We start from the raw sequence: 72,089 nt of genomic DNA on the forward strand, positions 1-72,089 counted from the left end.
GTATGTGGCCTCACTTCCACCCTTCCTTCCAGGTGAGTCATGAGCTGTAGGGGTGTAGACCCACTGATGTCCAGTCCGGCATCAAAATGCAGTAAAATAAAGGGAGTCCTGCCTATAGCTCTATGTCCAATTGGCTGGTAAGAATAAAGACTCATCTGTCACTCTGTTTAGAAGCTTCCACGTTCTGGAGTCCTTCAGGAAGAGACTGCACCAGGCACAGGACTCTCATTTGTTCAAACAATGAAAGCACACGTAATGCACTGGAATAAGCTGGAAAGAGCCAGTAGTAGCCCGAGAACTTGGAAGGAGGACGGAGATGTTTAAAACATATGAACAAAGTGTCAGGTACTCAGGAGATGGAACAACACCAACAAGCAGCATTAAGTCAGCTGTTCAGATCCATTCCTATCAGGAGGGAAGATTGAAGTGGATGCTGAGAGTACAAGAAGTTCTATTGAGCTGTGGCCAGCATGCGTGTCCATGGCATGGGTAACGGACACCACAGCAGCCTGGAGTACACAGGGAGAATGGGGTTAACCCACTTCCAGATGCAAACTTCTGTTTTCTCCCTAGAACCTAGCATGTCATCACAGTGCAGGAAAATTATTCATGGAACCAATGCAGTCCAAGGGATCTCTTAAATTCTGCTCACGATGCAGCTTCCTTTAAAGACCAACAATAGGAAGACAATTCTTGAACAGAAGGGTCACAGGAAGACCCTCCAATAATGTCATTTCATTCGATGTGTTTCCTTGTAACATTGGTGAGAGAAGAAACTGACTCCCCACCAGGAGCCTTTTCTGTGTGGGTTTGCATGTTCTCCCCCATGCCTGCATGGTTTCTCCAGGTACTTCAGTTTCCTCCTGCATCCCAAATATGTGCATGTTAAGTTAGTGGTTTGTCTAAATTTCTCCAGTCTCAGTGTGTGTGTGTGTGTGTGTGTGTGTGTGTGTGTGTGCTTGGCAGCTGCGTGCGTTTAGATGTGCCCTGTGATTAAATAGCTTCCTGTCCAGTGGGGTTTCCTCCTGACACCTCCTGATCTGTGAGGATAAGGTTCCTGCCTCCTTGACCCTGAAGCAGAAATAAGTGGTTGAAAATGAATAAATGAATGAATGAATACAAATTATTTTAAAACAAAATTCACAGAGCATATGACATACAGATGCACAACAATGTATGAAATTGCTCAGCGAGCCCACCATATTTGTTCCTGTTTGTTTTGGAACAACTTCTTGGTTGTAAAATTATTCCTTACAATTTTTCACTTTCTAACCATTTATTTTTGATATAACTTTCTACTACTATGGCGGAAAATATCATTTATTGTAATGCCAACCCAAGTAATTAACAATACACAGCCAAAGACAATGCATTAAGCAATGTTGCTTTAGTCGTAGTTAAAAACCAGACTTTCATTGGCAAGCAGCCCTTTAAAAGCATTCATTGTGTGTTGCAGTTGTAGCAGTGAGACAGCAAAATGCCTAACATAACGAACTCCATTTTGTTTATGGGGCCTATACCCATTCCTGCATGTAGGTTGGGATTATTTTAGAGCACCGAGATAATGTGCAAAAACAACAGTCACGTAGTTTTAAAAACTAACTCTGGTATTCAAGAAGAAGGATGTAAACAACTAACTATATTTCATTAAAGACTGTAGGAGCATTGTGACCACGGCCAAGAACAAAAAAGAATTTTCCAACCTCCTTGGACCCTCGCTGATGCCCAGATGTCTGCTGTTGAAGGTCTCCTTTAAATCCTGACACCTTCCTCTTCTGCCTGCCCTTAACATAAAAAGAGCCTGAAATTTGTACTCTCTTAAGATGGTATTTTAAGATGCTAGTCCACCATCTTCTCAGTTTGCTGGCTTTCCTAATGAACCTGCTTCCTGATCCCAGCAACTATCATCTCTTGAGTTTGGTTTTCAAAGGGTGAGCAGCTGCACCTGGGTTCAGTTACACTGTCCAGGAATACCTGAAGCTGCGTAATTTATAAAAATGTTTATTTGGCTCACAATTCTTCTACCTGGAAGACTGGGCAACTGGTGAGAGCCTCAGGCTGCTTAGATGCTATATAGTTTAGATGTTTGTTGGGGACAACTTAGATCTCTATAGTTTACATAGTAAGCAAAGTTTGGTAGTTATTAGTGAATGAGCTTCTCTAGTGCTTTTCTTCTTCTAGGATATAGTTGTTCAGGTTCATGTGGTTATGCTTCCCTGGGGACTCAAGATTCAATTAATATGGACAAGGCTCTTTCTTTCATTAATTTATTTCATTTTTGGAGACAGACTCTTGTTCTGTCGCTCGCCCTGGCTAGAGTGCAGTGGCACAATCTTGGCTCACTGTAACCTCTGTCTCTCGAGTTCAAGCTATTCTCATGCTTCAGCCTCCCAAGTAGCTGGGATTACAGACATGCCCCACCACACTTGGCTATTTTTTTTATTTTATTTTTATTTTTAGTAGAGACACGGTTTCACCATGTTGGCCAGGCTGGTCTTGAACTCCTGAGCTCAAGTGGTCCACCTGCCTCTGCCTCCCAAAGTGCTGGGCCACTGGTGAAAGCCTCAGGCTGCTTAGATGCTATACAGTTTAGATGTTTGGTGGGGACATCTTACATCTCTATAGTTCACATGTTTAATGGGGAGGCTGACCTGTTGAGTCCTGAAGGAGGAAAAACTCAGAGCCTGTATCATTGGGTTGTCCTGGAAATTGTTCACTGCTTTTTCTTTATTCTTAAATACATAAGAAAACTCAAGAGTAAAAAATAAATTGGCTTCCAGGAGTTTGTAGTTGATGGGTTAACAGAGTTGTTTTAGTATATTTTTGAAGAAATTAGTAATTAAATTTTATGATTTATTTTTTTCAATAGATGATGGCTCATGCCTGTAATCCCAGCATTTTGGGAGGCTGAGGTGGATCACTAGAGGCCAGAAGACAAGACCAGCCTGGCCAACATGGTGAAATCCTGTCTCTACTAAAAATACAAAAATTAGCTGGGTGTAGTGGAAGGTGCCTGTGATCCCAGCTACTTAGGAGGCTGAGGCATGAGAGTCGCTTGAACCCAGGGTGCGGAGATTGCAGTGAGCCAAGATGTCACCATTGGCTGGGCGACAGAGTGAGACTCCATCTCAAGAAAGAAAAAAAAAAAAGGAATATATTTAGTCTACTTTTCCTTTGAACTTAAATGTAGTTAGTTCAGTTCACTTACACCACACCCCTTGTTGCTCTATGAAGCAAGAGCAAATGTTTGACATTCAAAATGGATCTCAGAATCTTTTGTCATCTCACCCTCTCTGCTCTATCGATTTTATGCTCTTGTCTCTCCTTGGTTGATAAATTCACATCTACCCCCACCCCGCTTCCTTTAATGGGTCCTTCCAGTCAAGCCATTATAATGATTCTCCCTAAGGTTTTGACCTTGCATGATTGGTGTGGTCAGAATAGTTCATCCTGCAGATTTATATTTCTCTCTCAATAGTTTTATAAAAGGGTGTAATCCAAATAGTATTATTGAGAGGACAGAGATAGTATTTTGAAAACATCATAAAATGACCTGGCACAGTGGCTGACACCTGTAATCCCAGCATATTTGGAGGCTAAGGCAGGAGGATTGCTTGAGCCCAGGAGCTCAAGACCAATCTAGACAACATGGTGAAACCTGGTCTCTACAAAAAATTAGCCATGTGTGGTCATGCCTGCTTGTGGTCCCAGTTACTCAGGAGGCTAGGGTAGAAGTATTGCTTGAGCCCAGGAAGTCAGGCTGCAGTGAGCAGGGATCACACCACTGCACTCCAGCCTGGGTGACAGAGTGAGACCCTGTCTCAAAAAAGAAAATTGCAAAACAGTGGATGGTCCATATTCCGCCTGCAATAAATGTTCGTGTTATCATTTTTGATATTATCATCCAGATTAAAGTAGAATCTTTTGGGATTATCCAATTCTCTTCTATTAATTCCTGGTTTCTCAAGACTATTTTTTCATTGCCTAAGTAAATTTATTAACTAGGTGGAGTCTTTAGGCAAGGCTAATATGCATTATCCTGCCAGAGAGCTTTGTTGGTTGTCTAGCAACTGCAGCCTGGTTACCAGTCTTTTGGGAATTGATTGGTGTGACTTCTCCCTTCTCTACAGTGCTGATCACATGTGAATTATATGAAAGAAAGGCAGGTAATTTGTCTTCGAAAGCTGAATTCAGTCCATTGACCCAGGAATTGCTTTTCTTAGAACCTCTGGCAGATGCAGCCATTTTTCTGTCTTTGTGCACCTCAACACTGGCATCATGATTTCACTCTGCCAGAGGCTCTCGTCCCCAATTTTTGCTGCATTGAATTTTGCTAACTTACACTTTGTAGTTAGTAAGGGGAAAGTCACTTCCCTTCTTTCACTTTCATGACAATCAGAATGACTTCTGTTTTTTTGCTGCCTACAAACAACTGTCAAGTATTACTTTCTAGAAAAGTTTAAGTCAGAGACAAGAAAACCACAAAATTTGGAAATTATAAAGAAAACCACTGCAGCTCTTTTGCCTTTCTTTTACTTTCCTTTTTTTGTGTTACTTCATCATGAATTAGAATGTAATGTGGTAGCAGCAAGACAAACTTTGCCCAGTAAACCACTACGTCAAAAAGGCATTCTAAAAATTCATTTGTTTTTATGCTTTAAATTTAAAATGAAGAATCACAAATCAGTAAAGGAAAGACGGCTATGACTGTTTAACATGATAGCATGGGGCTCACTGCCCTGCACCATCAAAGTTTCACGTTGACAGAGGATCAAGGAACTTTAACAGATCACACTGAACTGGTGAACAACTGAGGGTCACCAGTTTCTGCAATATGAGCCTCTAAAGAGAAACATTACCTTTGAGTCTTCTGTGCCTAGCTCAGAAATTTCAAGCATAAAACTGTTCCATAGTTTAAAAGAGTTGAAGATAGCAAAAGAGTTGAAGAATGAGAGCTGTACTTGGCAAAGTTAAAATTATTTAACTACAAAAGATAAAATAATCACAATAGGATAATTCCCTTATCTGCTTAAACAAAACAAATCTTTGCAGTCAGCCTTCTAGGGCTGTTGAGACTTTTGGTATCTAGGATCTGGGTCAGGAGATGAGGGGGTCACCACTGGGAGCAAATACTTCTTCACACAAAACTCTAGGGGCAAGAGCAAGAGTCACGGGGATTTATTATTTTGGCAACAAAGAAGCAAGGTCCTCCTTGGGAAGGAGTTCTAAAATCATCAGGATATGCTGAGCCTACACTTACGGAATGACTTGATGTAATAAATACCTTGCGAGTGAGGTGATACTGAGGAAATAACATTATTTTGATATTAAAATTTCCACATGCACCTGAAAAAAAGTAATGGAATTCCTCTTAGAGGTATTAGCACAACCTGTATTTCTCTAGTAACAAACTAATGGACTGGGCGGGGTGGCTCACACCTGTAATTCCAGCACTTTGGGAGGCAGAGGCAGGCAGACCACTTGAGCTCAGGAGTTCCAGACCAGCCTGGCCAACCCGGTGAAACCCCATCTCTCTTAAAATACAAAAAAAAAAAAAAAAAAAATTAGCCAGGTGTGGTGGGGCATGTCTGTAATCCCAGGACTTGGAAGGCTGAGGCATGAGAATCGCTTGAACCCAAGAGGCAGAGGTTACAGTCAGCTGAGCTTGTGCCACTGCACTCCAGGCAGGCTGACAGAGCAAGACTCTGTCTCCAAAAATGAAATAAATTAATGAAAGAAAGGGCCTTGTCCATATTAATTGAATCTTGAGTCCCCAGGGAAGCATAACCACATGAACCTGAACAAATATATCCTAGAAGAAGAAAAGCACTAGAGAAGCTCATTCACTAATAACTATCAACTTTTCCTTACTATGTAAACTATAGAGATCTAAGTTGTCCCCAACAAACATCTAAATTATATAGCATCTAAGCAGCCTGAGGCTTTCACCAGTTGCCCAATCTTCCAGGTAGAAGAATTGTGAGCCAAATAAACATTTTTTTCTTTATAAATTACGCAGCTTCAGGTATTCCTGGACAGTGTAACTGAACCCAGGTGCAGCTGCTCACCCTTTGAAAACCAAACTCAAGAGATGATAGTTGCTGGGATCAGGGAAGCAGATCATTAGGAAAGCCAGCAAACTGAGAAGATGGTGGATTAGCATCTTAAAATACCATCTTAAGAGAGTACAAATTTCAGGCTTTATGTTAAGGGCAGGCAGAAGAGGAAGGTGTCAGGATTTAAAGGAGACCTTCAACAGCAGACATCTGGGCATCAGCGAGGGTCCAAGGAGGTTGGAAAATTCTTTGTTCTTGGTCAGGTCACAATGCTCCTACAGTCTTTAATGAAACATAGTTAGTTGTTTACATCCTTCTTCTTGAATACCAGAGTTAGTTTTTAAAACTACGTGACTGTTGTTTTTGCACATTATCTCGGTGCTCTAAAATAATCCCAACCTACGTGCAGGAATGGGTATAGGCCCCATAAACAAAATGGAGTTCGTTATGTTAGGTATTTTGCTGTCTCACTGCTACAACTGCAACACACAATGAATGCTTTTTAAAAGACTGCTTGCCAATGAAAGTCGGCTTTAACGCTACAGACTTCGGTCACATTTAGAGTATGGATTTGTCTTTGGCTGTGTATTGTTGTCGATGGTTGGCATTGCAATAAATGATATTTTCCTGTCATAGTAATAGGAAGATATATCAAAAAAAAAATGTTTACAAAGTGAAAATTGTAAGGAACACCTATTACAATGAAGCAGTTCCAAAACAAACAGGAACAAATATGGTGGGCTCGCTGAGCACTTTCATACATCGTTGTGCATCTGTAAAAGTGTCATATGCTTTGTGAATTTTTGTTTTGCAATCATTTGTATTCATTCATTCATTTATTCATTTTCAAATCCACTTATTCCGTTTCAGGGTCAAGGGGGGCAGGAACCTGTCCTCACAGATCAGGTGTAAGGTGGAAACCCGCACTGGACAGGAAGCTATTTAATCACAGGGCACATTCAAACACACACACACACACACACACACACACACACACACACTGAGACTGGAGAAATTCAGACAAACCAATTAACAGCATGCACATATTTGGGATGCAGGAGAAACTGAAGTACCTGGAGAAAGCCATGCAGGCATGGGAGAACATGCAAACTCCACACAGAAAGGCCCTGGTGGGGTCGGTTTCTTCTCTCATCAATGTTACAAAGGAAGTGACATCGAATGAAATGGCGTTATTGGAGGGTCTTCCTGTGACTCTTCTGTTCAAGAAACTTGTCTTCGTATTGTTGGTCTTTTAAAGGAAGCTGCATCGTGAGCAGAACTTAAGAATCCTGCTGGACTGCATTGGTTCCATGAATAATTTTCCCTGCACTGTGTGATGACATGCCGGTTCTACTTGGAGAAAACAGAAGTTTGCATCTGGAGGTGGGTTAACCCCTAACTCTCTCCCTGTACTCTGCAGGCTGCTGTGGTGTCCATGTTACCTATGCCATGGACATGATGCTGGCCACAGCTCAATAGAACTCTGTGTTCTCAGCATCCACTTCAATCTTCCCTCCTGATAGGAATGATCTGAACAGTTGACTTAATGCTGCTCGTTGGTATTGTTCCATCTCTAGTACCTTTACTGATGTCTATGATTTAAACATCTCCGTCCTCCTTCCAAGTTCTCAGTCTACTGCTGGCTCTTTCAGTTTATTCCACTGTATGATGTGTGCTTTCATTGTTTGAACAAATGAGAGTCCTGTGCCTGGTGCAGTCTCTTCCTGAAGGACTCAGAACGTGGAAGCTTCTAAACAGAGTCACAGATGAACTCCTGCACTCTTTATCAGTTCATTGGACATAGAGGTATAGGCAGGAGTCCCTTCATTTACTGCATTTTGATGCCAGACTGGACATCAGTCAGTCTACACCCCTACAGCTCATGACTCACCTGGCAGGAAGGGTGGAAGTGAGGCCACATTCACTCTTGCTTCTGAGGCTTGAAAAACAGGACTATCTCCAGAGGGTGCTGCATGGTGACATGGTGCCATGTCTCCCTGGGCACCAGACACTGATCCCTGCCTCCAGACACCTTTTCGCAGGTGGACTAGATGTTCCTGGGTGGAGGTAGATCTGGAAGCAGTAAAATCTGGCTCCTCAGTGGGACATGGGCAGGGCCAGCAGCCCAGCACGCAGTGTCCCCACCACACCTTCTGCCTATGTGTCTTCAGACCTGCTGCTGGGTTCCCCAATACTGTAGATTATATATAACATGTTAAAAACTCCAAGATATGGGAAATGAGATGTAGTATAGAGATTTTTCAGGGCGGGTGACAATATGAAGCTAAATCAGAACTTTTAATATAAACATAGTATAAACTATAATATAAATATAATGAAAAAAATTGCATTAAAAAAAGCAGTTACCCAAAGAATGGAAGGGGTTCTACAATATTTGAATGGCTAATTTGGCACTCTCACAAAGGCAGAAACCAAGTGATTAAAAATGTTTGTTGCCCCTAAACGGTTCCCTACAAGTGGTGGAGGAGGAAAGGAAAATGGTTTAACATGTAAGTGGGACCCTCTAACTCAGGAACAGAAAGGAAATAATAATGTAATGGTTGGGTCTCCAACCTGAGTGCACACAACTATGACAGATCCCTGCTAAGCCAGACCCCTGCCCTGCTAGCTGAGCAATGGACATATTGCACAATTCACACATATTTCCATTATTCGTCCTTAATTGCGAAGTTGTCAAGGTGCCTCTCTAGTCTACCCTGTGTGTGACACCTGTGGCAATCACTGCATTCTCTGAAGTTTCTTAATTTCGTCCCAGTGCTCTCTCTAACTATTGAATAGAGGTGGAATAGATCTTGAAGTCATTCCTTATTCAAAGGGTGAGTGAAAATTTTCTCAATTATAAAGTTGAAAGAATGATCTGATAGGAGAATAAATTTGTGAAACTGACCAATTACTCTAAAGAGTTGTGTACCTTCAAACAGCAGAGTTTTCTGGATTTCCCTTGAAGTGCACAGTCAGATGGGATGGCTCTCACCTCCCATGTGACCTGCAGTAGAGGTAGAGGGAGGAGTTAAGTCAGGAGGTACTGGGAGGCTGCTGGGCGGAGGCAAGGACACATCTGCCTTTCTCCCCAGAACTTCCATTGTCCAAAGAGGACATTTCCTGCCTGGCGGGGAGGGTACCACTCTCTAAGATATGAAAATTAAAGAAATGAACCAGCCTTCAGAATTTGGGTCAGTTGTTTTGGGAAAGTGCAGCTTTTAGCTCTGAAGAAAAAGGTGCTGGAAGGAGACAGACTTATACAGAGAGGAACAAACTTGGCCACTGTCTCTGGTCTTGCGGGTAGGTGGCTCTCTCACCGTGTAGAGATTACCGCAGTACCCACAAAGCCAAAGAGATCCCAGGGAACTCAAGGCAAGGGAGAGCAGAGCTCAGACATGAAGAACCTACATGACTCGCAGGGCTTCAAAGGAAGACAGGAGACTCTATGTAATGCGTCTGTGGCAGCAGTTTTGTTTTTCATTCTTGAGGAATGGCGGGCTTTCTAGAAGTCTTCTCACCATCCCTATGTGGTTGACAGAACTCTGGCATTTTTGCTTAGTAGTTTTCCATCCACTGACCACCAAATGCAGAGGCAGGGGCTTAATCAATGATAAGAGAGACCTAGATGGAAGATTAAGTGTAGAAGGAAGGAGGGGCAGAAATTAAGCGGAAGAACAAGTCTTAGAGGGGCCAGACTGGGAGGTCTTAAAAGCTTCTACAAAAAAGCAATGAAGTTATACATTTTTTTTAACAAAATCCTGCCTACAAGAAAAGGAAGCAAACAAGTTCAAATATATAATTTAAGAGGCTTTGTAGAGAAAAAGTTTACATGGGATATACAAGATCACAAGAAGAAAACCAGAAAGACCTTTAAAAAATGGTAGCCAGTATCAGCTTTAAATTAAGCTAATAATTGAATACAGAGCTCTTAAAATTGCTAAGAAACTCACTGTCAGTTCCAGCAAGAATAAACAACCAAAATATTTCTAATGTTTGAAACTTTCTTTCTCTTTTCTTTTAAAACAAAGACACTTACCAAGTGACTCAGAACAAAACCCAAGCCTTTATGACTTCACCAAGGATGCATGAGACATCTTCAAAGAAATGCAGATGCAGTCCTCTCAAGAATTGAGAGCCACCTCTAAAGATAGCCACAAGAAAGAAAAATTTAGGCGTCTTGAGAGGTAGCAATAGTCAATATGTAAGCTTCAATGGGAGCCTCCAGCTTTTGGATTGGCCCCTGCACAGACGAAGAGGTGTGCTGACAGGCAACAACCAGAAGTCAGGTTCTCAGGACCACAAAACAACAAAAGCGACAGCTGTCTTTTGAAGGGATAGGATCAATAACAAATGGGTCCCATAAGTCCAAATTTACACAACAAGAACAATTCCAACAAATGATCTCCTGATGACTGCATTTGGAAAAGGAAGAAATAAGAAAATTTTGACCTTTTAGTTCTTGACCAGACACTACAAGCAGAAATTTAAGAACTGACCTTGTTAAAATTCTTACCTTTGTGTGGTTCTTTATCAGTCTTTTAGGACCTCATCAATGCGTGAGTCAGGTGCTTCAGGCATCCCATCTTCATCACCAAAACTATAGGGGCAGAAATAGTGTGATCTCTTTCCTTCCTATCAAAGGGTCACAACTGACATGCCTGTAACAAAAGACAGGTTAACAAGAGAAGCACCTTACATGTATTGAATCATAGTTTTATATAACTATGGAAGCCTTCAAAATGAGACCAAAGCACAGGAAAAAACTATCCCCTTTTGTTCTTATGTTCCATGAAGAATGGACAGCTGTGTAGAAATGTGATTAGATAAAAGGGCATCATGTTAATATTCTGAGTAGGGGAACCCAGCAAGGCCTTTCTGGTCGAATACTTCTTGGTCTCTCCATGCACCATTTTTTTCCTCTCTTGGAGTGCGTGGCGAGCTCTTTTTTGGAAGGGGGTCTTAGTATCTACAATCAAACAAAGGTAAGTTAGAATTTCTTTATGGCCCGTTCAGTTCTTACACACAAAGGTGGGAAAGTTAGAGTCTTATTTTCAAATTTTATGGCTGGCTTTGGGGAAAGGGGCTCCGATCAGGAGATGAGGTGACAAGCAGCAGGGCAGGAGAAGACAGAGCTTTGCTTCTGAGGCTGCTTCTGAGACCTTCACTTTTGGGTATTATTTCACAGGCCTCAGTAGGAGTGAAAATGAGATCCAGAAAAGCTGGGGGAAAAGGAGGGGAACTGTGCTGGAGTATGAGGAATCAACAAGTGAATGATATGTATATTTCACTTAGGTTTAAGAAAATAAACTCTTCCAGATTTTCCTGTAAGATGCCGTATCCTGACTGAATATATAAATCAGACTTACCTTCAGTATGAAGGGTGATTATTTTCCAGTTTTCTCAGAATACTCAGAATTGTCTTTAGATTATTATGTGTTATGGAGATTGAGGAGAGCATTCCTTTTCATTTCTCTTTTTCTTTTCTATTTCTTTTTTTTCTTTTGAGATGGAGTCTTGGTCTGTCACCCAGGGGCCATAGTGCAGATTGCCATCTCTATCTCCGGGGTTCAGTGATTCTCCACCTCAGCCTCGAGATAGATGGGATTACAGGCACCCAGCATGCCTGGCCAAATTTTGTGTTTTAGTAGAGACAGGGTTTCCTGCCATATTGTCCAGGCTGGTCTTGAACTCCTGAACTCAAGTGATCCACCCACCTCGGCTCCCCAAAGTGCTGAGATTACAAACAAGAGCCACTGCACCCAGTCCCTTTTCACGATATATATGTAGTAATTAAGAAAATAATCATATATTTATAAAATAAGAAAACATGTATATGCATATATTTACATATACATATTATATATAAATATATATATATATTGTGTGTGTGTGTGTGTATATATTCTAGAGGCTGGTCTGCCCTGAGATTTAGGCAGGGACACAGATCCAGACCATATTAATCACCATTCTACCTTTTTGTCCAATCCCTCTGCTTCCTTTGTGGCTTTCTTTTCCCTCCCTTTAAAGGTAGAAGGTCCTCAGAATCATGCTTAAGTCTTTTCTCCGTCTACACTCTCTACACACATGAGCACTTCCATTTGCTGGGATTTTACTTGCCACATGAAACCACAGCAATTGCATTTCCTTATAATTTGAAAACTCATGTCCAACTGGCAATAGACGGTTTCTACCACATGTTATACCAGTCAACTTACAGAGGATATCTCTGTTTATTTTTATTTCCTGACATGTTTCAGTTTACGTGCTGCCAAAAGAAATAGTCGTTTGTTCCTTTTTCTCCTTAGAGTATTTAGGATAACTGATATTTAAATATGACTACTATTTTAGTTTGATTCCCGTCTAAAAATCAAATATGCAAAGAGATTAGAAAATAGATTTATTGTATTCACCTTTACATATTGAGTACAACATGCAAGCTGGTATAGAGAAAGGTCATTTTTACTTACATCTCTCATATAATAATGATGAATAAATAAATTATACCCTTTATTCTCTAATCAGATTTCACACTCGGGCTAGGAATTTCATGTTAAAGGACGAACACATACAAGAAGTTCCTATAGTAAAAGTTTAATGAACAACATAAAATAATGAATTGGTAGATACAAAGAGCTGTTTTATTACACTATTACAGTGTAGCGTGCATCTGATGTTATATGAACAAAAATAATTTAAATCTTATAAATAGTTAAATAGATATTTAAATAAATAAATCAATTTATCAGCATAGTCATAGTTAGAGCAGGAGTGAGAGTGGTTGAAATGGCAGAATTCATGGCGTGAGCTGGTGTATGAGTCAATAAGAGTTGTTTTCATGTTGGACCAGGTGTTATTCTTCTCCTTAATCTTTCTTGCAAGTTTGTTGATAAAGAGAAAGATCTCAGGGGCTGCTCTGACAACCTCCCAGGCACAAGGGCTGTACTTCTTCTCTGTTAGATGAGAGTGATTCTTAGGAGTATTTCTTCACAGCAGCCGAGGTGGAGTCTGCATTCACCAGGGGAGTTTCTCCCACCCTCCTGCTGCATCACACAGGCTTCCAAGTCATTCAGCTGCTGGTAGAGTTCAGTGCAGAATTTGATATAGGAGGTCTTCATCCCAAGCAGCAGATATGAGTCTTTTGTGTGGTAAGAAGAGGTTGAAGGTCTGCTGGATCAGCTCATGGAGGACAGAGATGGCTGGAGCCTTCTGACTGGTTGCCATCGCAAACTCCTGCTGGGGAAATCGAAGTCATGTCTGTCCATCAGACAGGAGGAAGGAGAGATTCTGCTCATTTGTTTCAGGAGCATCATGGTCCTTCTGTTATCCAGGCTGTGGGTCTCAGGCAGATTACAGCCCAGAGCAGCGGCGCAGCTGAGCACCGCCCAGGGCCATCGGTAAAGCAAAGGGCAATGCCATGCATTAGATATTGCAGATGCTTCTGGGCTTGCTGAGATGGTGACTCTGAACCTTGGGCTCTAGGTTCTCTGAAGGCCTTGCTTTGAGCCGATGACTTAAGTAGGGAACATGCAGTTTCCTTTCTTAATGCTCCTGGGTACACTTTCCATTTCTGTTTTTGCTTTCCTTCATGCACTCTTTACATGAGTTGAGAGCAGTGTTTTCTCAACCATTTGGTTTTCATTATTGTGTCCCCATCTTGTTCCCAGAGACTTTTAAAATATTTTTTTTCTAATTAAACTCACCGTGAAAATTTAATAACACCAATATAATATGTATCTATTTGTGTACTATGTGTATATCTCTATACTCAAAAAGCGCAAAGTTGAATCTTTTAATTCAATGCAGGTTTAAAAATAACCAAATGAAAATTTTAAGCTAAAAATGAGATTTAAATTCTATTCAAATTTAACTGAACTTTATAACTAAATTTGCTTATGGGCTTCAATGTAATTTATTTACTGATATAAATTGTAATGTATTAAATTACATAAGCAAATTAACAAATTATAAACATTATCTAATATTTATAGATAGACATTATACGTCTAAGTAGTGAATGCTAAATTATTTAAAAACTTGTCCTTAAAATTATAAATATTTTTATCATTTTTTATTATACTTCTAATTTTGTTGCATGTGAGAAAATTTTTAACTTCACTAGCTGCTAGATACTCACCTAGATATTGTCAAGAGTTTTTTCTTCAATGCTTGACCTAAATATTGATGGGTTGTACAACTTCAGTAGAACTTTTAAAATATAAATTATTTATATTTCATTTCAAAGCCCACAACACAGACAGAAATGCTAAGGATCAAACATAAGCAATATCTATAAGATGGCCAGTGACAAACCATATGTATGCAGAGGACACCTCTTATGGTATGACTTTTAGTTCTAATAAACCTTGGAAAGTACTCCAATCACAGCTACTCATTTGCCACAGGTTTGTAATGCTGAACTTTTATACCTTTTGTGTATCTTCCATGAACCCAGTATCAGTGCTTCTCATGTGATACACAAGAAAACCCAATGGAGAGAAAAAAAAACTAAGGAATAAGATTTTGTTAAATAGGGTTGACCTTTGGAGGGCCACAAACCATTTAAATATGTAAGATTTGTTCCCACTCCCAAGAAGTAACTTCTACACCCTTGGGAGTAGTATCATATGCAATGAGAATTCATAATTGAAAAAAAAATCCCCAATTTGATTAAAAAAATTTTGGGCATGAAAGTTCAAATTTCCAAAGTACATTCAGAGTATCTTTGTTGATTTCCTAGCGAACGAAAGGAAACCATGTTTGTCCTAAATGCACATAATAGGATGTAAATGTAGTAACATAAATAAGTTGACAGTTGTTTTCCATAGCATGCCAGACACCAGATACCTTTCTTTCTCATTTCATTTCTGTAGAAAGCAAAAGTTGTCACTTTTTGCATCCTAACGAATGGGGACAAAAAGACAACGCAAGTGGCCGGGTGCGGTGGCTCACACCTGTAATCCCAGCACTTTGACAGGCCAAAGTGGACAGATCACCTGAGGTCGGGAGTTTGAGACCAGCCTGACAAACATGGTGCAGGTTAAGGGGTGGGAAAGAGCAGAAGCAACATGGTAGAGGGGATGTAGGTCAAAGGTAGCAAATAAGTATCGGCTGGAAGAAAAGTAATTTCTCTTGGTCCACAAGTTGTTTTCAGATTTACTGAACCCCTTCTTACAAATATACTAACAGCAAGAGTTTATACACAAGAAAGACACATTGTTGAGAGTACAATATTCTCTCTGGAAAATGGGTCAGTGTTCACTGCACCAAACTCTCCACTATTGGATAAGTAAACTTAGAAGGTCAGCTTTTTTTCTTCTTATATTTCTAGTAAGAAACAAGAGAATTGATACTTTCAAAGGACACTTCCCTAACTTAATAGAGTTATATAATAAAGATAATGTTAATAAGAGAAATGAAATATCAGACTGGGCGCGGTGGTTTACGCCTGTAATCCCAGCACTTTGTGAGGCCGAGGTGGGCAGATCACCTGAGGTCAGGAGTTTGAGACTAGCCTGACCAACATTTTGAAACACTGTCTCTACTAAAAGTACAAAATTAGCCTGGCATGGTGGCACATGCCTGTAATCCCTGCTGAAGCAGGAGAATTGCTTAAACCCAGGAGGCGGAGGTTGCAGTCAGCTGCGCCATTGCACTCCACTTGCACCCCAGCCCAGGCAACAAGAATGAAACTCTGTCTCAGAAAAAAAAAAAAAAAAAGAAGAAGAATGAAATATCTAAATTGTGGAAAGTCTTTATTTATTTTCAGTCAGACACTGTTTCTAGCACTTGCATAATCAATGCTCACTTAGCCAATAAAGAACACCCTCATTTTTCATAGTTACTGTACGTCTACCATGTACCTAGCCCCATTTTAGCCCCATTTATTCACTGGAGATATCACTGACCAAAGCACACAGTGGTAGATTTTACTATTGTCCCCATTTACGAAAGAAAAAAAAAAAAAAAAAAAAGAAATCCCAGGGAGCTATTAAGTTGTGGAGCTACATTTTGGATGGAGAAAATTCAGCTCTGAAGTCTTACCTCTTATATGCTCTCTGGGATTATATCTGCACATAAGAACCAGAGCTGATTTCTAGGACAATCAATGTTTTCCTTGTAGAGTCCTGCCTACGTAACGACAGGGTCTTTCTCTTCAGTTTCCATTTGTCTTCTTCACTGAAATGCCCCATTTGTCCATGCCAACATGTTACATTGCAATTAAATTGGGCCCCACTTTACTTACACATTATATTCTAGTTTTGTCTTCTTGAGGATACACCATCATAAGCACGAACATATTTGTAAAACACGTTGTTCACCCAGTAAATATATTCATCAACCCTGTATATTTCTGTCAATTTAAAATTCTACACAGTACTATTTATTCTTTTAATCAAATATCCACAATACTTTAGATTTCCACCTGTGTAGCAGAAATTTAAGAAAGAACAAGTCATTGTCAGGCTAGAGACTAAATCAGAACTAAATCAGAACTAAACCAATGAACTAGGCCAGGCAGGAGACTTAACTAAAAAGAGGGTTATTAAAGGTGTGAATGGAAACACTTCTGGAGAAATGAGGAGAGTCCATGGCATTAGAGGATGAGGACTGAGATGACAAAAGACCCTGAGTCACCTGACTTGCCAACTGGTTGATGCCTTTTACGTTGTAGGCCACCAGAGTGTGCTGCAGTGTTGATTGTACTGCCTTAATTTAAGGATCTGGTGAAGAAAAATTTATGCTGACACTTGTTATAACAGTAAGGAAGGCTTTATTTAGAAGTATTGCAACAGGTGTTGAAACTATCACGATAGGTGTATTAGTTCTTGCATTACTATATAGAAAAACCTGAGACTGGGTAATTTAGAAAGAAAAGAGGTTTAATTGGCTTACGATTCTGGAGACCATATAGGGAGCATGGCTGGGGAGGCCTCAGGACACTTACAATCATGGCAGAAGGCTAAGTGGAAGCAGGCATGTCCTGCATGACCGGAGCAGGAGGAGAGAAGCAGGGGAGGTGCTGCATAATTTTAAACAACCAGATCTTGCAATAACTCACTCTTACCATGACACCACCAGGGGGATGGTGTTAAACCACGAGAAACCACCCCATGATTCAATCATCTCCCACCAGGCACCGCCTCCAACACTGGGGATTACAATGCCATGTGAGATTTGGATGGGGATGCCGACCCAAACCATATCAATAGGAGAGAGAGAACAACTGGTGCTCAGCTCAAAAATCAGCAAAGACAGCCTGGGGTGTATACCCAACAAACAGAATGAGGGGGTCAGATAGAAAGTCACTAAAAGGAGACATCAAAGGCAGGGGGATCCCTGCTAAACTGAACATAATTCTTTCTAAAGGCAAGCCAGGGTAATTATATATTGATTGTGTGGGATGAGGAATTTGATCAGATATCAATGGTAAATCAGCTATCAAGCATGGAAGGATTCTCATAAAACTGACGTAGTAAGATTCTTGCTACAACTGGACTTGGCAGACCTAAGAATGGACGCCAAGGTACGAGCTAGCCAACAAGAGAGTTTGTAGGAGCCTGACTAAAGTTTGGCGAAGGACAGAGTCGTCATCAGAAACTTAAGGGGTAAGAGACAGAACTATCTGCTAAACAGTTACAAGGGAGATTAAATTTTATGTCTTTTGAAAACAATACTATTTAATGAAAGATTTTAATCAATGAAATATATATTTTTAAAATTTTAATCAGTAATGTTAAGAATTGTGGAAGCCCATTTTTTTTAACTTGTATTTCTAATCAATTCTAGACCTATAGAGAGTTGCAAAGATAGTATTGGGAGTTCTCTTCCCTTCACTCAGCTTCTAATGCTAACAACTTACATAGCCATGAAACAATGATCAAAACTAAGAAACTAAAACTGGTGCTTTAATATTTGCTAAACTTGGCCAGTCGCCAGTGGCTCACGCCTGTAATCCCAGCACTTTGGGAGGCCAAGGCAGGCCGATCAGGAGGTCAAGAGATCGACACCATCCTGGCCAACATTGTGAAACCTTGTCTCTACTAAAAATACAAAAATTAGCTGGGTGTGTTGGCTCACGCCTGTCGTCCCAGCTACTCAGAGGCTGAGGTAGGAGAATTGCTTGAACCTGGGAGGCGGAGGTTGCAGTGAGCCGAGATCGTGCCACTGACCTCCAGTCTGGGTGGCAGTGCGAGAGTCCGTCTCAAAAAAAAATTTTTAAAAAAGATACAAAACAAAAAACAAACAACGAAAAATTTGCTAAACTTTAGGCTTCACTGTGATTTCCTTAACTTTTTGATCGATGTCCTTTTTCTGATTTCAGATTCAATACAGGGTCCCATATTACATTTCATTGTCACATATCTTTATTCTCCTCTCGTCTATAACATGGACTGAGTCTTTCCTGACTTTCATGACCTGGAGACTTTTAAAGAATATTCTTCAGTTCCTTTGTAGGATGTTTGTCAATTTCGATGTGTGGAATTTTCTCATGGTTCCATTATAGATTTAAGGGATGAATACAATGGAGTACATGCTCATTACATCAAATAATACAGGAAATATATAATATCAATAGCTTATTGCTGCTGATATTAATCACTTGGCTAAATTGTTGTCTGCCAGGTTTCTCCTATGTAAAACTACTATTTTTCCCTTTCTATATTGCATGTGTCAGAAACATGTCACTAATATGAGCCCACATTAAAGGGAGGATAATTAAGTTCTACCACATAAAGAACAATATATCCAAGACTTCGTTGATATATTTTAAAACATCACAGTAATTTTAAAATCTGTTGGAGGGAGATACATTGAAGATATGCGGTCATCCTCAATTCCTTCAAAGTTTTGCTCACTTGTTTTGTGATTTACCTGTGGATCTTGCCTATTGCAATTATTTTTCTGTGATATTCCATTTTTCTCATTCTTTCTGTATTTGTTATTTGAAATGTTTCTGAAAGAGTTGGCCCTCCTCTCCAATTTATGACTATCCAGCCACTCATTTACTTATATCAGTATGAACTCATAGATATTTATTCTATTATTTGGGTTATAATCAAATACTATCACTATTTTGTTTCTCTACTTGTCCCAACTTTGGCTATTGGAAGCTCTTTCAGGTTGACTCCTGTGTGTTTTTGATGTGCACCTATAGTTTTTGTTTCTGGGCCCTTCCCTATCTTCTGATACCACAAGATACTCCAGAGTATCCTGGTACTTCCATGCCCTATACCTGGAATCAGTTATTTCTCCCAGAAGTCCTCATGCATTTTATTGGACATTGGTTAAATGCCAATTTGGCTGAGCAAATAATAAATACTAAAAACTGAGAATGTATCGATTTTCAAAATTCTAATCCAGCATAATAAGGTCTATTCTAGCCTTACCATTTTGATTATTTGAAACTTCTTTTCCCAGTTCTGAGATATCTGGCTTATATTATCCACAAGATTTTACTTATTTATTTAACCCTAGTAATTCATGTAAAGTAGTTCCAGAACAACTAACCAGAATCCCTGTGAGAAACCAATCTACCACCTAAACATAGTATCTATGTACAACTCTTTCATCTTCAGCCTTACAGTCTGTAGTCACTAAATGGTTGGACAAAGTATTTGTCATTTTCAAAAGGGTTATGCCACATATTCATCACATTATTTTTTCATAGTCTCCATTCAACCTTGGTTTCTGTTGCCAATGTGGTTGATTTTTTAAAAATATACATACAGTACAACTTACATCTTTTGTTGGATAGTTTCCCAGGTTTTAACCAATGAATAGAGGCAAAGCTTATCTATCTTTACTTGAAGTTTTCTTGTAAGTTTAAAGCTGAACAAAACTTTCTACCAATTTATACCATGACAGTGCCTAAGCATGCAGGATCTGACGTTTCTCCTTTAGGTCGTTGTTAGTCGCATTGATGACCCTCTTGAGATCAGTCTACTGTTTTAATTACCAAAAAATATACATCCAAATCTCACATATTCCCCAATTTGGAATTCTTGTTGTTCTCCCAGATGATGGAGCCCTCTGAAGGTCTTGTAGAGGATTCTGTGAAGAAGGTGGATTAGAAAACACCAGAACTCAGTCTCCCCATCTAGATAACAGTTGCAATAGCAAAATCTACCTGATATAACTATTTTGGAACTCTGGAATATATTTCAGGCTTGGAATTTCCAGGGGAAGGCTTGGATGGTAAATTGTGATTAATTTCAGTCAATTTTAGCTTTAATCACATTAGTGTCAACAGATCCTCTACAGTTTTCCACCCCTAGTCTCCATGGCAGGTAGCTGTGCCCATGTTCCAAGAGCAGCTTGCACTGAGCTGACGGGAGCCAGTGTTGGCAAAAAGCATACTTTCCTCCAAATATCAGGGATCTGTGCCCATTTTCTGGTTGCTATTTTTGATCCCCTTTGTAGCAAGGCCCACCCTCTCTAGCTGAAGTGACTTCCAAGGTATGAAACAGCCAGCACCATCCCCATCTCCATCTTTATTTTTTTCCACTTTTCGGCAACCAGGCATTAAAAACTAGGACATTCAAGGTGAAAGTTAGAGAGTGAGACTGCACATGCCTAGGGAAAGGTGCAGACTCAGAAACACCCTGAGAAGACCTTAAGATTATACCTCAGGACAATCTTTACACAGAGACAGCCTGCAACAATGAAATCAAAAACAAAATAATATCAACAATCACTAAAGACTGAGTAAGGGGTTAATCTTATTTCCAGAATTACTACATTATTAGATTTGAATGTCCAGTTTTCAACATTAAAAATAATCACAATTTTCTGTGTTAATAATATATTAACACATAAAAATATGGCCCATTCAAAAAAAGGTCTCAGAAATCATACCTAAAAATGATCTGATAGCAAATCTACTAGATAAAGACTTTGAAGTAACTCTGTTAAAGATGCTCAAAGAATTAAAGGAAGATGTGGAGAAAGTCTCAAAAGCGATGCACAAACAAAATGAAATTATCAATAAAGAGACAACCTGTAAAGAACACAAACAAAAAATCTGGAGCTAAAAAGTGAAATAACTGAAATGAACACTGAACATTTTATTAGAGGGATTTGAAGGCACATTGGAGTAGACAAAAGAAAGAACTAGTGAACTTGAAGATCGGACAATGAAATTATCAAGTCTTAGAAACAAAAGAAAAATGATGAAATAAAAGTGAATCAAGTCTAAAGGAACCATGTATAGCATCCAGTGGACTTTAATGGGGAGAATCATCATGACCTGTGTCCCCAAATAATTGTAGTTTTCTTCTCATTGTTTAATCATATCATGGCTTTTGATTATATGTGTTAATGACTAAGTTTTCATTGGCCATTTCCTCTTACTTTCATCCAGATTGCCAGGTATCAAATAGCTTGATGTCCTCCAAATGACATGGTCCTGCAGTCCTCTCAGTCTATGAAAAATCATGAACATAAGCTTTAGGATCTGTCCTTGGTGTTTTTTCTTGTAGCTGCCGATTAGGCTACCAATACATTACCCCCAAAATGCTAAATCAATGTTAGAAACATTGTTAATGATGTTCAGTAATAAAAATTACTGAAATAACCACTGCTTCCTAATAAGACAAGAAAATAGATGATAGTCATCCAAATAGAAAAGAAGAAAGTAAAACCTGTTTATGAAAAATGACTTGATCCTCTAGAAAATTCTTCAGAAACTTAAAAAATATGCTAGAATTTACTAGTCAGTTTATCTGAGTCAATATACAAAAATCAATAATATTTCTTTATATGCACAACAATCAGAAATTTAATCTTTAGAATATCATTCACAATATTATGAAGCATTTAAAATACTTAGGAATAAATTTATAGGAAGACATGTACATTGAAAACTATAAAATATTGCTGATAGAAAATAGATAAGACCTAAACAAATGGAGAGATATATTGAGCTAATGGATTAAAAGACTCAGTAATGTTAAGATATCATTTATAATCACATTGATCTATAGATTCAATGCAGTGTCAGTCAAAATTTCACCAGACTTTTTCTGTAGAAGTTGACAAACAGATTCTAATACTTATGTGGAAATGTAAAGGAACAAAAATAACTGAAATAGGCTGGGCGCGGTGGCTCAAGCCTGTAATCCCAGCACTTTGGGAGGCCAAGATGGGCGGATCACGAGGTCAGGAGATTGAGACCATCCTGGCTAACACGGTGAAACCCCGTCTCTACTAAAAAATACAAAAAACTAGCCGGGCGAGGTGGCAGGCGCCTGTAGTCTCAGCTACTCGGGAGGCTGAGGCAGGAGAATGGCTTAAACCCGGGAGGCGGAGCTTGCAGTGAGCTGAGATCCGGCCACTACACTCCAGCCTGGGTGACAGAGCGAGACTCCGTCTCAAAAAAATAAATAAATAAATAAATAAATAACTGAAATAACTTGAAAAGGAAGAAAAATGTTGGAGATTTATAATCTCTAATTTCAAGACTTATATTACTAAAGTAATCAAGACAGTGAAGTATTAAAGACAAACAAATACATCAGTGAAAGAGACAATAGTTTGCACAAATAGAGCCTACATATACTGTTTATTGATTCTCAACACAAGCACAAAAACATTCAATTTTTAAAAAGAAAAATTGAATAAACAAATAGTGCTGAGATACACATCTCTATAAAAATGATAAATCTTGACCCATATTTTACAGAATAAACAAAAATTAAATTTTGAAATGGGATCATTCCAGTATTTGGGTCAGTTGTTTCCAGGAAATTTCCTCTTTTTAGCTCTGAAGAAAAAGCTGGTGGAAGGAGACAGACTTATACATAGAACAGACTTGGCCACTCTCTGGTCTTGGCAGGTAGGTGGCTCTCTTACAGTGTGAAGTTACCCTTGATACCCCCAAAGCCCAAAGAGATCAGGGAACTCAAGGCAAAGAAGTGCAAAACTCCACATCTGAGAGAAATTGCATATGACTCTTGGAGCTCCACGAGGAAGACAGAACACCTCACCCCATGTAGTGGAGGGTCTGTGGCACTCTTTTTGCATGCTTCAAGGGACCCTAGGTTTTTTTTCAAGTGTCTTCTACACCCCCTTTTGTGGTATCAAGAACTTTGATGTTTCTGCCTAGTAATTTTCTGTCCACTGACCATGAAATCGAGGGGGCAGGGGCTTGAAGGGTAACATATTCATGATAAAAGAGACCTAGATAGAAAATTGAAGGTGGCAGAAGGAAGGAAGTGCAGAAATAAATGGAAGAATAGGTCTTAGAGGAGCCATATTGGTAAGACTTTAAGCTTCCCAGAAAGGCCATTGAAGTTTTACTTTTTTTTTCAGCAAAAATTATGCCAACAAGAAGGGAGGCAGAGGGATCAAACATATAATTAAAAAGAGGTTTAGGTCTACTGAAGAAACTTCCCGCGGGAGAAATAGGATCCCATTTTAAATCTCTTATCAGATTTCAGCAAGAATAATCAGCCAATATTTCTAGCTTTTGAAACTGTTTTCTTTTTTTCCTTTTCTCTTTTAAAACAAAGCTATCTACCAAGTGACTCCAAACAGAAACCAATTAAGTCTTTTATGATTAATGAAGGATGCATAAGACATCTTCAAAGAAATGCAAAGATGCAACCCTCTCAGAATTCAAAGTTACCCCTAAAAATAGCCAAAAGAAAGATTTAGACACTTTGTGAGCTAGCAACAGTTGATGACATGTAAGCTTGTCATGGGAGCCCCCAACATTTTTTTTTGGCCACCTGCACATGCAGGTGTGTTGTACAGGCAGCAAGCCAAGCCAGGTTCTCAGGACACAATATGAGACAAACAGGGACACAATAGCTGTCTATGGAAGGGAAAGGTTTAATAACAAATGGGCACTTTAAATCAAAATTACACAAGAATTACAATCCAAACAAATAATTTTCTCCTGCTATCCTGAATTTGGAAAAAAAGGAAGAGAAATTTTTACTTTCCATCCTTGACCAGGCACTATAGGCAGAGATCCAGGAGAACAGACCTTGATATAAATTCTTACCTTTCTTTGCCAACTTTTTGCCAGTTGTCCCGGGACCTCATCGGTAGGTGAGTCAGTTGCTTCAGCCATCCCATCCTCATCACCAGGACTATAGGGGCAGAAATGGTGGATCTCTTTCCTTCCTATCGTAAGGGTCATAGCTGGCACCTCTTTAACAAAAGAAAGACAGGTTAACAAGAGAAAAGCAAAGCGTATTTATTTAATTATAGTTTTATGCGACATGGGAGCCTTCAGAATGAAGACCCAGAGTTATGTAAAAAAATATTCATTTTAATGCTGAAGTTCAATGAAGAATGGACAGACAGCTGTGTAAAAAATGTGATTAGACAAAAAGGGCATCACCTAATGCTAATAGACTGAGTGGGGAAACCCAGCAAGGTCTTTCTGGTCAGATTCTTCTTGATCTCTCTGTGCAGCATTCCTTCCTTCCTGGCATGGGGCAGAGCTCCTTTTGGAATGGAAGTCTTATAACCTACAATTGAACAAGATAGTTCAAAGAATTTATTTAGAGTCCGTTCTTATACAGAAAAGTAAGAGTAGTATTTTTAGGTTTTATGGCTTACTTTGGGGAAAAGGAGCCTTGGGAAAGGGGGTTTCTGGTTTTTATGGCTAACCTCTAGAGAATGAGGAGTGAGAAACAGGAGAGGAAAAAAAGATCAGAGAGAAAATTTGCTTCTGAGGCTGCTTCTGAGACCATCAATTTTGAGTATTGTTTTTTCCGAGCCCCAACAAAAGTGAAGAATGGGATTCAAGAAAACAGGGGAAGAAGGAGGGAATTCTGCTAGGTATCAGAATCAGCCAGTATATATTATGTATAATCTACTTCAGTTTAGGGAAACAAACTGAACATATTATGAAATATATTATATATATTTCATAAGTTACCATTTCCTGACTAAATATACAAATCAAACTTACCTTTGATGTGAAGGGCGACTATTTTTCAGTTTTCTCCAGAATGCTTCCAAGAATTCTGTTTTTCAGACTGTCACGTTCTTGAAGATAGTAGGTACTGAGTTTGAGGAGAGTGTTCAATATTCTGATATATATGTATAAAATAAGAAAATAACCACATATCCATAAAATAAGAAAATGATGGCCATATATATGTATATATCAATTTCTAGATATTTATGTATAGATATATGATATTGACTGTGTAGCTTGAGGAAAAGATTCAAGAGACCCCTCTGCAGTTGCAGGTCCTCCCTCCCTGCTACCTCAGCAATTCACACACACTCCCTGGGAAATACCTCCATGAAAATATGGTACCAATTACAGGAATGCCTCTCAAATTCTACCAAAATTGACACATTTGAACAAACAGACTTCACTAGCTCTCAGAGAATAATAATAATATTATTATTTTATATTCCTTAGCTTCTGTGGGATTTTTCCCTTTTGCTAACTAGGTACAGTTTTTATTGCTGAGCTGAGGAGCTGTCAAGATTACTATCTAAAGTTACAGTAAGAAAATGTTGATTTGTTAAAGTTTGAACTCTGACATTGGGAAGGAATCTGTGAAACTAAGATTGCACTGTCAAGAGTTTAATGCACTAAGAAACATGATATTTTTGTGAATAGTATTAAGTTCCAATCCAAATTGGCAGTTCTGTGTGTCCCCAAGAGTCCCAATATATGTGGAAGGGGTGATCCTAGGGAGCGTAGACTGGTCTACACAGTAGGCTGTGGGCAGGGAATACATGTATCTCTGTCCCTATAACTGGAAATCCCAAGGAGTCCATTCCCTGACTGTAGCCAGAAACTCATTCTCTTTGTAATAAACCAAGTGTAAAGAAACATGCTATGACAGCATACAAATCTCTTCTGGCGAAGAAGTAGCCTTTCTGCAGCATGTGGATAAATCCCCAGAACTGGTAGGATTTCTTCACAGATCAGCAACCTGCCCTCCAGTTTTGGTTGCTGCCCTTGTCACACTTGGCCCCCGGGGACTGTCTTTCCCTGAGAGGTTTGCAGGAGCCTACGTATAAACTGAATTCTGCTTTCTCTTTCCTTTTTGCTAAGCTACTATTATGTCATATTCAATGGAGATTCTAGAAAGCCCCTCTTGCATGTGTTTCTGTAAAACCTAGAAATTTTATTTCACTTCTGCTTTCTCCTTGTGGCATTCTGCTATTTAGGGAAGCCATCTGAAGCCAGAACCACAATAGAACAGAAAGCTGCTCTGTGTGAATAGGCAGGAAAATCAAGGGAATGAATGACCAGGATCCCATGGGAAATCAACCTCGGAGAGCAAGGAAACCCTGGTGATATGAAAATGCCTCCTGTAGTGCTGAGAGACAGGGAGGGAATGTGTCAGGTGCCTGAATCAGTAAATAAACATCACATCTCTTCTCCACTTCAATCTATATGCTTATTCTCCTGTCTCAGGTATTTATAAAAGCCACCATTCCCTGACTGCATATAAATAGGACATTTCTTTGAAATGAGGAGTAACCATTTTTCAACCACTCTACAGTTGCTGACAGAATCTAGCTTTTTTAGGCCACTTCCATTGGCAGTCACTTACTGAAATGTAGGACACAGGTCCTAAGAATTTTATAGAAAGATAAATATTATCCTCATCTACAGCTGTATGAAGAAAATAGGGAAATACCTATGATATTTTAACATCTTACTAGATAGAAGACACAGTGGTAGGTGCTTCAAAATGCATGTTTGTTTCTAATATTCACAAGTACACAAATATTTTAAACCCAATTTTTATGAGAAAAGTGAGGCTCAGTGAGATTAAGTGGGTTGATCAAGATCACACATACATCCAAGCAGAATGAATTTCAATGTCAAAGTCTTTAATGCAAATTATGGGTGATTTTGTCAGTTTTGTATTCTGGATTTCTATTACAATTGCTAAATCTCCTTGTACTCGTGAATTATACACAACTCTTTGGTACGTTCTGAATTTCCATGGTTCCGGTTGTATTTTTAGCTGGTTTGATTAATTATTTTCTTTTCCTTAAGTATTGAGGAAGAGATTCTCTGATCCAGTTTCCCAATTTAATTTGTGAAGGAAGTTTGTGAGTTTGTATGTTTATGGTAATTTAGTTATTTTTGCATTCATGTAAGATTGTGATATTCATAAAATCAGGAAAAATAATTACCAAGGAGTATTAAACTAAAGAGCTTCTGCACAGCAAAAGAAACTACCATCAGAGTGAACAGGCAACCTACAGAATGGAAAATTCGCACCACCATCCATAGCCATATCCGTCCCGGTTCGAACCCAAACGCAACAAACCTACCCGGGTAGTGGGCGCTGGCGAACATGAGCTCCTGCCAAACACATTCAGTACAGCCATCATTGACATGAAAAAATGTCACTTCATCACCGTCAGAGAAATGCAAATCAAAAACCATAAATGAGATACCATCTCACACCCGGAAGCGGTTCGGCAATCATTAAAAGCCTGAAACAAGCAGGTGCCGGAGAGGACGGGGAGAATAGAAACATCTTTACACCGTTGTGGGGAATAAACCAGTCCACCAGCCGCGGAAACAGCATGACCTCGAAGGATCTAGGAACTAGAAGTACCTTATATGACTCCAGCTTATCCCGCATTTACTGGTATATACCCAAAGGATTATAACCGCTGCTGCTATAGCGACATGCATCGATGTTTGCCATGCACCATTCACTAGTGGAAGACTTGGAACCGTCCAACGTCCTACCAGTGGTTGTGATCGATTAGAAAATGTGGTATATATACAACAGCGGAATACCATCTCGGGCATGGATGAAATGGTGTCCTTGTAGGGACATGGATGCAGTAGCCGGAACCACCTGGAAACATGGAAACTAACACCAGACACCACTCATAGGGAACTGGAAATTAAAGAGACCACTGGACCGAAGGTAAACACAAGCCCACGTGGAGGGGAGGGAAGGGATTGGCATTGAGTTATAATGGATGTAATGGATGGAGTTGGATGGATGATTTGATGGTAGTAATAATTAACATGGTATAAGAGTATATAAATAAATCAATAAAATGGAATGAAGGAAGGAATGGAATGGATGGAATGGAGGAATGGAATGGAATGGAATAATGGAAGATAAATATGGATGGAAGGAAGGGAATCTGCATCAAAATTATGAATAATGCTAATGATAAAACAAAGTAAAACATTAGTATATGAACAAGATAAATAAAAACAGTCCTAGACTTCATATATATAAATCAAATACTAGATTACCCTGCATCAAAAAAATGGACCACCATGAAAATTGGAAAGTACTTTAAATAAATATATGAGCAAACTAATGGTTCTGAGAGGAATATTACATAGATTGTGTGCATGCGTGTTTTCTAACATGTCTTTGCACAACTGGTACATTTTATAAAATAAATACTTAAAATGCATTCTATCATATCTGTAATTCTATCAGAGAATTGCAGTGAAATTGTAGTAAACTAGCATGACAATGGCACAAATTAAGTAACTTAATTAAAGCCAGTAATTGCAATAACCATTATATTATCAATATTAATTGAATATTTTGATGAAAGATTGAATTAGTAATCTATTCCGGCCTAAATAATTAACAAAACTAGGCATCTTACTGATAGTCACAGTAGTATTAATTAAAACTGATAAATTACTATTGTAATTAAATATGCCATGACTTAAAATAAATATGAAATATATTAATGTCATTTGCCAGTACCTCAATTACATGAAATCTATTCAGAAAAATATACATTGCAAAAAGGAAAAACTATGCACAGAAAAAATAACCCACATTCTTTTCTAATCCCATTTTCTTTCTTTCTCCACTTAAGGTCACTAATCTTATTTAAACTTCCACTTACTCCAGTATGGTTTCTGTGTATTAATTTTACCCAGCCGATTCTCACTAAGGGTGCCAATGCCATCTATTTCCCAATTAGTAGGCAGTTTCAAGCCACACCTTGGGCAAATCCACTGAATCCTCTTCTCGGCACATTTATTTCCTTTTGTTTGTTTGTTATTTTGAGATGGGGTCACTCTCCCTGTCTCCCAGGCTGGAGTGCAGTGTTGTGATCATGGCTCACTGCAGCCTTGAACTCCTGGGTTCAAGCATTTATCTTCCTAAATACACTTTCATTATCTTTCTCTCCTGTTGCCTTCTAATGTACAGCCATTCCTTTGTAGCTGTGGTTGTTTCCTTTGTGGCTCTTCTCTCCCCTCCCTTTAAAAGTGAAAGGTCCTCAGAATCATGTTTAAACCTTTTTCTCTCTCTACACTCTCTCCTGACACTGTAACCTTCATTTCTTGGCTTTCCCTTATCACATATGAAACCCCAGCAATCACATTCCTTGCAAATTGCAAACTTGTATATCTATCTGGCAATGGACAGTTTCTACTAGATGTATACTAGTCAATTCAAAGAGAATATCTCTGTCTTATTTTTACTTCCTCACATGCCTCCATCTACCTTCTGCAGAGAGAAATCATCGGTTGTTCCTTCTTCTCTTCGTACCATTTACCATAACTGATATTAAGTATGATTACCATTTTTAGGTTTTTTCATACAAAAATCAAATACGCAAGAGAGCAGAATTGTATTTGTTGGGTTCACCTTGTTATCTTGAGTACAACACACAACCTGTTCACAGAAAGTTTATTTTTACTTATATCTTGAATATAATATTGATGGATAAATGAAGTGTACCAGTTATTCTTTAATCAGGTTGCACAATTAGGCTTGGAATTTCATTTCAAAGAATAAACAAGTACAAAAAGTTTCCATAGCAAAAGTTCAATGAACAAGACAAAATAAATCCACCAAAAAACATATTTTATTACATTAACCACACTGCAAAGGTGCACATGACATAATATGAACAAAAATAAGTTAAGTTTTATAAGTAGTTAAATAAATAATATTTTAAAAATATTTAAATAGATAGTAGATCAGTCAGCATGGTCATCTGTAAGGGACTAGTGCCTTAAGAGCTGAATACAATGTTGCTTAACACTCCTAAAAACATTTGAAAAGATTTAAATCATGTCATGGTCATAGCAGAAACATGAATCTTTGAAATGGCAGATCATAAAAAGGTGAGCTGGTGTATTAGTCAATGAAAATAATTTCCATGTTGAACCAGTTTTCATTCCTTACTTCTTAAACTTTCTTGCAAGTTTGTTGACAAAGAAAAAGATCTCATAATTTCTGCTCTGACAACCTCCCAGGCACAAAGACTGTATTTCTTCTCTTTCAGATAGAGAGTGAGTCTTTGGAAGTATTTCCTCACGGCCAGGATGGAGTTCTTGTTCATCAGGGGAGTCTCTGTCACCCCCATCTCCTGCATCACACAGGCTTCCAGGTCATTCAGCTGCTGGTAGAGTTCAGTGTAGAATTTGTTTAGGAGGGTCTCATCCCAAGCAGCAGATGAGTCCTTTGTGCTGAAGAGATTGAAGGTCTGCTGGATCATCTCATGGAGGACAGGGATGGTTTGAGCCTTTTGGAACTGGTTGCCAAACTCCTCCTGGGGAAATTCAAAGTCATGTCTGTCCTTCAGGCAGAAGAAAAGAGAGATTCTCCTCATTTGTGCCAGGAGCATCAAGGTCCTCCTGTTACCCAGGCTGTGGGTTTGAGGTAGATCACAGCCCAGAGAGCAGCTTGACTTGCAGCTGAGCACCACCAGGGCCACCAGTAAAGCAAAGGTCAAGGCCATTGTAGATGTTGCAGATGCTGCTAGGCTGGTTGAAATGAGTGAGCCTAAATGTTAGGCTCTAGGTTCTCTGAAGACCTTGCTTTGTGCCTAGCCTTAAATAGGGAACATATTCATTTACATTTTCCAAACGCCCCTGTGTTACTTTCTACTTCTCTTTTTGCTTTCTTTATGCACTCCTTATGTGGGTTTTAAGCTGTTTTTCTCACCACATTTTTTTCATTATTGTTTCCTTCCTCTCTTACCCCATAGCCTTTTTAGAAACTTTTTCTGATTGAGTCTCCCATTATATTTTAATCACATATATACTGTGTATCTATTTACATATCCGATGTATATCTCTATTCTATACATTAAATTAAAAAGTATAAAGTTAATGTTTTTTATTATTGTAAAGAATGGTAAAACAATTAAAAATTAAATTAAAAGGCTATTGACATTTTACTTAACTTGATAATTATATTTTAGAGCAACTTTTTTGAAAATAGATTTTTGTGGGTACATAAGAGGCATCTGTGTTTATGGGATAAGTGAAATATTTTGATATAGGCAGACAATTCATAATAATCACATCAGGGTGAACGGAGTATCCAATGCTTCAAACATTTATCATTTCTCTCTGCGACATACATCCCATTTATACTATTTTAGTTATTTTACAATATATAATAAATTATCATTAACTGTAGTCATTCTATTGTGCTATCAAATACTAAATCATATTCATTTTTTCTAACTATATTTTTGTGCCCGTTAACCACCTCCATTTTCCCCCATATGATCCAGAAATCCCACTACTGGGTATTCATCTGAAGGAAAGGGAATCAGAATGTCAATGAGATATTTACACTCCCATGTTTATTGCAGCACTATTCACAATAGCTAAGATTTGGAAGCAACTTAGGTGTCTAACAGATGAATGGATAAAGAAAATATGGCATTTATACACAATGGAGTACTACTTAGTCATAAAAAAGAATGAGATGCTGTCACTTGCAAAAACATGGATGGAGCTGGAGGATGTTATGTTCATTGAACAACATCAAACCCATTGATTTGCACGTACTTAACCACATTTGAATCTCTAGGACAAATTCCACTTGGTCATGTTGAATGATTGTTTTAATGTGTTCTTGAATTCAGTTTGCTAATTTGTTGTTGAGGATTTCTGCATCAATATTCATCAGAGATATTGGCCTATAGTTTTCTGTCTTTTAAATGTGTCTTTCTCTGGTTTTATTATCAGAGTAATACTGGCCTCATAGAATACATTTGGAAAGATTCTGTCCACCTCTATTTTTTTAATAATTTGAGTTGGATTGGTATTAGTTTTTTAAATATTTGGCAAAATTCATCAGTGAAGCCATCAGATCCTGTATTCTTTTCTGGGAGACTTTTTTTTTATGGCATGTGTCTCATTACTTGTTATTGGTTTGTTCACATTTTGTATTTCTTCATGGTTCCATTGTTACATGGTTCCATGAAGAAATACAAAAACCATGAAGGAATACAAGAAACAATTCTTATATTTCTTCTAGAACCATTCTTGTATTTCTTCATGGAACTATGAAAAAATACAAAACCTGAACAGATCAACATGTTGTATGTTTCTAGGAATTTATCTATTTTGTTTAGGTTTTCCAATTTATTGGCATATAGTTTCATAGTATCCTCTAATGATCCTTTAATTTTTTGTGGTGTTGGTTGTGATGTCTCCTTTTTCATCTCTGATTGTATTTATTTGGGGCTTATTTTTTTCTTAGTCTGTGGTGAGAGAAAACATTTGAGATTATTTCATTTTCTTCTACATTTTAAGATTTGTTTTGTGACATAGCCTTTGGAATATCCTTGAGAATTATCCATGTGCTGAGGAGAAGAATGTGTATTCTGCAGCTGTTGGATCAAATGTTCTGTAAATATCTATTAGGTCCATTTGGTCTATGGTGCAGACGAAGTTTGATATTTGTTAATTTTCTGTCTGGATTATCTCTCCAATGCTGAAAGTGGGGTGTTGAAGTCTCCAGTTTTTATTGTATAGGGGCCTATCTCTCTCTTTAGCTCTAATAATATTTGCTTTATATACCTGAATGATCCAGTATACGGTACATATATATTTAGAATTGTTACATGCTCTTGCTAAATGGAACACTTTATCACTATATAATGTGACCTTCTTTCTCCCTTTTCATAGTTTTTGTCTTGCAGTCTATTTTGTCTGATATAAATGCAGCTTCTGCTTCTTTTTGTTTGTTTCCATAGGCATGGAATATTTTTCCATCCCTTTACTTTCAGTCTATTTGTGTCTTTATAGATGAAGCATACTTCTTGTAGGCAATGGATCATTGGATCTAGGGGTGTTTTGTTTTGTTTTGTTTTGTTTTTTTGAGGCAGAGTCTTACTCTGTCACTTAGGCTGGAGTGCAGTGACTCGATTGATCTTAGCTCACTGTAACCTCCACCTCCCAAGTTCAAGCAATTCTTGTGCCTCAGTCTCTCTAGTAGCTGGGACCACAGGCATGTGCCACTATGTTCAGCTAATTTTTTGTATTTTTAGTAGAGACAGGGTTCTGCCATGTTGGCCAGGCTGGTCTCGAAACCCTTGGCCCAAGAGATCCACCAGCCTCAGTCTCCCAAAATGCTGGGATTATAGGTGTGAGCCACCATGCACAGATGGGTGTAATATTTTTTTTTGAAATACATTCAGCCACTCCATGTCTCTTGATTGGAGATCTTAGTCCATTTACATTCAGTGTTATTATTTATAAGGACTTAGTCCTGTCATTTTGTTATTCATTTTCTGATTATTTGATGGCCTTCTCTTCCTTCTTTTCTTCCTTTTTGTCTTTCTTTTAATGTAGGTGATTTTCTCTGCTGGTGTGTTTTAACTTCTCCTTTTTATTTTGTGTGTATTTATTGTATGTTTTAGATTTGAGGTAACCATGAGGCTTGCATATAGTGTCTTATAACCCATTATTTTAAACTGATAACTTAACACTGATTGCATAAACAAACAAGCAAAAAGAAAACAAAAAATCAAACTTCATCTCCCCACTTTTAACTTTTTGTTGTTTCTATTTATATCTTACTGTATTGTCTCTGTCTTGAAAAGTCATCATAGTTATTATTTTTATTGATTCATCTTTTCTTCTTTCTACATAAGACATGAGTAGTTTACACAGCACAGTTGCAGTGTTATAATATTTTGTGTTTTTCTTGTACTTACTATGACCACAAGTATTGTACTTGCACATGATTCCTTATTGCTCATTAACATCCTTTTCTTCCAGAATGAATAACTCCCATTAGCGTTTCTTGTAGGTCAGGGCTGGTGTTGATGAAAGCCTTCAGCTTTTGTTTATCTGGGAGTCTTTTTTTTTCTCTTTTCTTTTTGAAGGATATTTTTGCCAGTTATATTATTCTAGGGTGAAAGGTTTTTTTTGTTGTTGTTGTTTTTGTTTGTTTTTGTTTTTTGTTTTTCTTTCAGCATTTTAAATATATCATGCCACTTTCTCCTGGCTTGTGAAGCTTTCACTGCAAAGTCCGTTACCAGATGTGTTGGATACATTATTTTCTATAGTATACATTATTTGTTTCTTTTCTCTTACTACTTTTAGGATCTTTTCTTTATCCTTGACCTTTGGGAGTCTGATTCTTTTTTCTCTCTCTCTCTCTCTTTTTTTTTTTTCCGATAGGGTCTCACTCTGTCACCCAGGCTGGAGTGCAGTGACATGATCTTCGGCTCAATGCAGCCTCCACCTCTGGTTACAAGCGATTCTCATTCCTCAGCTACCTTAGTAGCCGGGATAACAGGTGTGTGCCACCATGCCCGGCTAATTTTTGCATTTTTAGTTGAGGTGGCATTTCGTTGTGTTGGCCAGGCTAGTCTTGAAATCGTGGCCTCAAGTGATCCGCCCTCCTTGGGCTCCCAAATTGTTGGGATTACAGGTGTGAGCTGCCACACCCAGCTGGGAGTTTGATTCTTAAATGCCTTGCGGCAGTCTGCTTTGTGTTAAATCTGCTTGGTATTTTATAATCTTCTTGTAACTGAGTATTAATATCTTTTACTTTTACTTATGCTTCATCAGAGAAAATAATTTGTAACTTCCACAGCTGTTAGATATTCATCCAAATATCAACATTTTTTTTCTTTTCAGCACTTGACATAATTATTGTTGTGTTGAAAAACATTAGTAAAATTAAATAATAAAATGCAAACTATTTGCACTTAATTCTCAAAGCCCACCTTACACTCAGAAGGAATGAGGCTCAAACATAAGCAACATTCAGGAGATAGCCAATGATATCTCACAAGTAAGTAAAGGCCACCACTCACAATATGACTTTGAGATTAAGCAAATGACTGAAAGTCCTCCAGTAAGCTCTCTATTTATCACGGGTTTCTAACACTTACCTTGCATGTATTTTCTCTATCTTCAATGAACTCAATGTCAATGCTTCTTGTGTGATACATGAGAAAACACAGTTGGAGAAATGAACACTAGGGAACAAGATTATGTTAAATAGGATTAAGCTTTGCAGGGACACAAACTATTGTAATATTTGGTCACACCTCAGAAACTAATTTTCACATGCTTGGGAGTGTTACCATCTCTAATAAAACTACACAACTTAGAAAATATCATCAATTTGATTTTTGTTTTGCATTTTTTTCATTAAAGTTCAAACATCCTAAGGAATTTTATATGTTTCAAACCAAGGTAATTCTTATAAAACAAAGAAAATAATCTTTTTCTTATATTTTAAACTGGATAAATGTTGAATATTAGTATAGGAAGCACTAACTTACAGCTCCTAATCCTGAACTCTGGCCTTACTTTTTATTTTGCGTAAGAAACTATGTTGTCTCAAATCTCTAGATTCCTCCTCATGTAAAAATGGTAGGTATGGGATCATCTTCAGCCATTCAGCTTTTTAATAACTGGACACTGTCTTATTCATTGCATTATCCTCAGCACCAGGCCTAGTGTACTCACTCAATAAATAATTTTTACAGAAGCAATTCCTCAGATTTTCTCTTCCTACTGGAAGACACTCATGAAGTATTTTATTTCATCATGGTCATATTTGCTCAATTTAAAACAGATAATGACTAATATTTTCACTTTACTCTTACTGAGTGTCAATAATGCCTATTGAGCCTATTGCTAAAACCAGTGGATATCTAATACTTTAAGGCTTATATAGGTCTTGGGATTCAAATTGCAACAACAGCATAATATTCAACATTTGTCTAGCACTATATTATGACCTCATCTGTAATTTGTCCTCTACTTTGTCTTAAAAGAAAACAACTAGCCTGTAGTTAGATACAAAGATATATGTCTAAATTCAAACTCTCTGATTCACACAGCTGTCAACAGACAACATACCATTCCACCCTCTGGGGTGCGGTAGCCCTACTTCCCCCAAATCATCAATCTTCCACCTTTCCTGCACTTGTAAAGGATGTATTAAATCCCCAGAATGTGGGTGTGAACTATAAATAGTTGTGACATCATTTTCCATCCCTCAGAAACCTAGGCTTCAAATAATTTGATGATCTTTAGGCAACATTAGTATAAAATCAGTCTATATATACAGAGAGCAGAAACAATCAGTTTTTTAAAATAAACCAAATAAATTGTATTATCAATTATTTTCGTGATACAATTAAACTGTATTATTAAACAATTATAATGCTCTAAGTCCTTAAATGGGCACAGGAATTTCTATAATGGATAAACTTTCTTTTCAGAAATATATATTGCAAAAATTAACAACTTTTAGTAGTTTATCCAGTCAGTACATTTTTATTGGCTTAAACCGTTAGTCTGTCAAACACTGAGAAATGAGCATTTTGTCTACATTCAATTCAGATTTTGCTGGGAACTTAAGTATATTTACTTTTTATGTGGTATTTGACCATGCAAATTTGTTTGGCTAATCCTGATTTTTTTTATTCACCTTCAGCTTTATGTTAATAAAGGGATATGAATATGATAAAACCAATGGAATATAAAGCATTTCCATATAGTGCTCACAAGACCAAATATATTTCTTTCTCATTTTACTTTTTGTAGAAAGCAAAATTAGTCTGATTTTGCATCCCAATGCATAGGGCCTAAAATAAAATAAATGTATGTCTAAATGAGATAAGAATTTAAGAAGGAAGTCAACAGAAATTAGAAAACGTCTTGAGATAAATGAAAATAATAAGACAACATTACAAAACTTACATGATGCAGTAAAAGCAGTACTATGTGGAAAATTTACAGCTATAAAAGCTTACACGAAAAGAGAGGAAAAAAGAGCTCAAATAAACTACCCAATTTTATCTTACGTAACTAGAAAAAGAAGTGCAAACTAAACTCAAAGCTAGTACAAGGCAGAACATTATAAAAATTGGAGCAAAGATATACAAAATAGAGAAAGAGTAATTTAAAAATTAACAAAGTAATAGTTGGTTTTTTGACAAGTTTTTAAAAATTGACAAAACCCTAACTAGATTGATTAAGAAAAACGAGAGAAGACTCAAAGAACAAAAATCAGAAATAAAAGAGGAGACATTAGAGCTGATGCTATAGAAATAAAAAAGATGATAAGAGACTATTAGAACAATTAAATGTCAACAAATTTAATATTGTAGAGGAAATGGATAAATTTCTAGAAACATACACATAAAATCTATTAAGGCTGAATCATGAAGAAATAAAAAAATCTGAGCAGACCTATAACTGGTAAGGAGACTAAATCAATAAGTAAAAACTTCTGAACAAAGAAAAACCCAGGGACACATGGCTTCACTGGAGAATTCTGCTGAACATTTAAAGAAAAATTTACACTAGTCTTTCTCAGCCCTTCCATAATATTGACAAGGAAGGTACTCTTTGAAACAAATTTTATGGGTCTAGCGTTATCCTCATATCAAATCCAGACAAGGACATGACACAAAGACTACTACAGAACAACATCCCTACTGAATATTGATGCAAAAATCCTTAACAAAAAACTTGGAACTCAGATTTAATAGAACATTAAAAGGATTATGCATTATGACTAATTAGGATTTGTTCCTGGTATACAAAGATGGTTCAACTTAAAAAAAAAAAAAAAAAAAACCCAGTGAATGTCATACGCTTCATTAACAGAATGAAGGGGTAGAAACTGCAATCATCTCAACTGATGCTGAAAAAGCATTTCACAACACTCAATACCCTTTCATGATAAAAACACTCAACTAGAAACAGAAGGAAATTCTCTCAACATGATAAAGGCTATTATATGAAAATCCCACAGCTAACATCATATTCAGTGGTGAAAAACTATAAACTTTTACTCTGAGATCAGAAATAAAGCAATAATTCCACTCTCACCACTTCTATTTAATGTAATACTTGAAGTCCTAGCCAGAGGAATTGGTAAGAAAATGAAATAAAAGGTAATCTCAGCACTTTGGGAGGCCGAGGCAGGCAGATCACGAGGTCAGGAGATGGAGACCACAGTGAAACCCCATCTCTACTAAAAATACAAAAAATTAGCTGGGTGAGGTGGCGGGCACCTGCAGTCCCAGCTACTTGGATGGCTGAGGCAGGAGAATGGCGTGAACCCGGGAGGCAGAGCTTCCAGTGAGCTGAGATCGCACCACTGCACTCCAGCCTGGGTGACAGAGAGAGACTCCCATCTCAAAAAAAAAGAAAGAAAGAAAGAAAGAAAGAAAATGAAATAAAAGGCATACAAATTGGAAAGGAGGAAGTAAAATGATCTCTGTTGGCAGACAAAATGATCTTATATGTAGAAAATCCTAAAGATTACAAACACACACAGGCATATACACACATTGTTAGAACTTATAAATGAAATGAGTATAGTTAATTAAAATGTACTTCCTGCTTCCAGCCTGTTGTGCAGGTCACAATCTCCTGACTAACCTTCCTTACCACACTATAAAGTGGAGCTGGAAAAACTCAGTGTGGAAGTGCAGTGGTAGTTTAAATCAGTGGGAAATCTCCTAGTTGACAGTGTGTGAAATATCTTTGTTAACAGTAAATTTCCAGTTTCACAGGTTCATTTTGAATATCAGATAATGTCTGCCTGTATAATTTGAAAATACATTCATCATCACATTAGTCAAATAGAGAGCTCAGATCTATTTTAAGAACTTGTTAGAGAATTCTACATTGCCAACTGTCAGAGGCTTTTTCATAGAAGCATATGGATGTTGGTAGAATTTAGGAGATGTTACTGTAACCTGCACAATTTTGTATTTGAGGTCATCAATGAGGAGGTTTGTGTGTGTGTGTGTGTGTGTGTGTGTGTACATTGATTGCTCAGGCAGCTGGAAGGGACATCAATTTTGGGGAGGGTTTCTTGAATCATTGTTTCAGATTTCCTAGCCAATGCTTTAGCCTGCTTCCCTATAAATTGGAGGGGAGGGTCTTAGTTATATTTTAGTATATTTCTGTCCTTTTTCTTTTCTCCATGACTACTTCTGGGTGGACCAGGTTAGGAGCAAGGGAAAGGCTTGGCAACTTTCGAATCTCTGTTTCTTTCTTTGATTGCCTTACCTATTTTCAATTATTATGATCCTTTCTATTCATGGAATGCTGTAGAAGATTAGGTATAATACATATATGTGTGTATATATATGCATACACACACATACATATAGACACATGCATGCATATAACTGATACATATATGAATAATTTTACTTATTTTTGTTCATTTTGTTACGTTATTTTTAGTGTGAAAAGATTGTCCTAGCTAACTCTGTTCTGTCACTTTGCCCTGAAAATCTCTGCAGCCATATCAAGAGTTATTAACTTTATGCATAGTTGACTCTAGAACAATGCAGGAGTTAGAGGCTGACCCCCCTCGAAGTGAAAAATCTGCATATAACTTTTGACTTTCCAAAAACTTAACTACTAATAGCCTACTGTCAACTGAAAGCCTTATCAATAACATAAACTGTCAATTAACATATTTTGTATGTTATATGTAATATATATTCTCACAATAAAGCAAGCTAGAAAAAAGAAAATGTTTTAAGGAGATCACAAGAAAGAGAAAATATATTTATTATTCATTAAGTGGAAATGGATCATCATCAAAGTCATCATCACACTAAGCTGCAAAGGAGGAAGAGGAACGGGGGGATTTGTCTTGCTGTTTCGAGAGGTGGCAGAAGTCAAAGAAAATCCACTTATAAGTGGGCCCTAGTAGTTCAAACCTGTGTTATTCAAGGGTCAACTCCATATTCAAAAGAACTGGAGAACCGAGGCAGCGCTGGTAGCAGCAGAGTTGGGGGCAAGAGCTGATCCACTGCAGCACTGAGCCACCCATCCACTCTGCCTAAGTCTCTCTCCGGCTCTGGCCTTTAGCCACTAAAGGCACATTCTCACTTGGGAAGAGGATGAGGGAAAACTTGGGTCACAACTATATTGGTCACAAATGTCTTTGCAGAATCATAGTGCAGTGTCAGCAGGAAGAAGCTGAATTTGAAGGCAGATACACCTTGACTCTTCCTGCCTGCCAATGCCCTGCGTTGCAGTGGGCAAGTCTCCATAGATGACCAGCCAAGCACAGAAGTGCAGTAATAGAGGGGTCTGCAGTACCAACACTGCTCACACATCTATACTTCACAAGCTGGTAAAGAAATCCATTGTGGATTTGTTTAGGTGCATTGAAGTTCTTATTCCTCTAGGAGGAGATTACACAAGTCATATGATGCTCATTTGCTTAATAAAGAAAAGTGGACATCAAGAACTGTGAAGATATTCCTAGAGCCAGAAGCAGCTTGAGAACTTGGAACGCAAGAAACTCAGCAAAATCTGGTATTCTGGGCTCTTGACTGCACAGATAGAATTTGTCAAATTTGTTAAAAATTACAACTGTGTTGTTTACACACAATTATTTTGACAGTTAAGTTCACCCAAATATTGATATTGTGTGAAAGTATGTGCCCACAATAGATGCCATGATCCTGTCCTCCAAAGTTGCATGGGCTGTCAGGACAGATCAAGTACTCATAAGTCACCCTAGTGAAGCCCCATATTTACAGAGAACCTCTGCTCTGCTCACCCAGTGCCTCAGTCCTCCCCCTAATTCTCCTCTAATCCTCCTAGAAACTAGGTTATAAACAAATCTTCTGTCACCAGCACTAGTGCAGTCCAGGCTCCCCCAAGGAGTCTGGGAGTTTGGAGTGCTTCTCAACATTATGTCCAGAAACAAAGGGTGACTTTTACACTAGTTTAACATCCCCCACATGCAGAGTGCTGAGATGGGCTGACTGGAGAGAGGAGACTACCACTCTTAACCCTCCTGGCCTCAGATTCTGCCTGTTCTGTAGAAAGGAGAAAAAAATAATGGTTCTGCCCCGTGCTCAAAGTGGACTCTGTTCCTTGCCAGCTGTGGCCTTCTGGAAAATCTCTTCTCTTCCCCGAGCGTCATGCTCCCCACAACCTTCTGAGACACAATTTAGAAAATATGAATGCTAATAGTAAGTGTAAAACCACTGCAAAGTGTTAAGTGGATGTTACTGGTTATTCTTCAACATATCTAATTGTGTTGAACTGGACTACTTTTCCAGCTTTACCGTTATTTGTCATAGGATTGTTTGTTGGTTTAAAAGTATGATTCTGCACCCACAGTTCATAGGCTGGATCCCAGGTCTGACCTTGTAAAATACCCTAAACGTGTGTTCCCTAGTTTCCTCATCTTTAATATGGGGACAATTATAGTATTTTTTTTCCATAGGATTATTGTAAGGATTAAATGAGTAAATACACACAAAAGGCATCAAAGTATACCTACTAAAAATAATTAGGACTGTTAGAAGTCAGAGTAGCTACCTTCAGGGAAGAAACAGGAAAGCTGGTTTTAAGTAGTGATGAGAAGGCAGCACTCAGGAGGCTTCCACGTCCTGAGCAAAATCTTTTATTTATTTGTCACACAGGTGCTAGTTTCATAGTGCATTCAGTGTACGAACATTCATTGTGCTGTATGCCTAAGATACTTGTAATTTCTGCGTATTATACTTTTTCTTTTCTTTTTTAAGATAGAATCTCATCCTGTTGCCCTGGTGGGAGTGCAGTGGCATGATCATAACTCACTGCAGTCTCAAATTTCTGGGCTCAAGCAATCCTCCTACCTCTTATCTCAGCCTCCTGATTAGCTGGGGTTACAGGCACATGATAGCGCATCTGGCTTTGTTATTTTCATGGTTAAAAAATACCACAATATGTGTAATTATATATATTTGTCTGCTATGGTATATAGATTTGTCTGCTATGGCTGTGTCCTATTAGGCCCTCTAAAAAGTTGTTCATGCTTGATCAAGGACAAGATTCGGCTTTTTGAGAATCTGTTCCATTATGGCTAAATGTTTTCAAAAAAACTGGTTGTGTAAAAATATTCTAATGAAGACTTGATTCATTGTGACATCCTCTTTTATTCCAAAGAATCCTTTTAAAATTGTTTCCATGCATACGTTTTAGCAGTAATGCAACGTAATCAAGTATTAGCACCTCAAAAATATATTCAAAGATTTGTAAAACTCAAACAAAACTTGTGACCATGAAGTTTTGATGTTTCATCATGTTTCCTAAAATAGAAAGTTTACAAAATCTTTCAATCTCACAAGTTACTAGATGATGCTTACAGAAGCAATAAAATCAGAGAAATAAAAATGTTAGCAAATTTTTGCAAGTGATTTTCAATATTGTTTTATTTTATGCAAAAAATAACCTCTTAGAAGGTCCCAGAGTATTAGCAGCCCAAACTCTGGAATATTCTCAATTTTAGTTGAGCTTTTCAGTTATTATAATATTGGTATAGCTACTCATATAATTAATAATAAAAAAGGTTCTAGTCTTATTTGTGAATAAAGTTCAGAATGAGTCACAATGTTATAGGTAATCATGTTAGATATAAACCACTATTGAGAAAGAATATAAAAACAAAATATTTTTTGATTATACAATATATATAGTCCATTATGTTCACATTAAGAATGATGTTAACAATTGTTTTATTGACATTTTTTAAATGAAAGAAAAACTTCAATATATCTAGTTCATGAAACTGTTAATAAACTAGTAAATGATACGGACATAAAAATGACACTAGCCAAGTATATGATAACGGGGCAATGGTGGGAGGTGCACACAAAGGCACAAAAGCCATTATTTCCCACCCAAAATGGTAATGTGACATACGTGCCTTACTCAGCTCATAATCTTATGTAAAATTCTGCATTTGTGAATTAAGATAACCTTTTAAAAGTATTGTACAAAGGGTATATATACATTTTTGAATTCAACTAGCAGATGGGAAATTATCATATCTGTATTAACCACTATATTAAAAACACTTAAGGATATCTAGGGCATAAAAATCAAAATCGATGTACTGGCACATAAGATAAATATTAAGTAGTAAATGATACCAAATGCAAACCTGCATTATGCTGAAATGGAAAGCATCTTAATGCAAACAGATTACACATTTTTATGCAACTTATCTATGTGGGATGACATTTTGAACCAAGTGGAAAATGTTAATAAAATTCTCCAATGAAAACCATGACTATACAGCATATGAAGCTGAATGGTTCATAGAAAGCCCTTGCTTAAAACAAACGAGATTTAAAAGTTCCTGAAAGTTGAAATTAATGAAAATAGTTATTGGTTCATGAGATATTGCTAAATATGGTAATGCTCTTAATTGAAAATGAGATAAGCAGAAAAGTAATTTTGAAAGTATTCTAATGTTTGCCTGCATTAAAATCAGAAACTTACCAAAAAAAAAAAGAAAAAGAAAAAAGTCTGGTCTTGGCATAAACTTAAAATAATGTGTTTTAATAGTTTTCAGTTTTCAAGTGTTTTCAACTACTTTGTTGTAGGAAAAAATAACCATTAAAACTTAATACAATCACCTACATAGGGGCACACGTTTTCCTTTTCCCCGGGGTGCCCTGTCCACTGAAAGGTGGACAGTACTTTGTAAACTCGCTTCCCGTTTGTTTATGATTTTCCCCTTTCTCTGAATTCGGGCCTTTCTCCGTAGAAATGGCCCTGAATCTCTAACACAGACTACGGCATGATCTGATTTTGAGCCGTCAGTCCCCTCAATACACTGGCACAATATACTGGTCTCGCTAAAATGTTTCATGAGAAAAATGTCTCGGGGGAGGCGGCGGTAGAACTCTTCCTCTGTAGTCAGAACCGTGAGAGGCGGCATTTACTCGCTGCTCACGAGGCCCGTGGACCCTAATCCCTTAGCGCCGGGCCTCGACTCAGCGGACCCCGAGAGCGGGTCTCCTTGAGGAAGCGGCGCCAGCGGGTTAGGATCGCTGGTGGGTCCGTTACAGCTAGTCCGGCGACCGCTGCCGGCTGTTTGGAACAGCGAAGGGAGCTTTGTGCGCTGTTAGCAGTGGTCGCGCGCTCAGTGTCACTGCTGTCCTAGTGATTGAAATTCTCGGGGGAGGGGGGAGGGATTGCATTGGGAGTTATACCTGATGTAAATGACGAGTTGATGGGTGCTGACGAGTTGATGGGTGCAGCACACCAACATGGCACAAGTATACATATGTAACAAACCTGCACGTTATGCACATGTACCCTAGAACTTAAAGTATAATTAAAAAAAAAAAAAAAAGGAAATTCTCCGTGTCCTGATCTCTGCTGATGGCACTCATCACCTGCTCTACTCCATCCTTCACATTTCACTCATCAGCATATGTCATCTTCTATTTTCCCAATCATTTCCCACAGTCACGTAAATTGGAAGCATAAGTATCCTCTCCTTTCCACCCACAAGAGCCACTAGCTCTGTTTTCTACAGGAGTCACTGAAATAATTGTAAAAAACTCACTCTCTGGTCCAGAGGTCATAAGTCTCACAGGTCTTGTCTCCCACACACCTTGTGAACTTACAGTGAGAATTAACTGAGCAACTATAAAGCCACCTGGGCCACAGTAAATATGGTTATTTTATCCAATAATTATGATGATTATTAATTTTGTTGATCACATTTTAGACTCTCAGAGATAATTACCAACTGTTCATTTCATTTTGCCAAGTATATAAAATAGTCAAGATATTTCCTTGTCATTTTGTCAACACATCTACACATTTGTAGGTGAGGCACAAATTGGTGAAAGTATCTGATAATTTGTAATCAATTTGAGAATTGTAGGAGACCATAAAGGAACATCAGTGTATTATAAGCAAAGTGTAGGGCTTTCTAGAAAATAAGTGATGGTTCAGCACATGTTTTAATAGTTTTCAGTTTTCAAGTGTTTTCAACTACTTTGTTGTAGGAAAAAATAACCATTAAAACTTAAGAAAATCACCCACATACGGGCACACATTTTCCTTTTCCCCCGGGGTGCCCTGTCCAGCGAAAGGTGGACAGCACTTTGTAAACTCGCTTCCCGTTTGTTCATGTTGGTGAGGAGGAGGTGGAGTTTGGAGTCAGACAAAAATCTAGGTTTTGAAACCTAGATTTGCCTTTTATTTACTAGATTGTTTTAGTTATATACACTCTGTTAGCATGTAGTTTTTTGGTAAATGAGATTATGGTGGGGGGATTAAATGAGTCCCTCAGAAAGGGGAAAATAATTTGTAGTTGCTATCATCATCATCATCACCACCATTTTTGATAAAGGCTGAAAGAAGCCTGTGTGATTTGTCTGTCAGGCCCTTGGTGGTCATGATCAGAGCAACACTGAAACATTTAATTAGTAATCAATTCGGGATTAATGTGCCATAAGAAAATAAAGGCAGCATCAAGGAATGTGTTCTTTATCCTCAAACAAATGTGGAGAATAAAAACTATTTTAATGAAACCTTGCCATATAACCATGATAACCTGAGATCTCTTCATCATGATTATCATTCACGTAGCACCTGTAATACATTAGATTGTGACCCAATATTTCAAGTTTAAATCATATATGACAGACAAAATTATCAAGTATAATTATTAACCCTTTCTCTAAAAGAGGATCTCATATCTATACTCACAAGTAAAATCACAGATACTGAATCAATGAAAGGAGAGAAATGATGGCCTCAATTTCGCCCCATTTAAGAAAGGCACATGGGTATGAATGAGAGAAAGAAACCCACAAGAAGTTGGAGGAGGGTACAAGAAAGAATACGCAGTTGTTTGGGGGGGAAAAAAGCCACATTTGCTCAGAAGGAGCTACCATGGTAAGAGTGACTCATGGAGTGAATGGTTAAAGAGCATTTAATTTTTATGTTTGTTTGCTTTAGAGACAGATCTTGCTATGCTGCCCAGGCTGGAGTGCAGTGGCATTATCACAGTGCACTGCAGCCTTGAACTCCTGGGCTCAAGCTATCCTTCTGCCTTTTTCAAGAAACATAAGTAAAACTGAATTAGTTCCAGCTAGTAAAACTGCCAAAGTGTTTGGTGCATCTTTTTCATAGCCCTAGAAAGGGTTCCTACCGATTACTTACTCTATAAGACCTGTCACCTTTTCCGGAGTGCTCCACTACAGAAATAATACATTTCTCTTATTTACCAATATATTCACTAAATAAGTACATTACTTGAAAAGATATACTCAAAATATTTTGTGAAGCAATGAAATAAAACCATTTATGTTCTTTTTGAAATTGAAGGCAGATTAAAGGTTTATGGACATTAAAAAAAAAAAAAAACAAAAAAGAAAAAACAGAAGGCAAAGCTGACCATATTTATAAAGAATAAAATTTGAAGACAAGTATAATGAGATAAATTGTAATTGTTACAAACTACAAATGTAATTTCCTTATATTCAAAAGTACTGTACAATTTCTTCTTATTGAAAAAGTCTAACAAAAATGACTCAATACATTTTATTATAGGAGCAGAAGGAAAGTCTTTGAACTGAGCTTAAAGCAATATATTAACAGATGAGACCCAACTGACCAAAATGAAGTTTACATCTAAATCTCTTTTCCAAACTTCTGAGTTTTCTGATAAGCCTATTAGCACAGAGAAATAACTTACTGATTCTTACTTCTTTATTTCTGGTAGGACAATGTCCTGGGCACAGCAGCTACGTACTTTTCTTTTTCAGATACAGACTGGTCCTTTGGGAATAACCCATCACAGCCAGACTGGAGTTCTACTCAAGGTCTCTTCCATTTCCTGTTCCAAACAGCTCTTCAGAAATTCTAGCTACTGATCAAGCCCAGTGAGGAATTTCAGCCCTTTGTGCTGAAAACATTGGAGATCTGTTGGATCATCTCATGGACAATATTGGTGGCCTGAGCCTTTTGGAATTTGGTGCCATCCATCTGCTCCAGGAAAACCTTAAAACATTCTTGTCCTTCAGACAGGAAGAAAAGGAAGATTCTTCCATTTGGTGAAGAACTGTGAAGGTCTCCTGCTTCTGGCAGGCTGGGCCAGGTCATAGCTAAGGGTACAGAGAAAGCTGGAAAACATCATCCTCAGTGTCACTAGTGAAAAGGTTGGCAGGGCCACTGGTGGGATGCAGCTGGCTGGCCCTTGTGAGCCTTCACTCAGCTGTCTCAGCACTTTCTGGTTGTGAGACCATTACATAACCAGGCTAGGATTTTCAGTTTTTGTACTTATCTCAATTTTGTTTCCATTTTGTTCACTTTCTATTCTATTTATGGATTTCAGATAATGTCATGACCTCAACACTTCTTTTGTATTATAATCGAAATTAAACACTTCGAAAATGGCAGAAATCTCAATCTAACAGGATGTATTCATCCAAATGAGAACCAATGTTTAAACAAAAACCTGTCTGAATCTTAATCTATTTCTCTTAAAATTCTAATAATGGTACTTAGAGGTTTTATCTTAGATGTCATTTTTACTTTTTTTTTTTTTTTTTTTTTTTTTTTTTGAGATAGAGTCTCTCTCTGTCTCCTAGGCTGGAGTACAGTGGTGTGATCTCTGCTCATTGCAACCTCTGCCTCCTGGGTTCAAGCAATTCTCCTGCCTCAGCCTCCCAAGTAGCTAGGATTACAGGAACCTGGCACCATGCCTGGCTAATTTTTCTGTATTTTTAGTAGAGACAGGGTTTCACCATGTTGGCCAGGCTGGTTTCGAACTCCTGACCTCAAGTGATCCGCTCGCCTCAGCCTCCCAAAATGCTAGGATTACAGGCGTGAGCCACTGTGCCTGGCCCATTTTTACTTATTAAATTGCACTGAAATACACATTTCCTCACCTCTCTCCATTTCCCTTTTAAGGGGTTAATGCACTAGATTTGATTTCTTCCACCTTTCTTTACAGGAGCCACAAATCACAATCTATAGATCATAAAACTGGCATACCAATGGTTAACTCATCCAGTTGTCTTCATTCTGTCACTTAAAATGTGTTCACTGCATACATGGGACAAACAATGTGCTTGGCAATGTGGATTCAAGGATAATAAGACAGGAAGATAATTGCCCTCTAGGGAACAAAAGCCAGACATTAAAGACATGATTATGATTAATTAAGCACTAGCATTCTCAGTGCAGCCAAGAGGAAGTACTGAGAGCAAATCAAGAGGGGAGTTGGGAGGCAGTAGAAAGCTTCACTTTCTGACAAAATCTGAGACTCTTAGCAAGTTAAACATCAGATTTTCGTTTCCTCTTCTGAAAAATTGAGAATATTTTAGTAGTTGTCATGTTAGAAACTGTAAAGATTAAGTGAAATGAAGTTTGGAAATTACTGGCTGAGAATATGAACATGATAAATTATAGTGATGTGGTTTGGCTGTGTACCCACCCAAATCTCACCTTGAATTGTAATAATTCCCACATGTCAATGGTGGGGCCAGGTGGAGATAATTGAATCATGGGGGTGGTTTCTCCCATACTGTTCTTGTGGTAGTGAATAAGTCTCACGAGATCCGATGGTTTTATAAATGGGAGTTCTCCCTGCACAAGCTCTCTCTTGCCTGCCACCAGGTAAGACATGACTTTGTTCCTCATTCACCTTCTACCATGATTGTGAGGCCTCCCCAGCCATGCGGAACTGTGAGTCAATTAAACTTCTTTCCTTTATAAATTACTCAGTCTTGGGTATGTCTTTAGTAGCAGCATGAGAACAGACTAATACAGATAGTAACCTTTAGTATAAATATAATCTATATAGTTTGAATTTGTGAACTATATAGAAAATATATATACATACAACCATATATTTATAATCTGTATAGTCCATATTCAACCAAGTCCATCCAAGAAAAGCTTTGATTGCAGCTCCCCTGACACTCTCAGGGTCTTGCACGCTGACGCCTCCTAAATGGAAACTCTAGGAGAGGAAATAGTCTGTAGGACTAGAAAATATTTTAAAAATGTTTATTCTGAGCCCATATGAGTGACCATATCCTGGAGAAGCAGTCTTAAGAGGTCCTGAAAAAGTGCACCCAAGGCGGTTGGGTTATAATTTGGTTTTAGACATTTCAGGGAGATACGAATTGCAGGTAAAATCATAAATCAATACATGGAAGGTATACATTGGTTTGGCCAGAAAAGGCAAGACATCTCAAAGTGGGGATTTAAAAGTCACAGGTGGGTTTCAGGGATTCTTTAGCTGGCAGTTGGTTGAAAGAGTTAAGCTTTGTCTAAAGACTTGAAGTCATTAGAAAGAATGCTTAAATTAAGACAAACGGGTCTACAATCTGCCATGCGATGCTATGTGACAGTTAGGTTAGAAAGTGAGCCACATTTTACTGGGTTAATTTTTAAAAATCCATTTAAGGAGATTTTATGGTTTGCAGCGCATGACTCAACCCTTGCCTTGCATGGCCTTAGGTCTTGCTTATAATTTGCTATCTTATTGCCACAAAGAGTCTGTTTTGTCTTATTGTCTCTCTTATAACATTAATGCTGGCCAGTTGATGTCCAAACTCCAAAACGGAGGGGGATATAATGAGGCGTGTCCAACCTGTTTCCCATCATGGTTGAGAATTCAGTTAAGGTTTTCAGGGTCCCATTGGCCAAAAGGGGGCGTGTTCAGCCAATGGGTGGCTTAGTATTTTACTTTTATTTTTAGTTTATAACTATATATCTCTCTATATGTAAGAATATGTAGTATATGTACTTACATTTTATATATTATGCGTTTTTAAATAAATACATACATGTTATAATTTTATATAAAGTATATGCTGAAATATATAAATGTTATATATAAGTATTTAAATGTACAGAAACACATAAAATAGATCAATATAAAAATATACATCCTTTATATATTTAAATATATATACTTAAATTATAAACTCAAATAGTATTTTAATACAGTATTAAAATTGGAAATTAATGCCTAAAATCCATGATGAGGCAAATATCAAAATTTTAAGTAAAGGCAGGAAATGTAAGAAGACCCTGAGGGTCTTACAAAGGAGAGGGGCCAGTGTAACAAATTATGGCAAACTCCACTCAGGCTTTAAAATTCTTACCCTAGAAAATAAAAAGTTCTGACCTGCTTCTCCATTCCTTGTAGGCAACACTGCTCATTTCTCTTTTCAGCAACACAAGTCAAGGTGGGGTCCTGAGGAAGGCCTTTCAGTAAACTAAAATTAAATAAAATTATCTCAGTGTCCCTGAGTCGCCGGAAATGTCAAAGTAGGGATCTTGAAAGCATTGCTGAGCTTGCTTCCTTTAAAGCTAGGGAAGTAAGATCACTTTGTTTTGGTATAAAGTATTTAAAATAATGCTGTTGAGTTTTAATATACCTGAGTTATGATTTCAGCGATGTTGACGTCTGAAGCTGAAAGCTTAGCCCCTGGCACACCCTGGGGCAGGCACGGGCGCCTCTCTCCTCCTGGCCCGGTACGCGGCGTCCCCAGCCCCGGGCGCTCCCAGGACCCGTCCGCTCGCCCCAGGGTCCAGCGTGTCCCCTTCCCCAAGACGTCCCCGCCCCGCGCCCCCACACAAACGGAATCCCGAAGATTAAACCCGTGCGATCTCGAGCCCTCAAGTCCCGGAATCAACTGGTCCTTCCGTAGAACAAGTCTCGCTGAAGTCTCTATGGGAAATAAAAGCCCTAAACCCAGGGGGAAATCCCGAAAATAAAAAGTGCCCTGCTGGCTACCTGAGGAAGATGTCTCAAGGGAGACCACGGCGGAGCTGCCTCCTCAGCAGCAAAGGCGATTTTTTTCCTCGGGTCGAAGCTGCACAAAGTCGGCGCGATAAGCCGCGACGACGTTTCCCTGGGGCTGCCGGACGACTCGAAACTCAAACCCGCGGTTCCCAAATCCTGGGAATCTGGAAACGCCATTCTGGCGCCTTGCTGCGGCCGTGGTGCGCAGCGCTGGTAGCTTTGCGCTCTTTGCGTAGTGGACCCGCGCCGACCTCGCGGCAGGCTCTGAAATAACAGTGGCCTACACCTCCCTGGTAATGGCGGGAGTGATCGTTCTCATCTCCAGCGCTGCCTGCTCACTTGGGAGGGACAAGCCTTGGAACCATGGCTAGAAAAGAAGAAAGGCAGGAGGAAACCTCTGTGCTATTTACACAGCTGAAAAGTATCCCCTCTCAATCATGCCTAATGACAGAACCCACTTCAAGTTTTCTAGGAAACGAGGAAATATCACCCAAATCCAGAAGACAGACATCCGTTTCTACCGTCAGCTGCTCCAACAGATCTTCAGCCTCTTCCCCAGGGACGACACACTGGTTGCTTGCATAAGATCCTCCTCAATAAACGACTCTCCAGACTTGATCACAGCCTAGAACGACTGCAGCTGACAAAAGTAAATTTCTACAAAAGTAGAAAAATCTATCTTGTCTCTATTTAGGAATTGCTGTCTGGAAATATTTCCAAAGAATCATTCCCTATGTGAAGTAAAGGGAATAAGGCCTCTGTGCCTGGGAGGCTGTCGGAGGGGAAATTGAAGGGTGCTTTTCCCTCGTTAACAATTCTCAAAGAAAAGACAACAAATAAACAAGAAAGTTATTATATATTCATGACTCTCTCTAATCAATTACATTATTGTTTCCTGAGCCAAAAAAGCAAAGTCATCTCAGATTTTTTAACCAGCTAGAAAAATCTGAAACCAAAATCAGCAGATTATATCAAAATTATATTGTGTATTACAAATTTATAAAAACTGCAGAAAAGAACATGTATTAGTTTCTCAAGATGATCATTTATAATTTTATTTATCTGCTTAAATCTTTGAGGGGTATTTGCTATTTCCAAAGTTGGAAATTTAATTTTTTATGGAAAAGTTTCTTCAAGATAGTATTTTAAAAGACTTTGTCAGTTAAGTTGATGAGAGCTGCTGTAACAGATAAATAGAAAACAATTAGTATTTAGATCAATATGCAAATTTACCTCTCCTTCCTATAAAAGCTCAATGCAGGACTTCCTGCTCAGATGACTCTGGTTGGCTATTCAGGGATCTGAGTACCTTTTATTTTGTGGCTTTGCTATCGTCAACATATAACCCCAAATGTGGCTGTGGTGCTTGAATCTATTTTAGTCAATTGCAAAGGTTAAACTGTGTGGTACATCACGTGTAGATGTTTTCACAGGCCAAGATGTTACAGGGCAAGAATCTCTTCCAACCAAATTAATTTGGCCTGGATTTATTCTCATAGGATACCGAGATACAAAGAAGTTGTGAAAGGGAGTCCAATTGGGTGACTAGTAGGAAAAGAAGGCAAGTTCTTTGAATAAGATTAATCTTCATTTTTATAATATTTGTACAAATGCTGTTTTTAGAGGGAAAAAGCAATGTTTTTGCTCACATACTCTATTAAAAACTCTTTCCAAAATCTATTTTAACAATTCAAACGCAGGGAAGTGGACACAGATGTCTTTTATTAGAGTTTATGGCATCATTGACTCTTTGAAATAAATGGTTAAATTGGTTCCCAAAGGCATTGGCTAAAGTTGAAAAAAGGCCAAGAGTATGGGATAAGACCTTGGAACACATTGTAAAATTGAAATTGTTTCCTTATTGTCTGAGGAGACAAGGCAACTATGACAGATATCTCTGCAGGTACTTGAAGACCACTGAAAGAAAAGTGGAGAGGGAGTCTTCCATTTGTCCAAGTCATTATTTCTCATTCAGATATTCTAATTATTAAAAACACGAACCTGAAAATGATTCTACAATCAAATGACTGTTCTTTCTTTGAATATTCCACATAATTTTCAATTATAACTTCCAATGAAGAACTTTGAAGATTTTACAAATTATCTTTTGATTTATTTTCCTTTCAAATTACATATTTAATATGTATTGGTAATATTCTTTCCACTAGTATTATAGTGATTACTCTTTTTCATGGATTTTGACTGAGCTCCTGAAATGATAGGGACTGGGCCAAGATGCCAGGGAACAAGGTTGGATAAGATGATATATCTGTCCATAAGTATCTTATGGAGTCCTGATAAAATATTCTAAAGAGAAAATAGGTCAGATCACTAAAGGCGACATCTGTGACAGCAAAAAAAGAGAAAATTATAACCATGCATAAAGAAGAATAAGAATACTACCAGGCAAAAACATCTGACCAAGGACTCAAAATCCAAAATCTTGGTTTTTTCCACCTGAAGTAGCACTTTGAATATTACATGCCAAATTTTGGAAATCAAACAGAAATGGACCCCACTATTGCATGGAAAATGGATGGAGATAACAAGAAGCAAATGGTCCCTTATTTTTTGTATGAGGAGAATCTTAAAAAATCACTGGATAAGATGACATAATTATCACATTAAGACACACCTAAAAAAATGGAAGGCCAAATGGAAAGAGTAAAGGCATAGTTTGCTCCAATTCTATGCCCATTTTTAGCAAACATCTTTCCACCTATGCAAGCACATTTTTTTTTCCAACCCCTTTTCTTTAGTTCTCTCCATATATTGCCCAGTTTCTCAAAACAAGTGGTAAAATTAACTCAGCAGCAAACTCTGCGGTCCTGCAACATAAAAGGCATCAACCAGCTGGCAAGTCAGGTGACTCCGATTTGGTATCACAGTCCTCTTGCTATAATACACTGGACTCTCCTCATTTCTCCAGAAGTCCTTTCATTCCCACTTTTAATCCTTTTAGTGAGCCCTTCTAGATGTGGTCTCCCTGAACTCTGAGCCTTAGTTCATTGGTTTAGTTCTGATTTAGCTGATGTCTCTAGCTTGTCATGACTTAGTCTTAAACTTGTGCTAAGATAGAAATCTAAAGCCTTATGAATATTTCAATAAAAGGATGGACATATGCAGGGTTTTACAGAGTTGTTTATGAATATATTACTAGGGCAAACAAAGAGTTTTGCAACTACATTCAAGTTTATGAATATACATTCTCAAGAAAACAAAACTAGTATATAACATGTAAATAAATTGGGGCCCATCTTTATTATAATGTAACATATCAGGCATAAACAAATAGGGCTTTTCAGTGAAGGAAAGGGTGAATGAGCTGAAAAGAAAAAGCTTGACCTTCTTTTTGTGGGACTATACTAAGAAAACATTGACCGGCGTCTAGAAACCAGCTTTGGGTCTTGTGGCCAGAAATAATTCCCAGGGAGCATGTAAGAACTGAGGATTTAGAGTCAGATGTTTTGGGTTTGAATTGTGGCTCCACAACTCAATAGCTCCCTGTGCTTCTGTGTTTTCCTTTTGTAAAAGGGGACAATAGTACAACCTGTCAGTGTCTGCTTTGGTCACTGATATCTCTAGCAACTAAGTAGGAATGGGCATATAGTAGATGTTCAATAAATATGAAAATGAGGGTATATCTCATTGAATGAAGTGAAAACAGTTTTTGTAAGTGCTAAGAACAATATCCGATTGATAAGAAATACAATAAAATTTAGCAACTTTTTCTTATTAGTATTGTCATTATTGTCCTTTTTATTAAGTCAAGAGAAGTTTCCTTTGAAATCATCTATTCCCTGGCTTCTTGTTAGATAGATATATTAGTCAGAGTTCTCCAGAGGGACAGAACTAATAGGATATATTTATATATAAGAGGGAGTTTATTAAGGAGAATTGACTCACACGATCACAAGGTAATTCCTACCATAGGCAGTCTGCAGGTTGAGAAGCAAGGAAGCCAGTGGTGGATCAGTCCGAGTCCCAAAACCTCCCAAGTAGAGAAGTCGACAGTGCAGCCTTTAGTCTGTGGCCAAAGGCCTGAGACCCCCTTCCAAATCACTGGTGTAAGTCCAAGAGTCCAAAAGCTTAAGAACTTGGAGTCTGATTTCAAAGTCAGGAAGCATCCATCAGAAAGATGAAGGCCAGAAGACTCAGCAAGTCTCCTCTTCCATCTTCTCCTCCCTGCTTAATTCTAGCCATGTTGGCAGTTGATTAGATGGTGCCCACATTGACTGAGTGTGAGTCTGCCTCTCCCAGTCCACTGACTCAAATTTTAATCTCCTTTGGCAATACCCTCATAGACACACCTAGGAACAACAGTTTGCATCCTGCAGTTCAATCAAGATAACACTCAATGTTAACCATCACAACAGATAATATGAGATATATTGGTCTTCTGAGTTGATCCATCTACTAGTGGAGAACTTGAGATAATTATATTTGTCCATTCTACAGAGAGAATATTGTACTCTCACAAATTTGCCTTTCTAGTGCACAATGTCTTGTGTTTGGTTCATCACCCTCAACTGTCTAGTAAGGCTGAATTCACTAAAGCTGAAAACACCCCTCTGGACCAGTAATGATTACTTTTCTTTGAGCTCCTGCCCATTTGCTACCTTTGATCTACATCTCTTCCACCATTTTGCTTCTGCTCTTCCCCACCCCTTAATGTCCATCTAACCTGGGCTGAATATCCAAGTTATATTTTTTCAGTTTTTTTCCTCCGGTGGGATATTACTTCCATTCTTACATTTTTATCACATTTAGATATACATTTGTTTTCTTTTTGTTCTCATTTATTGGGATACAAAAAAGCAACAACTTTTGCTTTCTGTGAAAAAGGAAATGAGAAAGATATCTGGTATCTTGCGTGCTATGTAGAACAATTGTACACATCATTTACTTTATCATACTTAGATATTATTACTGACCTTAGGAAACAGATGGCTTTTTTTATTTTATAAGAATGAACTAGAATTGGGATGTCCCCAGGTTCTTTGGGAAATCTAAACATTAATGCAAAAATTGTTTTGAAAAATCAAATTGATGTTTTCTCGATTGTGTATTCTCATTGGGGATGATATTGCTCCTAAGGGTACAAACCTTAGTTCTTGTGGTGTGAACATATTGTAGATATTATATTCGTTTATGGCCCCTCAATGCCGAACTCTAACAAAACCTTATCCTTTAGTATTTATTTTCTTTCACTTTGTTTTCTTATGTATTACATGAAAAAGATTGATACTGAGTTCATGGAAGATACACAAAATGTATGTGAGATTAATGCTGCAAACCAATGTGAAATAGATGGTTGTCTTTGGTGGACTTTCTCTCCACTATGTGCTCAATCTCAGAGTCATACCATGTGATGTGGTCTCCGTTGGCATATGAATGGGCTGCCATTGGCTGTCTTGGGTATGTAGCTTATGTTTGATCCTCAGTGCTTTCAAGTGTATTGTACTCTTTTATACAAATGCTTTTATTTTATTATTAAATTGTATAAAACTTTTTCAAACATCAATACTTACAGCAAGTGCTGAAAAGAAAAATATGTTGACAATATCTGGATGAAAATCTAGCAGTTAGTGAAGGTAAAAATTATTTTCTATATGAAGCAATACTAAAAGTTAAGTATGATAAATTAAATGTTATAGGAATAATTTAATTTTAAATAGGCCCTTAGCAGTTTTGTGAGATTTTTAAGTATTTTTATTCTATTGGTATTACATATTTTTATATAAGTATTTTTATTATATTGGTATTATATATTTTCATATATTATAACTTTGCATGTTTCACTTGATTCATTAATATTTATATAAGTACATATACTAGAAGTCATTCAGCAAATAACTTTTATAAAGTTAAATGCCAATAGCTTTTATATTTAACTTTTAGCATAAAATTTTTACTTAATGCTGCATTGCATAAAAAAGTAAACTGTCCACTTTGCTTTTTAAAGTGGATAGGAATGCAGTACATCCATATATGCACATAATATATCTATGTTATTAAATTATCAGGAGGGGTTTACTTAGAAAAAAATTATCAAACAGGACTCTGGAGGTTGAGAAAGGGAATGCAGTAATGAAAAGAAAACTGGTTGAGAAACACTTCCTTAAGCCCATGTAGAGAGTGCATAAAGGAAAGCAAAAACAGAAGTAGAAAAAAAATGCAGTAGCGTTCAGAAAGTGGAAATGAGTATGTTCCCTATATAAGGCCGTGTACAAACCAAAGTCTTCAGAGATCCTGGAGCCCAAGGTTAAGGGTCATCCATCTGAACCAGCTCAGCAGCATCCGCAACATCTACAATGGCCTTGACCTTTTATTTACTGATGGCCCTAGTGGTGCTCAGCTACAAGTCATTCAGCTCTCTGGGCTGTGATCTGCCTCAGACCCACAGCCTGGGTTACAGGAGGGCCTCGGTGCTCCTGGCACAAATGAGAAGAATCTCTCCTTTCTCCTGCCTGAAGGACAGACATGACTTTGAATTCCCCCAGGAGGAGTTTGATGACAAAAACTTCCAGAAGGCTCAAGCCATCTCTGTCCTCCATGAGATAATCCAGCAGACCTTCAACCTCTTCAACACAAAGAATTCATCTGCTGCTTTCAGTGAGACGCTTCTAGATGAATTCTACATCGAACTTGACCAGCAGCTGAATGACCTGGAGTCCTGTGTGATGCAGGAAGTGGGGGTGACAGAGACTCACCTGATGTACAAGGACTCCATCCTGGCTGTGAAGAAATACTTCCGAAGAATCACTCTCTATCTGACAGAGAAGAAATACAGCCCTTGTGCCTGGGAGGTTGTCAGAGCAGAAATCATGAGATCCTTCTCTTTATCAATCAACTTGCAAAAAAGATTGAAGAGTAAGGAATAAGACCTGGTGCAACATGGAAATGATTCTTATAGACTAATACAGCAGCTCACACTTCCAAAGTTGTGCTCTTTCAAAGACTCTTGTTTCCGCTGTAACCATGCCATGAGTTGAATCAAATATGTCAAGTATTTTCAGGGGTGTTAAGCAACATCCTGTTCATCTGTATGGGCACTAGTCCCTTACAGATGACCATGCTGATGGATCTATTCATCTATTTATTTAAATCTTTATTTAGTTAACTATTTATAGGACTTAAATTAGTTTTGTTCATATTATATTATGTGAACTTTTACATTGTGAATTGTGTAACAAAAATATGTTCTTTATATTTATTATTTTGCCTTGTTTATTAAATTTTTACTATAGAAAAATTCTTATATTTATTTATTTATTCTTTAAAATTTAACTCCAAACCTGATTGTGCAAACTGATTAAAGAATGGATGGTACGATTCCTTTATCCATGCTTAGTACATTCAAATTATAAGTAAAAATGAACTTTGTCTAAATTAAGTTGTATGTTGCCCTCAAGATATCCAGGTGAACATAACAAATACAATTCCTGCTCTCTCATATCTTTGTTTTTTGTAGGGAAAGAAACCTAAAAACAGTAATCATACTTAATATCAGTTATGTCTAATGCCATAATGAGAAGAAAGAACCAATGAATTTATCTCCCCAGAAGGTAGACCAAGGCATGTGAGGAAATAAAACTAAACGCAGAGATACCCTCTACATGCTAACTGGTAGACATCTAAGCACAATTGTGCACTGCCAGCTGGATATATGAGTTTGCAATTAATAAAGAATGCAATTGCTAGAGGTTCATATGCAGTAACTGAAATGGAGGAGCTCATGTGGGGAGAGAGTGTTGAGGGAGAAAATGGCTTAAACATGATTCGGAGGACCTTCCACAGTTAAGGAAGGAAAGAAAAGAGCCACAAAGAAACAGATGGAAAGGCCACACATTAGAAGGACAACAGGAGAAAATACTAGGAAAAAAAGTTTAAGAAAATTAATATTCTGAAAAGAGTTATCAGTAGATTCCCAGAAGGTATACATTGAAACTGTCCACTACCTTGGGAAAACAGATGACACTGGCAAGCTTATGAGAGTTATTATGGTAAAATAAATCAGAACAAACCACACTGTAGCAGCTGGAAGTGTAAATAAGAGAAGTTAGTGACTCTGAAGAGGGCGAAAAAATAGGATGTGATGGGGGAAAGAAAGAACGTGGGTTACCTTTTCTGTGCATAGTATTTCCTTTGTCAATATTTTTTTCTGGATAGATTTCATATAACTGATGTACTAGCAAATCATATTAATATATTTAATATATTATTTTAAATCATGGTATATTATTTATAATTATAATTTATTCTTGTTTTAATTAATACTACTTTGACTATTAGTAAGCTGCCTAGTTTCTGTTAACTTGTTAGGGAGTAAGAGATAACTAATTCAATCCTTCACCAAAATAATTAATGATGATGATATAATGACACCTGGAAGTATTGGCCTTATTTGTTGTTAGTTAACTTCCATTGTTGTCACATTGGTTTAGTACAGTTCTTCTGCAGCTTTATAATCCATCTTAATTTCTTGTAGTGCTAGATATAAGAAGATCTTTTATGTTACACTTTGGTAATTCTTCCTGATTTCATGAATATTGTAGTCTTTGTCAATCCAGAAAGAACCGAATTACTATGGACATAAAGCCTGACAAACATCCCTCACAAAATAAAAGTGGGAAACAATCAGAGACTTTCTTTCTCAATACCTAAGGTAAAGAAAAAAACTGGTCAACACCAAGTGAAAATACATGAACCATGGGTATTCAGAAAACAAGGAAGACTTGTGTATAATTGTGTATAATTCATGAATAAAAGGAGATTTAGCAATTATAACAGAAATCTGGAATACAAAACTGACAAAATCACCCATCACTTACATTAAAGAATTTGACACCAAAATTTCATTCTGCTTGGATGTAAGTGTATTGTTGATCAATCTGCTTAATCTCTTTGAGCCTTAGTTTTCTCATAAATAAAATGGTTTCAAAATATTTTTATAGTTGTGAATATTAAAGGAACACATGAATTTTAAAGCACCTATGATAATATCTTCTATCAAATAAGGAGTTAAAATACGGTAGGTATTTTCCTATTTTTCTTCATACAGTTGTAGATGATAATATTTGTCTTTCTATAAAATTCTTAGGGACTATGTCCTATATTTCAGTAACTGACCTCCAATGGAAGGAGACTGAGAAAATGAGAATTCTAGAGAGGCTGAAAAATTGTCACTCCTCATTTCAAAGATGTGTCCTCTTTATATGCAGTCAGGGAACGGTGGCTGCTGCTTTTCCTGAGATAGGAGAAGCATCTAGTTTGAACTGCAGAAGACACATGATGTATTTTGACTGATTCTGGCACCTGGTACATTCCTTCCCTGGCTTGCAGCATTCCAGGATGCACTCTCATATCACCAGGGTTTCCTTGGTCATTCACTCCCTTTATCGTCCTGCCCTTTCACACAGAGCTGCTTTCTGTTCTGTTGTGGTTCTGGCTTCATGGTTTCCCTAGAGAGTAGAAAAGTAAAAGTAGAAAGCAGAAGTTAAACAAAAAAGACAGTCCCCTGGGACCAAGTGTGACAAGGGCAGCAATCAAGACTGGAGGGCAGGTTTCTGATCTATGGAGAAATCCTACCAGTTCTGGAGATTTCTCTTTGTGCTGCAAAAAAGCTACTTCTTGGCAAGAAGAGATGCTAGTGTTGTCCAAGTTTGTTCCTTATCCCCGGTCTGTTACAAAGAGAATGAGTTTCCAGGTGCAGTCAAGGCATGGGCTCCTTGGGATTCACAGTGAGATGGACACAGAGATGTAATATCTGCCCACACCCTACTGTGCAGAACAGTCTACTCCCCAGGATCACCCCATCCTCATACATTGGGACTCCAGGGCATAGGTAGAGCTGCCATTTTGTATTGTAACTTAATACTGCTTACAGAAACCTCATGTTTAATGGTGCATTAAAACAGCAGTACAATCTTAATTTCACAGATTTATTCCTAATATCAGAGTTCAAACATAAACAAATTAAAATATTTTCTCACTGTCACTTTGAATAATGATCTTTACAGTTCTTCCACTCAACAGTAAAACCCTTGCCTAGTTAGCAAAAGGAAGAATTCCCATGGAAGCTAAGGAATGTGAAAGAATAACATGACTGTTCCCTGAGAGCTAGTGAGGTCTATTTATTCAAATGTATGAATTTTGGTAGAGTTTGAGAGGCATTCCTATAATTGACACCATATATTCATGGAGTGATTTCACTGGGAAGTGTGTGTGAATTGCTGAGGTAGCAGGGAGGGAGAGCCTACAAACTGCACACGGGCCTCTTGAGTCTTTCCTCTGGCTACACACTCAACATCTGGATTTGCTGCTTTCAAACTGGGAGTTGACCAGGGCCTTAGACAAATTACAAAAATTGTATCATTTGCAGTCTTCTGTCCTCTAGAGGGGAGGATAGAGAAATTTAGGAGGTGGACATGGCTTGGCTTCCCAACCTGTATATGTCAGGCTTCTCCAGAGAAACAGAACCATCAGGTTGTGTGTGTGTGTGTGTGTGTGTGTATGTGTATGTGTGTGCACGTGTGTGTGTGAGACAGATTTGTTTTAAAGAATTTGCTCACGTGATTGTGAAAGCTTGGCAGATCCAAAATCTGCAGTGTAATTCAGCAGGCTGGAGACCTGGAGAAGAGTTGCCGTTGGAGCCCATAGGTGGTCTGCTGGCAGAATTCCCCCTGCTTCTGGGGAAATTAATCATTTTCTTTTAAGCCTTCAACTGATTGGATGAAGCCCACCCACATTATCGAGGATAATCTGCTTTACTCAAATATTTAAACATTAATCTGATCTAAAACATACCTTCACAGGAACACCTAGAATAATGTTTCACCAAAACATGGGTGCCCTGGCCTAGCCAAGGTGACACATAAATGTTATCATCACACTCCGCATCTCTAATCAATGTCTTAATTCTTTTCAAATATTATTTCCCTTCCATTCTTTGGTGGTGGTTTATGTGTTATACATTTTACCTAACTTTCCTGCATTTTTTGTTTTAGGTAAGAAAATCCTGACACCAGGCTTTATTTCATAATTTGCCATCCGAGTCTCTATAGCCATACCCTGTTTCACAGGAAAAAGTTAGAAATTTGTGTACATTAAAAAAAAACAAAAACAAAAACAACATTTAAAAAATTTAGCTATTATGAGCATAAAATTATACCCCAGGAATTCTTATTTAAAATGTAATATCACTCTCAATTCTCTATTCTATCAAGATTTTATTAGTGTTTGTAGTGTGACATTTTCAATTGGATTTCTGCCTTTATTATCATTTTAAAATAATTTATTGAAAACTTCTTTCCACCATGTTAACATCAGCTATATCTTTTTCCTAAATATAATTACTAGAGATAATATAATTTCAAATGTATTTCACCATGTATTTGGTGAAATTACATGCTTTAAAAGCTTGCTAACTTTATTTTCTCCTATATCACATTGTTTTTAGTATTACTCTTATAAATTCATTTCATTTCCTAATAGGGAAAGGTATGCCAATAATTCTGTTGTTTTACATTATCAGTGTATTCTTCCTGATTAAATTTATATTTCATCTATGTAGAACAGTAATTTCATGAAAATCACAAGTTCTTCAGGATGCACAAATAACCAAATTGCAATAAATGTAACATTTAGGACAATTTATAAGACAGAAGAGTAAAACTGGATCAGTGAAGTTTTCTCCACTATCTAAGGTAAAAAATAGGTAAAAACTGGCCCCCCAAAACATGATAGCATGCAACAATTAAAAGAAGACCAGGAAGACATCCGTTTAATTTTGGAATCAAAGCTTTTTAAAAACTCAATAGTAGTCTAATATATGAAACTTTTAACATTTCCCATAATATGTAATGTAGGATTCTACATTAGATTCTGACAGCAGTTCTGTGTGATCTAAGGAAATTCACCTAATTTCTCTGAACTTTAGTCTTTATAGATAAATACAGAGAAGAAAATATTTGTAGTTGTGAATGTTGAACAAACATTTAAGAACACTTAAATTTCAGTATTTCTCACTGAAGGCTTAAAATACAGTTATTACTTCATTTCATTATCTTTGCACACATGTAAATATCAGAGCAGAGAGCTAACTCTGCCCCCACCCCTCAGTAACTACCTACAAAAATATGACAGTCTAAAAAATGCCATTCTGGGAAGTGTTCCAGAGAACACTGAAAAATAGTCACCCTCCAGATGAAAGAAAAATCTGGTTTATATATTCAGTCAGGAAAATGCAGCTTGTAGAAATATCTGGAAGGGAAGTTGTCTCCTAAACTGAAGTGAAATAGACCTGTACATAGTACCCATTTTTCGATTCTGATATCTGACATGCCCTTGCCCCCCTGTTTTTCTGGATCCCAATTTTCACTCCCATGTCACATTAGTTTCCTTCGTCTTCCTTTAGAAATCTCCACTGTGCTCTCTTCTTCACTCCTCATTAACCTGCTCTGCCTCTTCATACATCCGACTTCTGTTCCCTTGCAGGTTTTTTTCATCAGTTTCCCTTTAAGAGTACAAAGCCACCAATTAAAAGTAAAACGTGAGTATAAGTTTTAGTTTTTCCAGAAACTGTTATATAAGAAGTTCTTTTTCTTTTCTTCCGGCGAATATTTCTGAAAATGAGGGAATGCCCCTGTTACAGTGATGTAAGAGTAGCTGTAGGAAAAGGGGAAGATGGAAGATTCCATTTCACTTGGGACCTATTACATTAACAGGGGCAGGCAGCCACCTACTGGCCGTGATGGACCAAGACAGCAGCCCAGTCTGTGGGGAGCAGGCTGTTTTCTATATGCAGAAGTGTGTCCCTGGCAGGAGATTTTTCTTCCTAGGTAAAAGGGGCTCTTTCTCAGAAAGAACTGTTCCTGATATTGGAAGAAGGCCATTTCCAAAGCTTTTGTATCATAGAGAGGGAAAATACTCCCGGGTCAGGCAGGACATGTCCTTTGGGCAATGGACAGCTATGTGGAGAGAGAAAGGGTCAGAATGTGTCCCTTGCCTCCAGCCTGCTCAGCGTCTCAGGGCCTCCTGACTCATCCCTCCCTCTATGTTCTGTGTCAAACTAGAAGGCAGGCGAGCCTGCCAATCTGGGTGTTGAATTGCAAAGAAACTCAGCAAAACATCTCCTGTTTGAAGGGACATGGTCTCTTTCTTAAGAGTAAGTTCTTAGTTTTACGAATTCCTTCCTATTCTAAGATTCTATCCCTTGATTTTATATCAGGAGAAAATCCTCACTCTTACACTGAATGACAAATAAGCTGGCACCAGTCCCACCTGACTTGGTAGTTAAATGGAATACTGGCACACATAAGGAAATTTCAGAGGCCTCAATGAATGATTGCCAACTTTCACCTGTGGATTTTTGTAGGGCTAGAATTGACACATATTGAGGTGATCTGCTCAAAATTGTAATTGAGGTAGTTTATTGGAAATTGTGTGTGAATTGCCTAGGTGTTAATTGCTTAGGTAGCAGGGTGGGGTTTCAATTTGGCAGAAACCTCTCAAATATCTGCCTCAGGTTAGAGACACAACCTTTAGATTGCTTCTCTCCTAGAGGGCCCTATTTGTTATGTTAAATAATTTGATTTTTCTTTAGTCCTCCACCACTTGTGGGAAAATCAGTACAGGAGAAGGGCCAAGTAGACCTTTTTAAAAAATAAACCTGGTTATGTCTTTGTGATTCTTTTTTTTAAAATGTCTTTTTTTATTTTTAATTTTTGGGGCTATATAGTATGTGTATATTTATGAGGTACATGAGATACTTTGGTACAGGCATGCAATACATAGTAATCACATCAGGGTAAATGGTGTATCCACACCCTCAAGCATTTGTCCTTTTTGTGACAATCCAATTATACTCTTTCAGTTATTGTAAAATGCACAATTAAATTATTTTTGACTGTAGTCACCCTGTTGTGCTACCAAAAATTAGGTCTTATTCTTTCTAACTATTTTTTGTACCCATTAACTGTCTTAATTCCCCCGGCCCCCCAACTACCCTTCCCAGCCTCTGGTAACCATCCTTTTATCTCCATGGATTCAATTGTTTTCATTTTTAGCTTCCACAAATAAATGAGAATTTGCAGTTTGTCTTTCTGGACCTGGCTTTTTTCGCTTAACATGACGATTTCCACTTCTATCCATGCTGTGTAAAATGACAGGATCTCACCGTTGTGTACGGCTGAATAGTACTCCATTGTGTGTATAACATTTTGTTTGTCTATTCATCTGCTGATGCACAGTTAGATTGCTTCCAAATCACGGCTATTGTGAATGGTGCTGCAATAAACATGGAAGTCCACATTCTCTTCGATATGCTGATTACGTTTCTTTTGGGTATATACATAGCAGTGGGATTACTGGATCTTATGATAGATCTATTTTTAGTTTTTGATGAACCTCAAAACTCTTCTCCATAGTGGTTGTACTAATTTTCATTCCCACCAACAGTTTATAAGGGTTCCCTTTTCTTCATATCCTTGCTAGCATTTGTTATTGGCTGACTTTTGGATAAAAGCCATTTTAACTGGGGTGAGATAACTTCTCTGTAGTTTTGATTTGCATTTCTCTGATGATCAATGATGTTGAGCACCTTTTAATATACCTGTTTGGTATTTGTATGTCTCCTTTTGAGAAATTTCCATTCAGATCTTTTGACCATTTTTAAGTCCGATTATTAGATTTTTTTCCTATAGAGTTGTTTGAAATCATTATATATTTATTTGAAGTTATTTGAAGTTTTTCTTTTTTGTTGATGTTATAATGATAAACTTCCCTCTTAGTACTGCTTTTGCTGTATCCCATAAATTCCGATATGTCATGTTTTCATTATCATTTGTTTCAAGACATTTTTCATTTTCCTTCTTAATTTTTTTATTGATGCATGGGACATTCAGGAGCATATTGTTTCATTTTCATGTTTTTGTATTGCAAAATTCCTCCTGTTATTGATTTTTAGTTTTGTTCCATTGTGGTCAGAGAAGATGCTTTATAGCATTTCATTTTTTAAAATGTTTTAAGACTTGTTTTGTGACATAACATATGGTCTGTCTTTGAGAATGATCCATGTGTTTAGGAGGAGAATGTGTACTCTGCAGCTATATGATGAAATGTTTCCTAAATATCTCTTAGATTTATTTGGACTAGAGTGCAGAATAAGTCTGATGTTTCTTTGTTGATTTTCTGTCTGGAAGATCTGTCCACTGCTGAAAGTGGGGTGTTGAAGTCTCCAGTTATTACTGTATTTGGATCTACCTCTTGATTTAGCTCTAATAATATTTGCTTTATATATATGGGTGTGCTAGTGTTTTAATATATTTACAGTTGTTATATCGTCCTGCTGCATTGACCCTTTTATCATTATATAGTGACCTTCTTTGTCTCGTCTTATACTTTTGGTCTTAAAATCTATTTTGTTTGATATAAGTATAGTTACTCCTGCTCTTTTTTTGTTTCCATTGGCATGGAGTATCTTTTTCCATCCCTTTATTTTCAGTCTATGCGTGTCTTTATAGATGATATAGGTGAAATAAGTGAAGTGTGTTTCTTGTAGACAACCTATCACTGGGTCTTACTTTTCTTATCCACTCAGCCACTCTATGTCTTTTGCTAGGAGAGATAAGTCCATTTCCATTCAATGTTATAATTGATAAATAAGGGTTTACTCCTGCCATTTTGTCATTTGTTTTATTTCCCCCTTGTTTTGTTTTATTCTCTTTCTTTTTTCCTTCCTTTCTGTCTTCCTTTCTCATTTGAGGTGATTTTCTCATGTAATATAATTTAGTTTCTGACTTTTCTTTTCTTTATGTGTTATAAGTTATTAAATTTGAGGTTACCATGAGGCTTGCAAATACTATCAAATAACAGTTTTAAGTAGATAACAACTTCTGTTTGTGTAAATCAATAAATCAATAAACAAACAAGCAAAGAGAAAACTAATATAAACTCTGCACCTCAACTTCATCTCCCTGCATTTTAGCTTATTGTTGTTTCTATTTCTATCTTATTGTATTGTTTATGCCTTAAAATTTGTTAGACATATTATTTTCAATTGGTTCATTTTTTATTTTTCTACTTAAGAGTAGTTTACACACCACAGTTACAGTGTTATAATATTCCATGTCATTCTGTGTACTTACTATTACCAGTGACTTTTGTAACTTCAGATTATTTATTACTTCTCATTAATGTCCTTTCCTTTCTAATTGAAGTACTGCTTTAGCATTTCTTGTAGCACAGGTCTGATATTCATGAAATCCCTCAGATTTTGTTTGAGAACGTCTTTTCTTCTCTTTCATGTTTGAAAGATGTTCTGGGAAGGCTTTCCAGATATTTGAAAAAACTTGGGTGTTGCTGTTTCTGCTTTTGGGGGCACCCCAAGCCCAGTAATGCTGTTTCTTATGGACTCGTAGACGTAACACCTTGATGGTCTTCGACCAGATCTGAGAGAATTCTCTGGATTACAAGGCAGGTACTCTTGTTCTCTTCCCTTACTTTCTCCCAAACAAACAGAGTCTCTCTCTCTCTCTCTCTCTCTCTCTCTCTCTCTCTCTGTTCTGAGCCACCTGGAGCTGGGGGTGGAGTGCCAGAGCAGCACCCCTGTGGCTACCACCACTAGGACTGCACTGGGTCAGACCTGAAGCCAGCACTGCACTAGGTTTCACCCAAGCCCTGCTGTAGGCACTCCCTGGCTACTGCCTATGTTTGCTCAAGGACCTAGGGGTCTACAATAAGCAGATGGCAAAGTCAGCCAGGCCTGTGTTCTGCCTTTCAGGACAGTGGGTTTCCCCAGGCCCCTGCACATCCAGAGGTGCCATCCTAGAGACAGGACTAGAATCAAAAACCCTAGAAATGTACCTGGTGTTCCATTCTACTGCAGCTGAGCTAGCCCTCAAACCACATGACACAGAACTTTCCACTCTTCTCTCCCCTTTCCACAGTCAGAGGAGCCTCATCACATGGCCACCACCACTACCACCAGCTCATGAGAAGTACTGCCAGTCTACTAACAATGTTCAGTTAAGGACCCAGGGCTCCTCAGTCAGCTTCTGGTGAATGCTGCCAAGCCTGGGGTACAGTCTTCAGAAAAGTAGGCTACCCTTTGGCTTAGGTCAGATCCATAAATATTGTCTGAGAGCCAAGTCCTGAAATCAGGGCCCCCAAGAGCACACTTGGTGTTCCACTGCCTTGTTGCCAACCTGGTACCTAAGGCGTAAGACAAAATCCCTTTACTTTTCTGTTTGCTTTTCTCAAGCAGAAGGAGTCCCTCACTGTAGTCACCACAGCTGGGAATATGTTCATTCTCACTTGAAGCCAGCATGTCTCAGAGACCCACCCAAGGCCTGTGGTATACTACCTGGATATTGTCACTGCTTTTACAGGGCTCAAGGGCTCTTTAATCAGTAGATGATGAATCTTCCCTGAACTGGGTTCTTCATTTCAGCAGCAGGCTTCCTTCTGGCCCAAGGTGTGTCTAGAAATGTCATCTGGGAACTAGGGTCTTGAATGGGTGACTCACGACCCTGAATGGTACCATATCCACTGTGGCTGAACTGGTATCCAAGATGCAAGACAAAGTCCTGTTTACCCTTCTGGTATGGTTTGGTTGTGTCCTCACCCAAATCTCAACTTGAAGTGTATCTCCCAGAACTCCCACATGTTGTGGGAGGGACCCAGGGGGAGGTAATTGAATCATGGGGGTCCATCTTTCCCATGCTATTCTTGTGATAGTGAATAAGTGTTACAGGATCTGATGGGTTTATCAGGGGTTTTCGCTTTTGCTACTTCCTCATTTTTCTCTCACCACTGCCATGTAAGAAGTGCCTTTGGCCTCCCACCTTGATTCTGAGGCCTCCCCAGCCATGTGGAACTGTAAGCCCAATTAAACCTCTTTTTTTTCCCCTCAGTTTTCACTATGTCTTTATCAGCAGCATGAAAACAAATTAATACAGTAAATTGGTACCAGGAGTGGGGCATTGCTGAAAAGATACTCAAAAATGTGGAAGCGAACTTGGAACTGGGTAACAAGCAGAGGTTGGAAGAGTTTGGAGGACTCAGAAGAAGACAAGAAAATGTGGGAAAGTTTGGAGCTTCCTAGAGACTTGTTGAATGGCTTTGCCAAAAATGCTGATAACGATATGGACAGTAAGATCCAGGCTGACGTGGTCTCAGGTGGAGATGAGGAACTTGTTGGGAACTGGAGCAAAGGTGACTCTTGTTATGTTTTTGCAATGAGACTTTTAACATTTTGCCCCTGCCCTAGAGATTTGCAGAACTTTGAACTTGGGAGAGATGATTTCAGGTATCTGGTGGAAGAAATTTCTGAGCAGCAAAGCATTCAGGGGTGACTTGGGTACTGTTAAAAGCATTCCGTTTTAAAAGGAAAACAGCATAAAAGTTCAGAAAATTTGCAGCCTGACAATGTGATAGAAAAGAAAAATCTATTTTCTGGGGAGAAATTCAAGTTGGCTTCAGAAATTTGCATAAGTAGCAAGGATCCTAATGTTAATCCCCAAGACCATGGGGAAAATGTCTCCAGGGAATGTCAGAGGTCCTCATGGCAGCCCATCCCATCACAAGCCTGGAGGACCAGGAGGAAAAAGTGGTTTCATGGGCTGGGTCCCAGGGTCCCCATGGTGTGTACAGCCTAGGGACTTGGTGCCCTGTGTTCCAGCTGCTCCAGTCATGGCTTAAAGGAGCCAACGTAGAGCTCAGGCTGTGACTTCAGAGGGTGGAAGCCCCAAGCCTTGGCAGCTTCCATGTGGTTTTGAGCCTCAGGGTGCACAGAAGTCAAGAATTGAGGTTTGGGAACCTCTACCTAGATTTCAGAAGATGTATGGAAATGCCTGGATGCCCAGGCAATAGTTCGCTGCAGGGGTGAGGCCCTCATGAAGAACATTTGCTAGGGCAGTGCGGAAGGGAAATGTGGGGTTGGAGCACCCACACAAAGTCCCTACTGGGGCACTGCCTAGTGGAGATTTGAGAAGAAGGCCACCGTCCTCCAGACCCCAGAATGGTAGCTCCACCGACAGCTTGTACAATTAACCTGGAAAAGCTGCAGACACTCAATACCAGCCAATGAAGGCAGCCAGGAGGTAGACTGTACCCTTCAAAGCCACAGGAGTGGAGCTGGCCAAGATCATGGGAACCCACCTTTTGCATCAGCGAAAGTCCTGGATGTGAGACCTGGAGTCAAAGGAGATCATTTCAGAGCTTAAACATTTGACTGCCCCACTAGATTTTGGACTTACATAGGCCCCTGGAGCCCCTTTGTTTTGGCCAATTTCTCCCATTTGGAATGGCTGTATTTACCCACTACCTGTACCTCCATTGTGTCTAGGAAGTAATTAGCTTGCTGTTGACTTTACAGGCTCGTAGGTGGAAGGGACTTGCCTTGCTTCAGATGAGACTTTCAACTGTGGACTTCTGGATTGATGCTGAAGTGAGCCTGGGGGACTGTTGAGAAGGCATGATTGGTTTTGAAATGTGAGGACATGAGATTTTAAGGGGCCAGGGGCGGAATGATATGGTTTGGCTGTATCCTCACCCAAATATCAACTTGAATTGTATCTCTTAGAATTCCCCCATGTTATGGGCGGGACCAAGGGGGTGGTAATTGAATCATGGGGGTCGGTCTTTCCCATGGTATTCTCATGATAGTGAATAAGTCTCATGAGATCTGATGGGTTCATCAAGCATTTCTGCTTTTGCTTCTTCCTCATTTTTCTCTTGCCAGCACCATGAAAGAAGTGCCTTTCACCTCCTGCCGTGATTCTGAGGCCTCCCCAGCTATGTGGAACTAACTGTAAATCCAATTAAACCTCTTTTTGTTCTTAGTTTCAGGTATGTCTTTATCAGCAGCATGAAAACAAAATAATTTATCTCCCCTCTCCTTTCTTTAAGCAGAAGGAAGGGTCTCATTTGGAGTTCTGAACTGTGCTACCTGGGGTTATGGTAGAAGTGTTGCAAGTACTCCTTTAACCTTTCTTGCTGGTATCTCAGTAGGTCACATGTCCCCTTCCTGTTCACTGCCTCTCAGCCCAGCTCAGCACTAGGACTTGCTTAGGAATTACAGTCCTTGTGGCTGAGGCTGCCTTTCAAATTTACTTAGGGTTTCAGAGTCCTTTAGTCCCTGGTGGGGAGGTTTTCTGGAATTCAATCTTCCATCACTGCGATAAGATATTTCCCTCTGGCTAGGGCTGGTTCAAATGCTCCCTCTATGGGCAGGCACAGCTGAGGACAGGCGCGTACTGCTTTCTGCTGTCAGAGGGCGGCCATGAATTTAATGCAAGTCTCACTTACTGTACTCTCCCTCTCCCAAGTACACAGATTCTCCATGCCATGTGGCTGCTGCTAGGAATGGAGGCAGTGTGGCATCTTTCCTACCCTCTCCAGTGCCTCTTTTAGTGATATAGAGTTAAAATCAGACACTGTGAGTGCTCACAAGATTTTTGGTTCCTATGAAGATGCTCCCTTTGTATAGACAGTTGTCAAATTTGGTGTTCCTAAGGAGAGGGTGGGACCGTCGATGGTGCCCTCCCTTCAGCCACCTTGCTCCACCCACCGTAATGTCTTTCAAATGTTATAACCTCTTTCATTTTTTTCAGTGCTTTAAAAAATTTATATTCAGGTTGTTGTAAAAGTTTTATGACTCGGCTCCAAACTGTCACCTTGCCCTGGAAATCTCCATAGTCATATCTTGCATCATATCCTGGAGTTATTAACCAGTTATGTGTTCTACAGTAATCGGGAATCAAGCAGTGGGTCTGGAGGACCAGGACAGAGAGTGAAGTTGGAGGGTAGTGAGTGCTGAGATGCCCCACCCATTCAGGTCCCTCTGTAGAGCCAAACATTACTTCCCCTTACACTCCTGACCCAGCTGAAGTGCATGTAGTCTACCTGAGAAGGGCCACAGGGAGCGTGGAGAAGCACTCCAGTTCCCATGGAGGCTTGGCAAGGGCTAACCAAGCAGCACTAGCTGGAGACAGCTACGTTTTTAGAGCCTTGGAGGCAAGAGTGTGAATATGACCTTGCTTTGACCCCTCCTGCCAGGTGATGAGCTGTGGGGGTTGAAGACCCACTGATGTCCAGTCAGGTCACAAAATGCAGTAAATGGAAGGAGGCCTGCTCCCATACTTATGACCCAAAGAGCTAGTAAAGAATACAGGAGTTCATCTGTGCCTATGTTCAGACATTTCCATGTTCTGATTCCCGTAAGAGGAGACTGCACCAGACATAGGACTCTCATTTGTTT

General features: G+C 38.3%; 3 protein-coding genes and 1 long non-coding RNA gene across 10 annotated transcripts; 1 reads left to right on the forward strand and 3 right to left on the reverse strand.

Annotated features, from left to right (window-relative positions):
• Nucleotides 1–12,892: 12,892 nt before the first annotated feature.
• Nucleotides 12,893–13,475, reverse strand: LOC101018652 (interferon alpha-1/13). The gene is given in 7 exon segments (XM_031654762.1): nucleotides 12,893–12,965; nucleotides 12,967–13,035; nucleotides 13,037–13,093; nucleotides 13,095–13,159; nucleotides 13,161–13,303; nucleotides 13,306–13,441; nucleotides 13,443–13,475. Coding segments are annotated over 7 exon segments (576 nt in total).
• Nucleotides 13,476–18,406: 4,931 nt separating this feature from the next.
• On the reverse strand, nucleotides 18,407–51,680 carry LOC101020656. 7 transcript variants are annotated; one of them, XR_001895823.2, is made up of 8 exons: nucleotides 50,460–50,618; nucleotides 50,207–50,297; nucleotides 35,154–35,240; nucleotides 24,985–25,105; nucleotides 24,409–24,538; nucleotides 24,067–24,215; nucleotides 21,411–21,481; nucleotides 18,407–20,111 (listed from the first exon to the last, which is right to left on the reverse strand). It is a non-coding gene; the product is annotated as an uncharacterized LOC101020656 (long non-coding RNA). The 7 variants fall into 7 exon arrangements; XR_002517565.2 differs by lacking the exons at nucleotides 35,154–35,240; nucleotides 50,460–50,618 and adding an exon at nucleotides 50,819–51,680; XR_001895825.2 differs by lacking the exon at nucleotides 50,207–50,297.
• Nucleotides 28,473–31,346, reverse strand: LOC101018287 (interferon alpha-2). Its single transcript, XM_003911656.5, has one exon. It carries the CDS (start codon nucleotides 30,744–30,746, stop codon nucleotides 30,180–30,182), a length of 567 nt encoding a protein of 188 aa, XP_003911705.1. The 5' UTR covers nucleotides 30,747–31,346; the 3' UTR covers nucleotides 28,473–30,179.
• Nucleotides 51,681–56,624: 4,944 nt separating the features above from the next.
• LOC101017918 (interferon alpha-8) lies at nucleotides 56,625–58,283 on the forward strand. Its single transcript, XM_003911655.5, has one exon. It carries the CDS (start codon nucleotides 57,142–57,144, stop codon nucleotides 57,709–57,711), a length of 570 nt encoding a protein of 189 aa, XP_003911704.2. The 5' UTR covers nucleotides 56,625–57,141; the 3' UTR covers nucleotides 57,712–58,283.
• Nucleotides 58,284–72,089: the final 13,806 nt, after the last annotated feature.

Source organism: Papio anubis, chromosome 13 (genome assembly GCF_008728515.1).
Source record: "Papio anubis isolate 15944 chromosome 13, Panubis1.0, whole genome shotgun sequence".
Taxonomy (NCBI): domain Eukaryota; kingdom Metazoa; phylum Chordata; class Mammalia; order Primates; family Cercopithecidae; genus Papio; species Papio anubis.

What these genes read in the sequence shown, in the direction of transcription:
- LOC101018287 (XM_003911656.5), bottom strand. Translation starts at nt 30,746, where the DNA reads ATGGCCTTGACCTTTGCTTTACTGGTGGCCCTGGTGGTGCTCAGCTGC.
- LOC101017918 (XM_003911655.5), top strand. Translation starts at nt 57,142, where the DNA reads ATGGCCTTGACCTTTTATTTACTGATGGCCCTAGTGGTGCTCAGCTAC.